The 72,089-nt window shown below is 36.4% G+C and overlaps 2 protein-coding genes and 1 long non-coding RNA gene across 8 annotated transcripts in view; 1 reads left to right on the top strand and 2 right to left on the bottom strand.

The window, feature by feature from the left end:
• HIKESHI (heat shock protein nuclear import factor hikeshi) overlaps positions 1–19,746 on the bottom strand; it is a 27,836-nt gene extending 8,090 nt beyond the window's left edge. Inside the window, exons 1-3 of one of the 4 annotated variants that reach the window (XM_067750635.1) lie at positions 19,483–19,744; positions 17,607–17,704; positions 17,081–17,318 (exon numbers count right to left, since the gene is read on the bottom strand). In XM_067750635.1, the coding sequence (XP_067606736.1) occupies positions 17,081–17,231 (151 nt within the window). In that variant the 5' untranslated portion in view covers positions 17,232–17,318; positions 17,607–17,704; positions 19,483–19,744. Of the gene's footprint in view, positions 1–8,225; positions 8,362–17,080; positions 17,319–17,606; positions 17,705–19,482 lie in introns of those variants that run through there. The other 3 variants (XM_067750632.1, XM_067750631.1, XM_067750633.1) reach the window with 3 other exon arrangements.
• Positions 19,747–19,872: 126 nt separating this feature from the next.
• Positions 19,873–21,448, top strand: LOC137231339 (uncharacterized). Its single transcript, XR_010946464.1, has 3 exons — positions 19,873–19,987; positions 20,410–20,496; positions 21,276–21,448. It is a non-coding gene; the product is annotated as an uncharacterized lncRNA (long non-coding RNA).
• A 13,624-nt stretch (positions 21,449–35,072) lies between these two features.
• EED (embryonic ectoderm development) lies at positions 35,073–68,681 on the bottom strand. Of its 3 annotated transcripts, XM_067750628.1 has the most exons (13): positions 67,863–68,681; positions 62,476–62,628; positions 60,422–60,514; positions 57,052–57,117; positions 55,531–55,656; positions 54,800–54,881; positions 49,816–49,907; positions 47,884–48,017; positions 45,267–45,372; positions 44,029–44,103; positions 36,627–36,785; positions 35,825–35,898; positions 35,073–35,408 (listed from the first exon to the last, which is right to left on the bottom strand). In XM_067750628.1, the coding sequence occupies exons 1-13, from the start codon at positions 67,974–67,976 to the stop codon at positions 35,282–35,284; spliced, it is 1,401 nt and encodes a 466-aa protein (XP_067606729.1). In that variant the 5' UTR covers positions 67,977–68,681; the 3' UTR covers positions 35,073–35,281. The 3 variants fall into 3 exon arrangements, with proteins under 3 accessions (XP_067606729.1, XP_067606730.1, XP_067606731.1); XM_067750629.1 differs by lacking the exon at positions 44,029–44,103; XM_067750630.1 differs by lacking the exons at positions 57,052–57,117; positions 60,422–60,514; positions 62,476–62,628; positions 67,863–68,681 and adding an exon at positions 55,976–56,507.
• Between the last annotated feature and the right edge of the window lie 3,408 nt (positions 68,682–72,089).

Genomic DNA, 72,089 nt, shown 5'->3' with positions numbered 1-72,089 from the left:
TAACTGTATTTTTCTGTGCTTTAAAAATACACACACTTCACTAAACATGACTGGTTTAAGATATTTTTGGTATTTTGAAATTATTTGTTTTACTTAATTTCCACATATTTGTGAATTTTCCAGGTTTACTTCTGTTACTTCTAATTTCTATCAATGTGGTCGGAGAAGATACTTTGCATGATTTCAATCTTTTAAAATATACTAAGACTTGTTTTGTGGCCTAACATACAGCTATTCAAGGAAATGTTCCATAGGCACTTGAGAAGAATGTATATTCTGCTTTTGTTGCATAGAATGTTCTACATAAGTCTATTAGGTCTAGTTGGTTTATAGTGTTTTTCAAGTCTTCTGTTTCCTTGATGATCCTCTGTCTAGTTGTTCTGTCCATACTGAAAGTAAGGTATTGAAGTTTCCAACTATTACTGTTGAACTGATTATTTCTCCTTTCAACTCTACTTCTGCTTCATGAGGCTCTATTAGGTACACAAAAGTTTGTAATTGTATCTTTTTGATAGACTGACCCTTTGGTTTCGGTTTGCATAATTTTTTTCATCCTTTACTTTCAACCAATTTATATCTTTGAATCAATAGCTGTACCATGTTTTTTAATCTATTCTGAAAATCTCTACCTTTTAATTGAAGGGCTGAATTTCATGTTAAATAGATACTTGCCAGTGTACCATTTTAATTCCCTTATCATTTCCTTTATTATATATATATATTTTTATTATAATCTTTAAATGGTTGCACTGGTGATTACAATTAACATCTTAAAATAGAACAACTCTAGTTTGGATTAATACCAATTTAATTTCAATAGTATACAAAAACTTTTGCTCCTATGTAACTGCTTCTCTCCCTTATATTGTTGTCACTAATTACATCTTTATACCTAGTATGCCCATAAGCAGACTTAAGAGTTTTTGTTTTATGCCATTGTCTTTTATATCAGATAGGAAAAGAAGCAAAGTTACAAAGTATGTATTAAGGCTTTCATAATTACCTGTATAGTCACCTTTAGCTGTGTTCTTTTTTACTTAACATGAATTCGAATTACTATCCCAGGTCCTCTCATTTCAGCCTGAAGGACTCCCTTTAGCATTTCCAATAGGGTAAGTCCTCTAGCCACTATTCCAATTTCTGTTTATCTGGGAATGTCTTCATTTCTCCATTTCTGATGGCTAGATAATTCTTGATTGACCTTTTTTCTTTCAGTACTTTAAATATGTCATCCCACTGCCTCTGGTCTAAATGTTTCTGATGAGAAATCAGCCATAATCTAGTAAGGACCCTTGTATGTGATGAGCTGCTTCTCCTGCCACTTTCAAGATGCTCTGTCTTTGGCAGTTTATCATGTCTTGGAGTGAAGTTTATCCTACTTGAGTTTGAGCTACTTAAGTGTGTAGATTAATGTTTTTCATCAAATTTAGAGTTTTAGGGCAATTATTTCTTCAAATATTCTTTCTACCTCTTCTCTCCTCTTCTTCTGGGACTCCCATTATGCATATGTTGGCATGCCTGATGGTGTCTCACAGGTCTCTAAGGCTCTGTTCATTTTTCATTCTTTTTCCTTTCTGCTCTTCAAATTAGGTATTTTACCTATCTTCAAATTCACTGATTCTTTTTTGCACCTACTCAAATCTGCTTCTGAAACCCTCTAGTCAAATTTTCATTTCAGTTACTGTACTTTTCCACTCCATAACTTATTTCCTTAAAAATTTTTTTCTATTGGTATCTTCTATTTGATGATACATCATTCTCCTGATTTCCTTTAGCTCTTCAAGAATATTTGAGACAGCTTCCTTAAAGTCTTTGACTATTAAGTCCAATGTCTATACTTCTTAGGAACAGTTTCTATTCATTTATTCTGTGAAAGGGCCTTGTTTCTTGCATGCTTCATAGCATTTTGTTGAAAACTGGATATTGAATAATGTGGCAACTCCAGCAATCAGATATTTCACCTCTCCTTAGGGTTTATTGATACTGTTTATTGTGGCTGTTTCCTTGTTTAATGATTTTTCTGAACTAATACTATAAAGTCTGTATTTTTTGTCATTTGTGACCACTGAAGTCTCTGTTCTATTAGGTTAGTGGTTAGCTAGTGAATGGAAAGAGATTTCCTTAGAAGCCTGGAACCAAAAAATTCTCCCAGTGTTTGCAGGTAGGCTTTATGTGTTGAGACATGCCTTCAATGCTCACGCCTTTGGGCTTCCCTTGTTGTACAGTGGTTAAGAATCCGCCTGCCAGTGCAGGGGACACGGGTTCGAGCCCTGGTCCGGGAAGATCCCGCATGCCGCGGAGCAACTAAGCCCGTGTGCCACAACTACTGAAGCCCACATGCCACAACTACTGAAGGCTGCACGCCTAGAGCCTGTGCTCTGCAACAAGAGAAGCCACTGCAATGAGAAGCCCGCACACCACTACAAGGAGTAGCCCCCGCTCACCACAACTAGAGAAAGCCCCTGCACAGCAACAAAGACCCAATGCAGTCATAAATAAATAAATAAATAAATAAATAAATAAATAAATAAAATTTATTTTAAAAAATACTCATGCCTTCAAGGTCAGCCAGCAGGAAGAGCTTAGAACCTTCTTAGGTCTTTCCCAAGCATGTGTACAGCCCTGGACACCCATGTGGTCTTTTAGATTCCCAGGAATCCCCAGGAGAATTTCAAAACCCTTGTTCCCCAAAGTATCTTATTCCCAGCCTTTCCTTCCAAGCTTTTTGGTTAGTCTGTTATTTGCCCCAACTGTTGTCACTGCCTCAGGCAGCAGTGACTAATACATTTACCTGTAAACATTTTTGACAAACATATGCAGAAAGTCATTTTAGCAGTGGAAGAGTTCCAAGTTAAAAGAGATAAAGGTGAGCCTCTTAAATCAGTCTTCCAGGGAACCACAGAACAAAACAAGTTAATTACAATTAATTGTGAATAAGGTCCATTCTGCTCCCTCTGGTATCAGTACCAGTACCAAGAACATGGTCTGTTATTTTCAAGGCTACCACTGAGCTGAGGAACAAGAGTTGGGAGCAGGGTAGATTAACTACCACAAAGCTCACCGTTCTTACAGAGATTCAGTGTTTTTTCTTGATTAAATGTCCCTCTGGTTGCGACAAGCCTTTGGTTAGTTTCCAGAGTCCTGAAAAAGTTGATTCTGAGAGTTTTTGCCAGTTTTTGCTGTTGTTGCTTTTATGGAGGGATGAACTTCTGGAGTTCCTTACTCCATCCTTTTAATTGTTTTAAACCTAGAATTATGCTAAGTCCAGAAAATGTACTGCTATTTGCCTGTATAACAGGCTCCAATGATCTCAATCAAGGAAAGTAGTTCAATACAACCTACTACTGCCTTAGTTGTAACTACCCAGAGAGTGATCGGCCCAAGCAGAAAGCCCTGTCATCTCTAACCTCCATCCTTTATCACACACAAGCTCTTGGCAAATAAGTGAAGCCCTAAGGAAAACTCTCTAAGATCTGTTGCAAAAACTGGGGCTAAGGAAATATTCTCTTTCATTTTAAAGCTCTCTGGGACTAAGACAACTTAAGATGGGAAAAACAAAAAAACCCTCAGTCTTCAGTAATCTTTAATCTATATTTTCAAAGAAATCCACTGTGCAGTTAAACCATTCCTTTAGTCAATCTTATTCTCAAAACGGGCTTGACAGAGTAATTGGTACCCTCCAAGTACATAGGTTCTTGTTTGCAAACCATATAATATTGGAAAGAAACATTGGAACGTAATGTACAAACTTACAGTGAGTGTTTAATTTTGGATATGAATTCTTGACAGCCAAAGTAAAAAGATAAACATGATCAGTTACACTGAGTCTTATAACCAAAAAATTAAAAAACAAAAACAGCAGGGAAAGTAAAACATCTGACCTGGTCTTTAAAAAAAAACATACATTACAAAAAGTTCTCAGTAACATTCCAATAGTAAAAGCAGCAGCAAATCTTTTAAGGTTGTTTCTCAAAGTATCCCTCTTCACTAGCCTAACACAACTCAGAGGAGAAAATCCTATAGGAAACTAGTGCTTTACTGTCAGTATACAAGGAAAAGCAGTCATCATCATTTACTATCTGGGTGTGACTCTTTTTAAAACTATATACACTTCATTTCACAAAAAAATGTTCAAAAGAATGAAGAGATATTAAAAAACTTTATTAGAATTTTCGTAAGTACTAAAGTACAGCAAACTCAAACATCCATTCCAGATTTCCCACATTTGCCTGGTTTTTAAGTTATAAATAGCCAAAATGGGCCACGTTCTCTGAATACAACTGTTCCTCAAATGTCACTAATAAATGTGGATCTCTAATAGATTCGAGCTTATCATCACTTCTGGTCTTTCTTCTGGCAGTTGCATTGTCAAAGTGCAATACTTGAAACCTTGATATTTTGAAAATTTTAATGGCTCATAATTTATTGAAGAAAGAATGGCTACCCTCTTTGATCTGTAATTTGCAAAACATTGTCATTTTCAGACTTATAAACATTATTTAGAATAATCAATCCAATTAGTTTCATTCATTTCTACATTATCTTCTCATCACCTTTGTATACACACCCACTTTCAGCAATGTCCACTTACAAACTGTATCCAGTCAAATTTGGAGACCAAACGTAAGAGATGAAAGAATACCAGCACACATCCTTTTACCACATGTCCAAGATTTTGTCACAAAATACTACGTGATTAATTCCTCCTTGCTGAATGACTAAATGGATAAGAATACCATATTTTCTTTTGGCCCTTAGAAATATACTGTTCAATCATCCATTTTTTTATTTGAGAAAATTCACCTAAGAGACCATGATCTGAAGATTCAATCTTGAGATTTTGCTTATATGATCAACTTCACCACCATCATGAGTCTAGAATGCTGCTATCTGCCTCATTGTATTCATTTTCTTTAATAAATTTATTTATTTATTTTTGGCTGTGTTGGGTCTTCGTTGCTGCGCACGGGCTTTCTCTAGTTGCGGCAAGTGGGTACTACTCTTCGTTGTGGTGTGCAGGTTTCTCACTGCAGTGGCTTCTCTTGTTGCAGAGCATGGGCTCTAGGCACGCAGGCTTCAGTACTTGTGGCACACGGGCTCAGTAGTTGTGGCTCGCGGGCTCTAGAGCACAGGCTCAGTAGTTGTGGTTCACGGGCTTAGTTGCTCCGCAGCATGTGGGATCTTCCCAGACCAGGGCTCCAACCCGTGTCCCCTGAATTGGCAGGCAGATTCTTAACCACTGTGCCACCAGGGAAGTCCCTGTATTCATTTTCTGATTCACACAAAATTGTGAAACTTGTTCCCCTGTCAATTTTCTTCTCTTTGCCATCATGAACAAAATATGAAAAATTATTAATTCCTAATTCTGTCCAATAAAAGCAAAAAGCAGACAATGAAGATGGTGTCTCCAGTCTCCTTTTATACTTCTTGAAACATGACATAATCCTTTGGACAATGCAATATGAAAACCATAGGATAAGGCAATAGCAAACTAAGGTGCACATGCTAAATCTGGCCCATAACCTGTTTTTGTATGACCTAGGATAGGACATACAATAGTTTTCACATTTTTAAGGTTGTTTAAAGAAGAATATGTCACAGAGGCCATATGTAGTACACAAAGCCTAGAATATTTACTATCTTAAGCTTTACAAAAATGTTTGCCAACCTCTGCTTCAAGTAATTCCATCATTTTTCCTTTTTCTTATTGTTTCAGCCTTTCTTTTCTTCCATAGTTGAGAATTAATGAGAAATGATGAAATAATTCCTTGGATGAAACAGCAAAATGTTTCAAGATATAGACAAAATAAGATCACTAATATCCTCAAATGCACATTAAATTTATAAAATGGTCCAGTGGACCCATATGGTAACTGCAAGATAGAATGAGTTTAAAAAATATATAAGTAAATGTTTTCTCTGGAAGACCTCTACAGAAGAATAAAACTCATGAAATATCAATCTTTCTAAGAGTTATAAGTGCCCCCAAAAAGAAACCAAAAAACTAAAAGTGAGTCCACTGGTTAAGATACTTTTGGTGTGCATAGCAGCTGGGATGAAGACTAAAGAAAACTGTTATGCCAAAAATAAGCAATTCACTATGAAGTGGCATTTGAACATGACATATGCTAAAAAGCTACAGAAAAACAACTTAATTATGCCTGCTGAAAATCCTCTTAGTATTGAATATAAATATTTAGAAATCATATATGTGTGTGTGTGTGTGTGTGTATATATATATATATATATATATATATATATATATATATATATATATCTCCTTAAAACCTCTGCTTTATTTCTATTGATAGCCTGACAAGCCTGAAATTACATTTTTTACTCATGCGTATTCTAAGAGCTATGTGACTTCCAAAGGTCTATCAATAATAAGTACTTTAAACCAGACAAAAATAACTTACCTGACATTGTAATATGTCTAGAATTTGTTTGTCTGAAATGTATTTAAACTATCAATATTTACCAAGTATCTAAAGTCCATCACTGTGCTCTATACACGCTAAAGAACACAAGGTAAAAGATACACAAACAGTCCCTACTCTCAAGGAGCTTACACTCTAATAAGTCAGTAACAATTACTTAACCTTTCTGAATAGATTTCATTATCCGGGTGATTTTTAAGATTCCCTCCTAGAGCTGTCTTTCTATGATTTTATAAAAACGTAATAACCATTCCTTGAGCACCAACTACGTGCCAGGCACTATTATGCATTTTGCATTATCTCTAATGCTCCGCAAAACACATGCACTGTAGGTATTATTATCCCCGTTTTACCTGGATTCTCTTCTAAGGCTTAAAGAACTTGGTCAAGACTACCCAGCTAGTCGTGAGTATCACTGGGATTCAAACGGGTCTAGCAAACTCCAAGGTTGATGCTCATTCCCGTCCATTATCCTACCTGTTTACAACAAATTCTGTAGTATGAACTCTTAACTGCTTTTTATTCATTACTTACTTCACAATAAGCCATTCAAGAAAGGAAATCAAGAAACATCAGGAAGTAAAAGGTTCCCATTCTGGCTCTAGTTCCACCGCATGCAAACAGACTAATAGTAGTATCTTGAGGTGTTGTTTTGTCCTTTCTAATCCCCTTGACAAGCTCAACCCAATCTTAAAATGAAAACTAGAATAAGTTTAAAAGTTTCTTCTTGGCAACTGAGCTAGATAAAATGAGAGACTGTATATGTCATGTGTAGAAGCCAAAGCAATGACATTAAAATATGGCAGCAAACCCAAAAAGAAAAGAGCAGAACTATAAAGAAGAAAGTTAAGTGATGATTTATGACAAACTCTAATTTTAACATTTCTTAAAAATTCCTTTTTGGTGCTAAGCCTTCTTTTCATAGATATTTTTAATGTCACTGCCATGAAAGACAAAGAAAGGCTGAGCAATGTGTCAGATTAAAGACTAAAGAAGTGTGACAATTAAATGCAATGTACAATACTGACTGGACCCTAGATGGAGGGAGCAGGAAACTGCTATAAAAGGCATTATTGGGAAAACTGGCAAAACTTTAATGTAGAATGTATATCAGACAAGGTATTGTATTAATGTTAAATTTGTTGAATTTGATCATTATACTGTGATTATAAAAGAATATCCTTGTTCTAGGAAATGTATGCTGATTTATTTAGGAGTAAGGGGGTATGATATCTACAACTTACTCTCAAAAGTTTCAGGAAAAAAAAATATCCAGAGAATGATAAAGAGTAACGAAATTAATGAATATGGGAGAATATAAAAAATTCTTTACACTATTGTCATAATTTTTCTCTAATTTTAAAATTATTTCAAAATAAAGTTGCTCTAATTCCCTAATGCAAAAATTTTTTTAAGTATCAAAAGTGATACTTTTAGAATTTCATTCCAAACTAACACTACCTCACAGTAGGGCCCTGGCCAAAAAAATAAAAAACAAAAAAAAGGTAAAACCCCAATATAAGGTGCATAGTTCAGGTGCCTAAAACACAAAGTATCAGCCTTTTCTCATAACAAGAGTATTCTACAAAGCTCTACCGCATTCATTACTCTATTTTATTCATATAAATATATAATCCCTCTTTATAGCACAGGTAATTTAATCAACTATTTCTTATTCTTCTATTAAGTACAATCACATACTAAAGTGCTAAAGACACACAAAAAAGTATTTAAGTTCCACATAAGTGTTTTCATTATATCTGACCTAATGTCCTACTCCCCCACCTGCTATTCCAATCTTGGCCTCTTCCGTTGCCCATTCTCCACATAATTCTCCACTGTAGATGTCACTGGAATTCTCCCTGACTGAGGCACTGAGCCATTTCCTCATTGTATCTTGAAACACTTTAAAATAGTTAACCTACAGAGAAAAGGAAGGTTTTAAGTTGAACTTAAGTATGTGTATGAAAGAATATGTGGATGTGGCTTAAACAAACTCTTCAAATAGGATATGAACTCTACAAATAATTACTTTTGACAGACATATGCATATAAACATGTATAAATATGAATAATATAAATTCTTTCAGTTACATATTTTTGGTAAAAGAAACTGCTTCCACCTTCCGAGTTCAGAATTAAAAATTTAAACCTTAATTTAAAAGAGTGTGCTCATGTTAACATTACCTGGCATCTCATTATTCATATATAACAGGTTTTAACAGATGCTTAAGTTGTTATAAGTGAACACCAGCATTCAGCTGACCTACTATATGAATGCTGAGTTTTTTTGTGCATCTTACAGTTTAATAATGCTACTAAGGCTAGATATCAACTTCAGAACTCAGGTAAGAAATTTTAAGAAAAACTTTCCAAAATTACTGTGAAAAAAATTCAGAAAGTACTGTGAGACCTGATAATACTTAATATCATAGAACTAGAAAGAAATACTAAAATTATGTGGAAAATGAGTTTCTAATTCTAATTACAGATACCTTTTGTGTTAATGAGATGGACATACATCAAAAATGGACATACATCAAAAAAGCAGCCTATCTCCCAAAAGACTTCATTAAGAAAATGAAAGATGCAGTCCACTGAGAAAATTCCCAGTACAAACCATGAAATGTTTCTCTGGATGAGATTAAGACAAAGCAAAGGTGAGCAAATAATCCTTTTGCCTCTGCTATTCAACTCTGAAGGATGTGAAAATTCTGAACTTTGGGGAAAAAATGTAGAGTATTTATAAGAGATCTTTTGGCTTCCTATTACACATATCTGATTCTCCCACATGCTACTAAGAGATGCAATGTTTAACTTCAGTATGAAGATGATGAGAATGGAGATAAATATTTTTAATTCAAAATAAATTACCAAAATGTGATTTTTGCCCTAAAGTTTTCATTTATATTCAGAATTTCACTAAGTGGGCTGACATAGCAAGGAAAAGTGGAGATGACACGCAATAAAAATGACCAAATCCAGGTTCATAGTTGTCAAATACAGATGTTTATTTTGTTAATATTAATTCATGGTACAGTGTAAAAAGTTAACGATTCATATAATAATCCATAGAGGAACCACTAAAAAAAATGCAAAGGTAAAAGTAAAAACCCAATAGAAGAAATATGGATTTTAAAAATACTCGATCCAAAAGAAGGTGGAAAAAAAAAACCCAAGATAAAAACTTAAACCTAACCATATCAGTAACATTGAATATTAATGGTCTAACCACCTAATTTAAAAGGCAGAGACAGAGGTCAAAAAAAAAGGCAGCACCTAACTATATACTGTTTACAAGAGATACATAGATTTATCTCAAAGTAAAAATACAGGAAAAATACAGCATGTCACTGGAGAGAAAGAACACTGGAGAAGCTACATAAATTTTAGACAAAGTAGACTTCAAGACAGAAGCATTACCATAATAAATGGTATTTCATATTGATGAAAGGGGCAATTTATTTTCAATCTTAGACACTCATAAAACAGAGGAAGAGAGAACAACTGTTATGTTTCTTTTCGGTATTTCATATTGATGAAAGGGGCAATTCATTTTCAATCATAGACACTCATAAAACAGAGGAAGAGAGAACAACTGTTATGTTTCTTTTCTTTTTCTTGCCTCACTGCACCCTTACTACTTCTATTCAACATGATGCTCAAAGGGCTGGGCAATGCAATAAGGCAATAAAAAGAAATAAAAGACATAAAATTTGGCAAAAAATTGGAAAGAAAGTCTTTCAAATCTATGAAAGTCTTTTTCATAGATGTTACGATCATCTATATAGAAAATTCTAGGATGCAACTAGAACTATTAATAAGGGAGTTTAGCAAGATATTCAATGTGTTACCCCTTCCTTCATCCTCCAGGATACAAAGTCAATATACAAAAATCAATTGTATGACAACACCAAATGCTAGCAAAATATTTAATTTCTCTGACATCCAGTCTCTTGAAAACCAGAAGCTAATAATAAAGATTAAATATATAATACACATGAAAGCCTAGTACAATGCATTGCATGAGCAGATATTCAATGTTACCCTTTCCTTCATCCTTCAAACATTATAAAATCTTCCTAATTGGCTGCTCTGGCTCTAATCTCAACAAGATTCTCCAACCCATCCTAGACAATGATTTTACTAAAACATCATTTTTTTAAAGTATCATTCTCTTGCTCAAACACTTGCCTACCAGAAAAAAAAGTAAACCCCCCATAGCATAACCAGCACACAACAGCTCCACTTTACCTTTAAACCTTACCCCTCGCCCCACACGTCCCAAATAGAAGTCTATCAAGCTACCTTTAAAAGTCTCCTCCTCACTGTCACTTGAAGGTGCAGTGTATACTACTACTTTCATGACTGATGATTTCCAAATGCAATTCCCATCCTCCCACTTCCATCCCATCCAAACCTATTCATACTTCAGGTGCATGCTCTAGTCTAATCTTCTATAGAGCCACTTTCAATTAGCTCAGTAACCTGCTTCCTTTGAATACTGTCTTGGAGTGATCTTAATATTCACCCACAGATACGGAGACCCTAAATGAAAGCAGTCATCAATTTGAAATGTATGTGCTAAGAATGAAGTTGATATACAACAAAGTCTTTACATAAGCAAGTATTTTTTTCTTCTGTAACTTGTTTAATGGAAATGTCTAGAGTAATTTCTAGTATATTTCCCAAGCATTCACAATGTAAACAGACAACTTAAAAATCATGATATAGCAAAAGACATATAATTACCCACTTTTTAAAATACAAGTTCCATACAAACAAATTTTAATTTGTTAATATTCCCTTTTATGTGCTAATTTGAGTTTGCATACAATTTCTGTAAAGCAAAAAATCTCTTTATATAATACTCCCAGTATTTCATGATTTTTACTAAGTTTTTGATTAAATGTCTCTTCCGCACTAAACACCAAGCACAGCATCTAAAGATAAAAATTGCAAGAGACTCATTTAAACTTCCCCAAGTCTCTAACCACCAAACTGTATCTAAGCTTGTGCCTTTTATTTATTTACTTTTTTTTAGGATTTCTAGATCCCATGGAGGGAGGAAGGAAGAAGGGAAGTTTCTTCTTGTTTCTTAACATCAAACCCTCCCTTCTATATTTTCAAGTTTAGTCCCATCCTAATTCTCAACCATCACCCCAGATTGTTCCATCATCAGCCGAAAAGTATATTCATTGTATAACTCCTTTTCAGAACCCAAGAGCCACAAAGAATCTTCTCTCAAACAAAATAAAACTCACAGTAACTTGTTTTAAGATGTCCTACTAACTGCAATTCTCTCAAGAGAGCAATTCTCTCTCTCTGACCAAAACCTTTCTGTGCAAAATTAAGAAATCTGTTCATCAACCAGCAGAGAACCAAACACTGCCAAAGTTTAACATGAAATTTGCTTCACTTCAACTAACCGTCTACCCTCCCTACTCCCATAAAATTCTTCTAGATTTCTTACTTAATAAATTCTCAGTTCAATCACAACTGCCTAAAGTTACTTCAGCAAGTCTCTCTTCCACCCTGATATGCTAGTTAGCTAGGTTTGCTCAATGTAATAAAACTTATAAAGGGCATCTCAAAGGTTCAGAAATATAAATCCATTACAAGTCCACCTGTTCTTATATTTCAATAATACAAAATTCCCTAATATGAATAAAAAGTCTAATCTTCTCTGTATAAATTAAGAATTCTAATACTTTAAACATCCGAAAAGCGCATTTTCCAAACACACTAGGAAAGAACCACCCAAAACATTTTAACAGCATTTTATCATTTGTTTAATGTTGATAATCAATAAGTCTCTAAATATTTTAAGCTGTTTTTCCTTTAATAAAGCATTGTGCTTTACTCATTAAAAATACTGCCTTGAAATTTCATTTTGTTTTCATAGATAAAAGCTATCAAAAACCATGTTATAATGGAAATGATGAGAAATAATTTATTTTTTAAAAGGCAGGAGAATAAAAGAATTACTTTTATCATAATGGAAATAAATCCATTTTCCCATAATGGATTAAGTATTACTCTGGGACTGGATTTTGGACTGTTTTAGCTAACTCCACAGAAAATATGTCACTGAGTAATTATTATTGTTAAAGTTTTGGTTAGAGCAACTGTATTAACTCATTTTTGATTGCTGAATTTTCTCCAGATTGGATGAGATAACACAATAAGGAAATGTCTGGGTTTTTATGATCTCAGAATGTTATGCCCACTGCCCCCAACGTTTTGGGTGTCACAGAGAAAAGGGAAAAGACAGCCGAAGGCAGTGCAAAAATGACAGAAGAAAGCACTTTTCACTATTTCCAAGGCATCTCCTTCACGGAATATAGTGATGATCATAAATGAAAAAGAGATGTTGCACCCCTTTCCCTACTCAAAATGTTGGCAAAGCTAGAGCAAAGAGAAGAGAAGGTAAGGTAAGGTAAGGACAATTAAATTGACAATTTAATTAGTATGTCTCCAAAAACAACCAGTGGGTCCTGGTATACTAGATGGTGGCCAATATTAACCTTAATCAATGCCTATGAGTCTGGGTACAAAATAAGCCTGCACTGTCCCACTATGCAAAGGTTAATAGTTGGCTGGCTACTAGCCTACTGCTGTACAAACAAAACCCACCACTTTATGTTTAAGGCATCGCTATCATGTTCCAAAGGTTCCTCACACCCAAACCAAAAATCTCTCTCTCTTGTCCCAAGTTAGTTGCTCCTCTGCCTATATCGCTTATGACTATTAATATCTACCAGTATCCATTTAATTTTCTAGCATGCTTTCCAACTAGTAATTTGATTAAAAAACTGTATAACAGTATCTATTTCCATTTCTCTTTCATTTTTAAATCAATATATATTCATATAAACATCTATACATTACTTTCTCTTTTCAACAAATGGTGTTGGAACAGTTTGATATCCACTTGCGAAAAAAAAAAATTCGAAGTTCAATCCATACCTCGCACTAAATACGAAAATTCATTCAAATTGGATCCCAGATACAAATGTAAAATCTAAAACTAAAACCATCTAGGAGAACACTTTTGTAACCTTGGGTTAGGCAAAGATTTCTTAGACACAACACTAAAAGCACAATCCAGAGAAGAACAAACTGAAAAACTGAACTTCACTGAAATTAAAAACATGCTCTAAGTAAATCAACTATACTTCAATAAAATAATTTTTAAAAAGATGCAAGGGAACAAATCAATAAACAAGATGTCTGCAGAAAAACAAAACAAAAAAACACACAAAAACACATGCTCTATAAAAGACACCATAAAGAGAAAAGACAATCCAAAAACTAGAAAAACATGTCAAATCACATATCTTATAAATAACTTGTATCAAGAATACATAGAGGGCTTCCCTGGTGGCGCAGTGGTTGAGAGTCCACCTGCCGATGCAGGGGACACGGGTTCGTGCCCCGGTCCGGGAAGATCCCACATGCTATGGAGTGGCTGGGCCCGTGAGCCATGGCCGCTGAGCCTGCGCGTCCGGAGCCTGTGCTCCGCAACGGGAGAGGCCACAACAGTGAGAGGCCCGCGTATCGCAAAAAAAAAAAATATTGATTGTAAGGTTGTCCACTTATCATTGTAAAGTCAATTTTTTTATATATTTGAAGTTATGTTTTATATACACACAAATTCATGACATTCACTTTTTCCGAGAAATATTTAAGTCTTCCTAGTGAATTATTTCATTCCTAGGGAGTGAACCTCTTAATCCTTGATAATGCTTTTGCCTTAGTCCCATTTTTCTAAAACACACCTATGACAGCTTTTTGGGAGGTTCCTTGTGTTAGACATGTTACTGATAAACATCACTATAATTATTAGTTTGCTGCCTTAAAAAAAAAATCCCATCCTGGAGTCTCCATGCTTTCTCTGGTAAGTTTAGTAGGTTTAGATTTATTTTGATAACTGATATATGTGAAATTATTTCTACCATCTCATTTTGTTTTTCACATACCATGTATTTTTCTGTCTTTTTCTTTCTTTTTTTTTTTAAGTTTTCCTTAAAATTTTAACAGGATTACTTGAAAGTAGAATCAATTTTATTACTCTTTCTAAACCACAGGACCTCAGAAAGCTTACTCAGATCACTACCCCTCCTGTCATATGCACTGTTTTCCAGTACAGTATTTAATTCCTGTGCATTTATTTATTGTATTGTTTTATGTAATCAAGTTGTCCTGATTTGTCTATATGTTTACCAATTTCTTTGCTAACTTTGAGTCTGGCATACCCTTCTACATTCAGGGATTCAGTTCCTTCCTATTAAAGTACAACTACCTTCAGTAGTTCTTTCAGTAATGGTCTATTAGTAGTAAACTCTACATCTCCACATGAAAACACATTTATTTCTCCTTCACTTTACAATGATAGCTTTGAGGGTTATTTTATTTTTCCTTGGCACTTTGAAGATACTCATCTATTGACTTTTGACCTCTATTCATGCTGTTGATAAATATGCTAAACTGACTCATTGCTGTTCAGTTATTAATGACTTGTTTTCTCTCTCTGGTGTCTTTATTACTTTCTCTATATATTTAACTTCACTAAAGTGTATTGAGTTGTCCACATTTTTTTTCTACTTATTTTTTCTATTTAGGCACAGCTACAGAAAAGAGAAAAAGTGATTTGATAATGACTGTTTTCTTAATTCTCCCAAAGACTATTCAGAACTAATACCATGCTATATGTACAAGTATTAATTCATTACATACGGTGGATGCCCTAGGACAATGATTCTCAAACTTCAGAAGGCAACAAAAACACCTAGGGAACCTATTTAAATACTTGGATTCCACCCAAGTTTTCTGATTCAGTAGGTCTGGGGTCCTACCACAAATTTGCATTTCTAACAAGTTTCCAGTTAATGCTGATGCTGCTGGTCAGGGATTCATGCTTTAAGAACCACTGCCTTAGGGATTAGGGATAATTCTCTCAGTGAACCCCCACTGAGAAGGACTGTAAGAATCTGTCCTGGTTCTTAAATCTAGAGATTAGTATTTATCATCAATCTCAACAATTTTTAGCTTTAAATATTATTCTTTCCCATTTCTTCTTGTAGAATTCCAACTACATAAATAACAGCAGCTAACAGTTCATCATCTGGCCAGAACTGCTCCAGTTCATTCTTCACAGTCCTCAGGATAAAAATTAAATTTGATCATATCATTCCCTTACTTGAAATTGTTCACTGCCTCCTCTACACATACAGGGACAGTTCTTTATGGGGAGGGACACATGGATGGGCTTCAGAGTACATGCAAACTTTTTAGTATTTACATTATGTTTATATTATATTACACATACTTTTTATGACACTATCAAATAGGTCTGTGATCTAAGCATGTTAAAAATTGCTAGCCTATTAAATTCAAATGAGTCAGTGGGATACATAAGCTTTTCAGCTTTTCATGATCCGTGCCTGCCTATCCTATACACCATAACTTGTGCCGTTCTGAGCATACCACGATTTCAAACTTTCATCATTATACCCATATTACCTCTACCTAGAAAAGAATGCCCAATAGGCCTCTCACAGGCCTGACAGACTCCTACTTATCTTCTCAAAAGGTCCAATATCATCTCCTCCCAGAAATTTTCCCCAACCTACTTAAGAGTTAATTGTCCCTTACCTATTCTCTCTCAGCACTTTGTACAAACATCCGCAATTACTTTTCACCCTTCTAAATATTGGTCCATAGAACTATCTTCCTTTGTAAGAATATGAGTGATCTCAGGCAAGAACTTAATCATTATAGTAGATATCAAAGTGTTTGTTAAATATATAAACATGTTACCTAAATATAACTTTGCCTTGGACGTTACAGACTATTTCCAGGAGAACACATATTTATAATCTAAGACTTTTCATGTCTGTTTTTATCTAGACTTTCAAAGGAACCAGATATTCAATGGGAGTAAATGCTACCTAGTATCATTCTCAATTTCTAAACAAAATACTTTCAAGCATCAAAGCAAGGATTGTCCCTGTAAGATCTAACACCTGCAATGTCAATACAACCAACAGAAGAACACTGAAGGGGTAATCAAATCTAAGAGCTCAAAAGATCTTCGTAGAAAAAAAGGACTCTCATTGTATTTCCTATACAAGTCTCCTTGGTTTATCTGTTTATTTAAACACTGATGTGCATATTACAAATTATGAGAAGATTCCTCTCATTTTTATTAAAACACCCACTAATTCAGAAAAATCCCTTTACAAAGGTATATAGCATACAAAGAAAACCACAGTGAGTGGTTCTCTCCAGAGGCAGAGGATGGATGGGAGTGTAAGTGTAAGGGCTCTTCACTTACCATTTTTCAAATGTGTCAGTACCATCTGATTTTTTTTTTTCCGGCCGTGCCATGCTCACAGCATGCAGGATCTTAGTTCCCTGACCAGGGATGGAACCTGTGCCCTCTGCAGTGGAAGCATGGAGTCTTAACTACTGGACTGCCAGGGAAGTCCCTGATTTTTTTTTTTTTTTTTAAATAATGTTACATATTACTTCAGCAATCAGAAAAATATAATAAAAAGTAAAAAAAGCCACATTCTGTGTTATGCTATTTAAGAAAAAAGTTTAATTATGAAACTGTTTTAATATATTATTCTTACCAGATTTAAGACCTGAAATTTTGAAGATGGCACTTGGTTTCCCATTTGTGACAAATCCTAGGAGTTGCCATACTGGCATTCCATTTGAATCAGGATAGGAAAAGTAGACAGATCCTCCCATTCCCTCAGGAAATGGGACTGTTCCCAGCATAAAAACCACAACATGGTTGATATTTTCATAATCAGGCAAGTCAAAAACAAACTTATCCTCTGCCACTTGCTGTGCAGCTGTTTGCACCTAGAATATAAGAAACTCGCCTTAGTGAAATAGTTTGATAAGTTTCTATAGCCCTTTTAGTATTGCTGTAAGCTCTGTTACCAAATATAGTCAATTATAGTCATTATATCAAGTATAACATTGGATCAATCTGATAATCTATGGAATTACCAAATACACCAAAAAGAGTGCTTATTTTAATAGAAAAATCTAAAAATATACATTTAGCCTTAAAATGACTTAATGAATGTAATCTTTCAAAAACATAACTAAATTATTTCAGAAGTGCCCTGAAAGGATTTTACTTACATAAATAAATCACTACAGCTTCAGAATGTTATAAAAATGAAAGGTTGTTCAAAACACCATGCACCAAAGCTTTATCTTCTAGTTTGAAGGTAAAGAACCTCGGGTAATTAAAATGGGTAAGCAATTCAGAAGTTATTACAGTCAATCCTCATTATTTGCAGATTCATTATTTGTCATTTTGCCTACTCACTGAAAAATATTTGTAACCCCCAAATTATTAAACCCTCCAGTTTAAATACAGAGAATAAAACAAAGGAAGAAAGAACATAAATATAAACCAAAATGCCTATTAGTATTAAATTCAATTTTACCAGTTTTTGGCATGCATAATCTTAAAAGGCACATAAAATCATGGTATCTACAAGTCTTGAAATAACCATCAGGTAAAATAAATATTTCTTAAATGTCAACTCTGTCAAAGGCACCAGACATTCTGTTAATCTGTATTATGACACTCTAATCCTCGACCTTAGGAAAAAGGGTACATCTTTTACTGAGTCCATAACTTTAGATTTGGTGAATTTTTCTAGTCAAAGAATAATGTAGTTAAACGTTGAGGCATCACTAGGTCTATTTGCCCTTCATTTTGATTAACATGTTCAAATACTCCAGAATTAAAAAGTCAAACACCGTCAAAGAAAATCTTGTCATGAAGGAACCCCTACTGTATATCCATTATGTAGGTTAGGTGTTAGGTAAATAGACACAGGCACTGCTATAACTAAATTCCTTCCAAATTAGTAGACAACACGGATTCCATAGGGCCTTTCTATTCTTTAGAAAAACACACACATTTTAAATGTTATTCGTTAACGAAATTCGTCCCACACTCAATCCCAGGCTGGTCCTTTCATTCTTCCTATCCGGAGCAGAAGCAATACAAAGTTATCCCACCAATATTATCAATCACCACCATCACCAAAAGGGGCCTCCCAGTCATTCAAGGGACAGACAATAAATCTTCTGAGGATAGCCATCTCCAATTTATCTCTGTGGTTCCTTAGAACTGTGTACACACTACATTATCAAAAATTGATGAAAAAATTCAACAAAGGGGCTGCAACATTTAATAAAGCAGGGAGAAAAAAATAAAGAGAAAGAATTCTAGGTGAAAGGAATCAGGTCTGAAATGGATTTCTGAGTGGCTTCTACGGAGGCAAGCAAGATTCACCCTCCAGATTCTTCCGGAACAATCCCAGGTACTTAATTCATTTACCTAACAATTCGGAAGGTTACCTCTTTTTACCAATAAGGAAATTCACTGCTCACGCTCCTTCTGGGGTCATCACAGATATCGCTCACGCTTTAAGTTCCAGGCGTTTCTATCAGCCCATTTCCAATTACGTTAAGCATATTTTTATTAGGGCCCTTCCAAAAGGACCCAGCAGTTATACTTTGCCCGAGTACCTTCATCTTCGACAAACAGGACGCTACAGACTAGATTCAAACACCACATTTACCTCGAATTCACTTTATGAGCTCAGGCGAGTATTTATACTGCCAACTGAGCTTTAGTTCCTCAACTGCAAAATGAGAATGAGAACCACCATCTCACGAGTGACGGTTAAGTTTGCAGTGCCAAATAAGCGCTACATGGATGGCTGAGATGACTAGGAACAGACAAAAGGCGCGCATTGCCTAGGATAATGCACACTCGATAAATGGCAGCTAATGGTGTGACTGCTACTCTGAAAAGAGCTGTGGGGAAAGGAGAGCGAACATCCCAGCGTCCCACTGCCCACCCTCACACTCTCAGCAGTCAACTAGACGTTGAGGGGGCTTCCCCGCATCCCGCGCACCGACGCACCCTCCCCTTCCCGGGGCCTCGCCCTCGGCGTCCTGCCCCCTCCCTGAGACCACCCGGCCCCATCCTCACCAGCCTCCCCGCCACCAAGCAGCCAAACATGGCGGCGGCGGCTCCGCTCAGCCGGCAAGGACCCGAAGCCGGGGACTAGAAATCCTGGGTCTACTGCCCTAGTCGAGCCCAAGAACCTTCCAGAACGTGGCGGAGGGTGCCTACCCCTCCGCTACATAGCGAATAGGCCAGCGGCAGGAACGCTTTCTGCACCCGCGACCTCTAACCTCGCCTTCCTAACCAGACCGCCTCTCAGGCGACGAGTACTTCCGGGGCTCACACCGCACCGCCCTTACTAAACGGGAAAGGCGGGCCAGATCCCGATAAAACTACAAGTCCCAGAAGGGCCTGCGCCGGTTTCCGGGAAGGGAACGCGGAGGATTTGCCTGTTGGGATTGGCAGTCCGTATCCCCAAATTTACGAATCCAGAGCCGGGAGGAAAAGTTTCTCACGTTTGTCTAACATTTTAGAGATTACAGTGCACTTTTACAGTCATTTCGCTAGATCCTTACAAAAACTCTAGGAGGTAGGTATTATTATCTGCATTTTGTAGGCGAGAAAATTGCCCAGCCCCAAATCTTTACACAGCACTCAGGGATGGGGCTTGAATCCAAATCCTGATTCAAATCCAGGGTTCTTTCTGCTACACAGTAGCTGAAATGTACTGATTTTTTAATCAGCTGTTTTGTACTTAATGACAACTTTATTGTAGTTCTTTCCAGCCTCACACCTCCATTTATTTGCCGAAAACAAACAACACTAAGCAAGTTATATAATATCTTCGTGCTTTAATTGCGCCATTTGTAAAATAAGAATAATAATTGTGCCTGTCCCCTAGGGTTGCTGTGAGGCTCAGATGAATTTATAAACAACCACTTAGAACCTGGCAGTACTTAACTAATGGCTGTTTAATTGTAAAATGTCTTTTTTTCCTCTATGCATTTGCAGAAAAGAAGAACTGGCATCAAATACTGACTGCCAACAGTACTCATTCTCCCTTTCACAGCTTCAGTTCCCTTTCCTCTTGATAGGAAGGTAAGATATCTCCTCCCTGAAGGTCTCTGCCCAACTTGAAATATCTGAGCTTAGTCCACCAGCCACCAGCAAGTCTGTCCTCCTAACCCCAGGTTATATGTGGAAGATCAGAATGTTGGAACAGTCCTCTGGTCTCCACTCTGGCTCCATAAACTCGGACCACCTATCTTGTCTCAGATACTTCTTTGAGAAAGCCAAAGATGAATAGATAGAAGAGGATCTTCCTACCAATGTCTCCAACTTTCTCCCTACGAAGTCCCAGAATCTTCAAAATAAAAAGGCCACTCATTATGAGACCATTTCATGAGGGGCAGACAAACTGCCTGGATTCAGAGCCCATCTCCGTCATTTATTAGCTGTATAATATTAGGCCAGTTACCCTAACACTACCATGCCTCCTTTTCCCCCTCTGTAAAACAGGATAATAATAAGGTTGTAATGAAGGTTATTACATGTAAAGTACTAAGTAGTAGCCAGAATATAGCTTAATAAACTGTTAGCATTTAGCATTATTACTTTTCCTGACTAACTTTTCATGTCTTCATACCCACCTTACTATGAAATAGTAAATAAATATATTGGTCTCTGCCTCATGTACCTGACACAGGGCTCCTGAAACCCCTGTACATTCCCAAGTGATAAGAGCACTAAGAGCATCTTTTGTTCTAATGAGGGGACGCTGGTGGGCTTCTGGGTGGCTCCTAGATGGGGGCTGGTCACCAGAAAGATAAAGCCTGATTAGAAGCTTGGGATTTTCCGCCCCTCCCCACATTCTATAGAGAGGAGAGAGGGGCTAGAGATGGAGTTAATTGATCACGACTACATGAGGAAGCATCCATAAAATCCCAAGAGTATGAGGTCTGGAGAGCTTCCAGCTTGATGAACACATCCACGTACCAGAAGGGTGATACACCCCACCTCCACCAGGAGAGAAGCTCCTGCACTCCCAGACCTTGCCTATGTATCTGTTCATCTGATTGTTCATCTGTATCCTTTATCATATCCTTTAATAAATTGGTAAACATGTTTCCCTGAGTTCTGTGAGTTGTTCTAGCCAATAATCAAATCTAAGGGGGGGAGGTCATGGGAACCTCCAATTATAGCTGTGTTGGACAGAAGTTGTAGGTAACCTGGGCACTTAACTACTTGCAGTTGGCATCTGAAGTAGGGGCAGTCTTGTGGGACTGAGCCCTTAACCTGTGGGATCTGATGCTATCTCCAGGTGCTGTCTCCAGGTTGACAGTGTCAGGATTGAGTTCAATTGTAGGACACCAAGCTGGTGTCACAGAATTGCTCAGTGTAGGGAAAACCCACACACATCTGGTTTTAGAAGTATTGTGAGTACAGTAGTAGTGTGAGAGTAAAGGAGAAACATGGGAAGAAGACAGGGATTTTTCCTTTACATACTGTAACTATGTATTCTATGTATTTGTATTCTCTGAGCAACTTGTATTTTTCCACCTTTCTGTGCTTATGCAACTTGTTTTATCTGCCTGTAATATTCACCGGGAAACTTTTTACATCCTCCCAACTGGCTCAAATATTTTCTTCAGGTTGGACAAAGAATTGGAGGCAGTGAGTTTAGTATCCTTTCTCCAGACTATGAAAGCCAGACTTCTATTCACCAAACTATATTATTTTTAAATACAAAAGTTCTTTGTAACTAAAGAGAGCAGAAATAGATACAATGTATGGAAGTGAAGAAAAGCGTTTCAGAGGAAAATATGTCTCCAATAATCAGAGCTCTCTGAAATAAGAATAGGTAGATATAGAATAGTGAATTCTCCCATTCACACTGATATTTTAACCAAAGCTGAAATCCACTTATATTGTTAAGGAGATTCATGGAAAACTTGGGAAAATTTACCTAGGACCTCAAAGGTACCTACCAGCTCTCAGACTACATTTGCTTCTGTGGAGAAAGAACAAATCATAGTTCAGTTTTGGCCAGGGAATCACGAACTGAATACTGGTTTTAACTCTTCCATTAACTAGCCTAGGGATGAAGTAATTTGTTTTATCCTTTTAGGCATTAGGTTTTCACACTTCTAGAATGAGGGCATTGAATTCTGATTTCAAGAGCAAAAATATTTTTTCTCTTCACCTAAGGAAAGTTTCCTCTCCAAAACAAGGAGAACAAGAAATAAAAGCACAGGGACATCCCTGGTGGTGCAGTGGTTAAGAATCCACCTGCCAATGCAGGGGACAAAGTTCCTATCCCTGGTCCAGGAAGATCCCACATGCCTCAGAGTAACTAAGCCCGTGAGCCACAACGACTGAGCCTGCAGTCTAGAGCCTGCGCGCCACAACTACTGAAGCCCGCGCACCCAGAGCCCATGTTCAGCAACAAGAGAAGCCACTGCAATGAGAAGCCTGTGCACTGCGACAAAGAGTAGCCCCCACTCTCCAAACTAGAGAAAAGCCCACGTACAGCAACAAAGACCCAACACAGCCAATAAATAAATAAACAAATAAATAAATAATTTTTTAAAAGGTGAGACAAATTCAATTAAAAAGATACCAAAACCGGACAAAGATACTATAAAAAAAGAAAATTACAGACCAATATCACTCATGAATACACATGCAAAAATCCTCAACAAAATACTAGCAAACAGAATCCAACAACACATTAAAAGGATCATACCCTATGATCAAGTGGGATTTATCCCAGGGATGCAAGGATTCTTCAATATACGCAAATCAATCAATGTGATACACCATATTAACAAATTGAAGAATAAAAACCATATGAGCATCTCAATAGATGCAGAAAAAGCTTTTGACAAAATTCAACACCATTTACGATAAAAACTCTCCAGAAAGTGGACATAGAGGGAAACTACCTCAACATAATAAAGGCCATGTATGACAAACGCACAGCAAACATCATGCTCAATGGTGAAAAACTGAAAGCATTTCCTCTAAGATCAGGAACAAGACAAGGATGTCCACTCTCACCACTATTATTCAACATAGTTTTGGAAGTCCTAGCCATGGCAATCAGAGAAGAAAAAGAAATAAAAGGAATACAAATTGGAAAAGAAGAAGTAAAACTGGCACTGTTTGCAGATGACATGATACTATATATAGAGAATCCTAAAGATGCCACCAGAAAACTACTAGAGCTAATCAATGAATTTGGTAAAGTAGCAGGATACAAAATTAATGCACAGGAATCTCTTGCATTCCTATACACTAATGATGAAAAATCTGAAAGAGAAATTAAGGAAACACTCCCATTTACCATTGCAACCAAAAGAATAAAATACCTAGGAATAAATCTACCTAGGGAGACAAAAGACCTGTATGCAGAAAACTATAAGACACTGATGAAAGAAGTTAAAGATGATACCAACAGATGGAGAGATATACCATGTTCTTGGATTGGAAGAATAAATATTGTGAAAATGACTATACTACCCAAAGCAATCTACAGATTCAATGCAATCCCCGTCAAATTACCAATGGCATTTTTTACAGAACTAGAACAAAAAAATCTTACAATTTGTATGGATACACAAAAGACCCCAAATAGCCAAAGCAGTCTTGAGGGAGAAAAACGGAGCTGGAGGAATCAGATTCCCTGACTTCAGACTATACTACAAAGCCACAGTAATCAAGACAATAAGGTACTGGCACAAAAACAGAAACACAGATCAATGGAACAAGATAGAAAGCCCAGAGATAAACCCACGCACCTATGGTCAACTAATCTATGACAAAGGAGGCAAGGATATACAATGGAGAAAAGACAGTCTCTTCAATAAGTGGTGCTGGGAAAAATGGACAGCTACATGTAAAAGAATGAAATTAGAACACTCCCTAACATCATACACAAAAATAAACTCAAAATGGATTAGGGACCTAAATGTAAGACCAGACACTACAGAACTTTTAGAGGAAAACATAGGAAGAATATTCTTTGACATAAATCACAGCAAGATCTTTTTTGATCCACCTCCTAGAGTAATGGAAATAAAAACAAAAATAAACAAATGGGACCTAATGAAACTTAAAAGCTTTTGCACAGCAAAGGAAACCATAAACAAAATGAAAAGACAGCCCTCAGAACGGAAGAGGATATTTGCAAACAAATCAACAAACAAAGAATTAATCTCCAAAATATAAAAACAGCTCATGCAGCTCAATATTAAAAAAACAAACAACCCAATCCAAAAATGGGCAGAAGACCTAAATAGACATTTCTACAAAGAAGACATACAGGGGCTTCAGTGGCACAGTGGTTGAGAGTCCGCCTGCTGATGAAGGGGACATGGGTTCATGCCCCTGTCTGGGAAGATCCCACATGCCGTGGAGTGGCTGGGCCTGTGAGCCATGGCCGCTGAGCCTGCACATCTGGAGCCTGTGCTCCACAATGGGAGAGGCCACAACAGTGAGAGGCCCACGTACCACAAAAAAAAAAAAAAAAAAAGACATACAGATGGCCAAGAAGTACATGAAAGACTACTCAACATCACTAATTATTAGAGAAATGCAAATCAAAACTACAATGAGGTATCACCTCACACCAGTTAGAATGGGCATCATCAGAAAAACAACAAATGCTGGAGAGGGTGTGAAGAAAAGGGAACCCTCTTGCACTGTTGGTGGGAATTTAAATTGATATAGTCACTATGGAGAACAGTGTGGAGGTTCCTTAAAAAACTAAAAATAGAATTACCATATGATCCAGCAATCCCACTACTGGGCATATACCCAGAGAAAACCATAATTCAAAAAGACACATGCACCCCAATGTTCATTGCAGCACTATTTACCATAACCAGGTCATGGAAGCAACCTAAATGCCCATCGACAGACAAATGGATAAGGAAGATGTGGTACATATATACAATGGAATATTATTCAGCCATAAAAAGGAACGAAATTGGGTCATTTGTTGAGACGTGGATGGATCTAGAGACTGTCATGAAGAGTGAAGTAAGTCAGAAAGAGAAAAACAAATATCATATATTAACGCATATATGTGGAACCTAGAAAAATCGTACAGATGAACCAGTTTGCAGGGTGGAAATTGAGACACAGATGTAGAGTACAAACATATGGACACCAAGCGGGGAAAGCCATGGTGGGGGGGAGTGGGGGTGTGATGAATTGGGCAATTGGGGTTGACATGTATACACTGATGTGTATAAAATGATAACTAACAAGAACCTGCTGTATAAAATTAAATTTTAAAAAATTTAAAAATACAATTAAGAAAAAGAAGAAAGAAATAAGAGCACAAACTCTATCTTCTTTGACCTAAGTGATATCTATAGCTCCAAATCACAAAGATATCAGTGGAAAGTGGATAGAAGAAAGACAAGTGACTTAGCAGAGCAGAGGAAGGTCAAACTCAAGTACCTATAGAGAAAGATAATAAGTACCAGAGAAGTTCAGGAATTGGAGACACCAGGAGCCACAGAAGGCAGGGGTAAGGCAGTAGACTGAAACATGTAGATTGCTTAAAACTGATGTAAGATTTTGTGTCTGACTCTCATCAACACCTCAGCCATTGGTATGAAATCTCTGGAAAAAAAGTGAATCAGAGAGGCCCCAGGCACTAGGAAACCAGATACTGAAAAAAAAATGGTCGTGGGGCAAGGCCACCATGTACAGATTAGGTCCTGAATAAGAGTGCCCAGGTGAGAGAGGAGTATTTTGCTCACCTACTCAAACACACTAACGTAGTACTGTGCCACCCAAAGTGGGGGTGGCTTTTCTAAAACATCCACTTGGAGGATGGGGGTGCCTTTTTCTATATCATCCATGCAGAGAGGGATATCTCTTATTAAGTCATCCATAAGGGATGAGGGTCACTTTTTAAAAACTCATGTAATAATACAAAACCCTTTCATAATTAAAAAAAAAATTCAATTAACCAAGAATAGAAGGGAACTTCCTCAACCTGATAAAGAGCATCTATAAAAATCCCACAGCTAACATCATACTTAATGGTGAAAGTTGTATGCTTTCCTCCTAAGATCAGTAACAAAACAAAGATGTCTTCTCCAGGCACTTCTATTCAACATTGTACTGGAGGTTCCAGCCAAAGCAATGAGGCAAGAAAAAGAAAAGGCATCCAGATTGGAAATTAAGAAATAAAACTATCTCTATTTGTGATATGAGCTTGCATATAGAAAATCCTAGGGAATCCACTAAAAACTATTAGAAGTAATAAACAATTCAGCAAGGTTGTAAGATACCAGATCAATATACAAAATTCAGTTGTATTTCTAAACACTTAGAATGAACAATCCAAAAATAAAAATATGAAGACAATTCCATTAATAATAGCACCAAAAAATAAATACTTAGGAATACATTTAAGAAGGAAAGCATAAAACTCATACTCTGGAAACTATAAAAATAAGAAATTAAAGATCTGAGTAAATGGAAAAACATCCCATGTTCATGTGTCTGCAGACTTAACATTGTTAAGATGGCAGTATTCCCTAAATTGGTCTATCAATTCAATGCACTATCAGAATCTCAGCTGACTTTTTGTAGAAATTGACAACTTGATTCTAAAATGTATAAGAAGGGAGACCCAGAATAGCCAAAACAATCTTGGGAAAAAAAAGAAAAGAACAAACTAAGATGATTAACACTTCTCAATTTCAAAAGTTATTGCAAAGCAATGATAATGAAGACAGTGTAGTATTGAGACAGAAATAAATATGTAAATCAATGGAATAGAATTGAGAGTCCAGAAGTAAATTATATCATCTACGGTCCGCTGATTTTTCAACACGGGTGCCAAGACCATTCAATGGGGGAAAGAAGAGTCTTTTCAACAAAGATTCCGAGACAACTGGATAGCCACGTGCAAAAGAAAAGCCTCATGCCATATATAAAAATTAACTCAAAATTGATCAAAGGTCTAAATGTAAAAACTAAAACTATAAAACTCTTTGAAGAAAACATAGGGATAAATCTTCATGACTTTGGATTTGGCAAAGGATTCTTAGATATGACACCAAAAACATAAGCAAAAAAGAGAAAAAAATAGATCATCTGAACTTCATAAAAATTAAAAACTCTAGTGCTTCCAAGGAAACCGTCAAAAAAGCGAAGAGACAACCACAGAATGGGAGAAAATATTTGCAAACCATAGATCTGATAAGGGACTTGTATCCAGAACAACAGAAACTAACACAGCATTGTGAAGCAATTATACTCCAATAAAGATTATAAAAAAATAAATAAAATAAACATAAAGCCACCATATGACCCTGTGATTCTACTCCTAGGTATATACTCAAGAGAAATGAAAACAGATGTTCACACAAAAACTTGTATATGAATGATTATAGCAACATTATTCATAATACCGAAAGGTGGAGACAAATGTCCATCAATGGATGAATGGATAAACAAAATGTGGTATATCGTACAATGGAAAATTATTCATATGTTATTATATATGATTCCACCCATATGAAATATTTAGAATAGAGAAATCTATAGAGATGGAAAGTAGATTAGTGATTGCTTAGGGCTGGGGTAGGTGAGGATGTGGAGATGGGGGTGATAGATAGCTAAAGAGTATGGTTTTTTTTTAACCATCTTAACTATTTTTTAAGTGTACAGTACAGTAGTATTAACTATATCACCTTGTTGTGCAGCAGATCTCTAGGATTTTCTCATCTTGTAAAACTGAAACTCTATGCCTGTTGAACAATTGCCCTATTCCCCCTCCCCTAGACTTTTTGAGGTGATGAAAATGATCTGAAATTGACACTAGTGATGTTTGCACATATCTGTGAATATACTAAAAACCATTGAATTATACATCTTGAATGAATTGTATGGTATGTGAATTATATTTCAAGAAAACTATTTTTAAAATCAGTACCATTTGGCCTCTCACCTTCTGAGATGGCCCACACTCTGTCTGTGGAGTATGTATCTCCCTGAATAAACCTTCTTTCACTTTAAAAGAAATTAATTAATTAATTAATTAAAATCAGTACCATTTACAATAGTATCAAAAAAAAAAAAAAACTCATGCAAAAGTACCTATGAGCAAGTGGGTAGTGCTGGAGTGGGAACAGGGGGATTACATGAAAGTCTTCCGCCTCCTCCACAACAATGACATCAAGGCTCATATTTGCCAGGTAGGAGACTGAAGCATCCTTCTCAGGAAAAAGTGAACACCCCAGAGCTACAGATATATTGAAATCTCCAGTGACAAAACTGACAGGCTGCCTAATAATAGTGAAACATGCTATTCACAAGTAACAGCCTCCTCACAGTTTTTTGCTCTTTTTTTTTGGCCGTGCTGTGCAGCTTATGGGATCTTAGATCCCCGCCCAGGGATCGAACCCACGTCCCCTGCAATGGGGGTGCAGAGTCCTAACCACTGGACCATCATGGAATTCCCCACATTTTTTGCTTGTAAATGGAACATGCTACTAAGGATCAACACACATTTGAGGAAAGTCACTATCATGAAAGAGAAAGACCAAGGCAAATAAATAGTCGGGGCAGCAGGGGCAGGGGAATGAATTCAGCAGAAACAAAACAGTACAAGGAGCAAAAAAAATAAAACGCTGTAGGTATTATCCAGAGAGAGAAATAGAGTGTGTCATTGAAACAAAAATTGAATGCTATAAAAGGAAAATCAGAGAACAAGAAAGAACCCATGGAACTTGAAAATATGAGGGCTGAAAAGACAGTTTTTAGAGTTTAGAAGTGTTGTAAGATAAGGTCAAGGAACTCTCCCAGAGAAGTGAGGGAAAGAAAGAGAGGGAAATGAAGAGAAAAAGGATAAAATTAGAAGATCAATACAAGAGGTTCAATATATGACCTAGTGGGAATTCCTGAGAGAAGAAAGAAAACACTGGACAATAAATTGTCAAATAAATACTATTTTCTTTAAAAAAAAAAATCCCAGAACTGTAGAACATGAGTCTCCAGAAAGAAGAGGCTCACGGACTACCCAGCAATATGAATAAAAAACCCACACCAAGGCTCATCCTCATGCAATTTCAGAATATGGAACTAAATAGAGATTCCATGAAGCTAAAAGAAAAAATTATGTACAATGATTGCAGGCCAAAGTGAATTGACCTCTGTGTAGCAACACTGAACACTGAAAGACAAAGGAAAGGTGCCTTCAAAATTCTGAGTGTAAATTATTTCCTATATCGAATTCAATATCCAGCCAAAATTACAATCAAGTAAAGGGCAAACTAAAGATATTTTCAGACCTGCAAAGTCTAAGAAAAAAAAATTACCTTCCATATGTCCTTTCTCAGTAAGTTACTGGATGTGCTCCTTCCAAACAAGGGAATAAACCAATAAAGAGGCGACATGAGACAAGATTCAGAACACAAGAGATTCCACTAAGGAGAGTGATAGAATTTCAAAGGTAATGGCAAAAAGAAGTCCCAGGAAATAATGCAAAGAGCACCCAATTCAGGAATCCTCAAAAAAAATGAATAGATTATTTGACACGTATGACAACATGCAAAGTTATACAGAGAGGTGTTTCATGGAGCTGGTGGATGGATGAAGACTTAGCCTAAGTCAGATATTCAAACTAAAGCCGAAAAAGGGGCCATTATTTAGGCCAGTGCCAATAAAATGACTTAGTACAGAACAATATTTACATGAATGTATTTGTTCCGTATGGCTGCTGTAACAAAATGCCACAAATTTGGTGGCTTAAAAGAGCACACATTCAGAAGTCTGAAATCAGTTTCACCTGGCTGCAAACAAGTTGCCATGAGGGCTGCACTTCTTCCAGATGCTCTAGGGGAGAATCTGTTTTCTTGCCTCTTCCAGATTCTAGAGCTGAGTTCTTGGCTTATTCCATCTTCAAAGTCAGCAGTGTAGCATCTTGCTTCAGTCCTCTCTTTGCCTTCTTCTCTGTCAGATATCACTCTCCTTCCCTTTTATAAGGATATCTGTAATTGCATTTAAAGTCTAATGAAATAATTAAAAATAATCTCCATATCTCAAGATCCTTAGCTTAATCATATTGGTAAAATCTCTTTTGCCATATGAAGTAACATTCACAGGTCCTGACTATTTGGGGAGGGCATTATTTAGCCTCCCAACACTATCTTAATAAAAACTCCAAATGTGGGTTAACTAGAAATTATTTAACTACATTAAGAAGATGGAAGAACAATGGAAAAGAGTATGAAAAAGAATATACATATATATGTATGCATGGATGTATAACTTAATCACTTTGCTGTACAGCAGAAATTAACACAACATTGTAAATCAACTATACTTCAATAAAATAAATTTAAAAAGAGGAAGATGGGAAAAAAGGAAGTGTAGATAGCTAAAATCCTCTTCTAACCAATGCTGTCAGAAAGTCATCAATAACAATCATACGGTACAAGAATTTCAGCTCAGAAAAAGACATATTGGTGATTTGAAACTTTCCAAATGATAGTTCTGTCCTGAAGGGAGATCTGAATGGCTTTCTCCTGTCACTCATCTTATCATCTGTAGTAGATTGCAGAAATAGCACAAATCCTTCCTCTCCCTGTGTCCATGACCTTGCAGTGTGACTTTCCAGACGGACTCTGTTTCTTTACCCTCTTGGCCTTCTTACTTGATTTGACCAAAAGAATGCAACAGAAGTGATGTTGTGCCATTTCCATGCCCAGGGCTCAAAAATATTTGCAAGTGGCTTCTCTAGTCCTTGGAACTTTGCCAATCTACCACAGGAACAAGCCAAGGATAGCTTGCTGGATAATGAGAGACACCTGGCCCCATTGCCTCAGCCAACAACCAGTCAAACCCCCGGAGCGGAGCTACCTGACTACCAGACACATGAATGAACCCAGTCAAGACCAGAAGAACCACTCAGCTGAGCTCAGCCCAAATAGAATCATGAGATAAATAAATTTGAGATGTTTTGTTATGCAGCAAAAGCTAACTTCTGTGTAGTTCTTTCACTGTCTGTGATTACATTTTATTTATTAATTTTCCTTCCCTGTAACAAATACCTGTAGTTATCTATTTAATATCCATTTCCCCCCTTCTTCCTTGTTAACCCCAATTTTGTTCAGGAAGGTACCCCTCCTCCATGAGACTCAGGAGCCCCAGAAGAAGACCCTGCTTAATCTAATCAACAAATTTCCATTCCCTTGGTAGTGATTGGTTTAGGATCAGTCCCATAACCCAATTCTGGTCAGTGGCACTTGGGAGGAAGTCTGCTGGGGGCTTCTGAGAAAGGTTTCTTGGTCTTAAGAAAGTCACACGAAAAGATGGTCACTTTCTCCCTCTACATTGATATATCTGAAAGTGACACCTAGAGTTGTAGCAATCATCTTGAAACAACCTGAGAACAACCTAAGAAAAAAAGCACACTCAGGAAGAGCAAAGAGATGAAAATAACCTGAGTCTTTATTAATGTCTTATGCTGTTAAACCAACCAGCCCTGGAGCCAATGTCCTACCTCTGTACTTACGGTCATGCAAAATAACATATTTTTTTCTATTGCTTAAGCCAATTTTAATTGACTTTGTTGTTACTTATGGCTGATGTTATAATTAACACAACTCTTACTAGAATATAAGCTCCGAGAGGGCAGGGACCATGTCTGTTTTGTTTGCTACTGCATCTCCAGTGCCAAGCCCAGCATCTACCCGCTAGTAAGCATTTCATAGTTATTTACTGAATGAATGAAAGTATATCAATAATCATTAAATACATCTGCGGTTGACACTTGACCATCAGAAATTCATTTAAGAAAAGATTTCTTAGCTCATTTTTCATTCATTCAACATCCCACTGAGTGCCTACTGTGAGCCAGTGTGTTGAGATTGAGATTAAAAACAGAAGGAAACACTTCTGTGTTTCAATAGCTCTTACTCTGGCACTGATTTCATAAGAGGAAAACACAACAGTGCACGCATTTCAGTGGGATACTGAGTTTCTACCAGAGATATTATGAAGGGAAGTGGAAGAAAGGCAGTAACTGGGAAACGTAGAAACACTTTCCAGAGGACATTTAACTGAGCCCCTACAATGTGAATACAGAAAACAGCTTAGCTACCTGGAAAGCGTCTGCCAAAGCCTGGCAAGGCCACCAGAAGAAAAGAGAAAGGGCATTGGCTAAGTGAGGGGCCCTGGCCAGGAAGAAAAGACTCCAGTCTATGTGGGGTCTTGAACAGTCCCTGTCAAGTCCCAGTCTGTTCACAGCTGTCTCTCCTGGATGTCCTGATCTTGGTTGTGGCCCAGAAGACTACAGAGAAAGGCCGTAGAAAGAGGGGAGGCCTGGCAGGAAGCTGAATCAGGCCCCAATCTGAGAACTGGGACAGAAACAATGCTAAATCCCAGACACAGAGGTGACCCAACAGACAGAAGAACTATTAAGAATTCTCCACCACTCCCACCAGTAGCCTTGAACATGAGTTTGAGAGGTACTAGTTAGCCACAGAGAGGAAGTTTCAAATGACTGTGGAAAGTTGTATGGGGCTGGGTTAAGATAAGCATAATCTGTGCAGCAGAATCATCTGGGTGAGTTTTTAAAAAAATACTGAATTCAAATCTCTCAGGTTGGGGCCCAGAGATCAGTCATATGCTAATGATTCTGCTGCACTCACTCTTTCCACTGACCAGCATCTGGGAACCATTGTACGGCACAGGTTTATACAGGGACCTAATTAATGCAATGCTTTGCACACCTGGCCAATTAAGTTTATAAATGAGTGATTGTCTCCTGTCTACTAGGAGCTCACATTTTAAGGCAAAGGTAATAAATTATTTTAGAAGGCCCTTCACAAAGGGTTTTGACTTCCAAAAGTTACAAACCCTGTTGCAGCCAGCTATTTTCAGGGATTTGAGGGAAACAATACAGCAACATAGGTAGCTACTCAGAACTGGGATTATTAAAACCTTGATTTGCAATCAGTCTTTCAGAATGATAAACATTTTTTATACAAAATTTTAGTGGTTTAAGAAGTAATTTTGCATCAAAATAATCAAATAATGGCCAATAGAGTGCTATACATTACTCACAATGATTTTGACAACCCATGATTAAATGGTTTTAGAATTAAACACAAATACACACTCACTCATTACACAAAACATAACAGAAATCACCTGTTTTACATTTCACATCAGCCTGGAGTAACTGAAGCAAGGAAGGTGAAATGAGTCTGCTTTTATTCATCTGAAGTCTTGCTCTGCATCAGAAAATAACCACAAAACACCAAGAATCTCTTTAGAAATCCACCAGTTCAATTCCAAAATGATAGTCATTTTCTACAAATCACAACAGGTTAACCACTGCGCCACCAGGGAAGTCCCTTTAATTCTGTTCTTGCCACTGTGCACAAAGCACCCTATATTTGGGACAAAAATCACCAACTACTTTTTTTAAAATAAATTTTTATTGATTGATTGATGGCTGCATTGGGTCTTTGTTGCTGCGCGTGGGCTTCCTCTAGTTGTGGCGAGCGGGGGCTACTCCTCTTTGTTGTTGTGCGTGGGCTTCTCATTGTGGTGGCTTCTCTTGTTGCGGAGCACGGGCTCTAGGCGCACGGGCTTCAGTAGTTGTGACACGCAGGCTCGGTAGTTGTGGCTCAGAGGCTCTAGAGTTCAGGCTCAGTAGTTGTGGTGCACGGGCTTAGTTGATCCACGGCATGTGGGATCTTCCCGGCCCAGGGCTCAAACCCACGTCCCCTGCACTGGCAGGCAGATTCTTAACCACTGTGCCACCAGGAAAACCCACCAACTACTTTCAACCCTATGATATCCTCAATTTACTTATTTCTCTTAACCCATACACTTCTAGAAAAGGGGGCAATAACTCAATATACAAACATACTCCCCATTTCTTTCATTTTTCAACCCACTGCATTTAAGCTTCTTTGTCCTCTCCTCCCTTGCTCTACTGATAGTATTTCCACTAAGATTACTAATGACCAAGTTGTAAATCGAATGGCAATAATATATATATATATATATATATTTTTTATTTTTTGCGGTACGCAGGCCTCTCACCGCTGTGGCCTCTCCCGCTGAAGAGCATAGGCTCCGGACGCGCAGGCCCAGCGGTCATGGCTCACGGGCCCAGCCGCTCCGCGGCATGTGGGATCCTCCCAGACTGGGGCACGAACCTGTGTCCCCTGCATCGGCAGGCGGACCCTCAACCACTGCGCCACGAGGGAAGCCCAATAATATTTTTTAACTATAAAGATAGGTTATTAAAACATTACATGTCACAACTCTTATAGAATTTACTTATTACAAAATTATTATAGAAGAAATCATTAAGAAATATAAAACCATAGGAAATACAATTTCCAATAAAGGTAAGGGTTTAGTGTAGTCAAGTACTGTTCTAATTGCTTCACATGTATTAAATCACTTGAACCTTTTACTTACCCAAGGTCAGTTAGTGGCAGAGCCAAGATTAAAATTCAGTTTGTTCTAGAGCTTATACTTAATCACTATATTATATAGCTTTCTCCAGTTACACAAATAAAACAATAATAATCACTGCAAAAAGATACGGTGTAATTTTATTACTTTCAACATTTCTTTTCATCACAATGAACAAAACAAAATAAACTAAAATACAACACAGCTTTACAAAAATAAATTTTTATTAAAAGCAGTAGAGTCTGAGCAGGAGACAGTACAAAGAGTGTAAACAATGTAAACATCACTACATTCAGCTCAGCTTGATTGAATGCTGAAAGACAACTCTAAATGCTCTATGTGCCCTTACTAGCAAGATACGTTAGTTCTACTGTACACAGAAAACACACTCTAATTTTGATTGAGAAAAAGTATTTTATCGAAGTCGGTCCCAGCGCCAAATACTGGCATCATCACAAACAGCTATAAGAATGCTGCTATCCCTGCTAAAACTGGTTTGTCGAATAGCAGCACCACATTTATGATGAGTCAGTGTTGTGCATCTAGGGAGAAAACATGACAACAGGTTAAATACCATGCATATATAATGCTGTCAGTATCTAACTTAAAACAATGAGTCAGAAAATGAATAGATGTTCCAAGTCATATAGAAAGCACTTGAAAACAGAATACAGTTCACTAAGAGCCCAATCTCAAATTTCATAAAATTTGGGTATACTTTAAATCCAAGAGGTACTATATAACTTATATTAAAAAAAGAGAAATAACTTATTACCAAAGTACTTGGGAAAAACAATCATTATTAGAATAAAAAAGAAATACTTTACAATACTCTGAGAATGTAAATGTTACAAATGATTTAAGGTTGGCATTGCAAGTATCAATTACTTCCTCTATGCTGACATAACGCTTTGGAGGAAAAGTCAGAAATTATGAAGAGGAATTTCTAAACACTTACTTGGCTTTATGAGGATCTTCTACTTCTAAATCCCAAACATAAAGTTTGCCAACCTGATTGCCCAATGCAAGCATCTGTATAAACATATTAAAAACAAATCAAATTATTAAAACAAGCTATAAAGATTTCAAACAATCCTAAGACATCTTTCTTATTTCAGAAAAGCCTCAGCTCCAGCCTATGGCAACGCTCTTGGTTATTTCTTTGCATCTTATATTTCTTATATTGTGTAAATGAGGATAAGAGCAACTAATGCATCACAAAGATGTCTTGAGTAAAATAAGGAGGTTATTTTGTAAATTTACGAAGAACTTTACAATTTATTTACATAGTTAGCATGTACTCTTTATTCTGCCTTAAAGAACTGTAGTAAAAGCCATAGGAAATTTCCAAAGCTTTCATATAGAAATAAATACCCAAGTAATTTATCACAAAATTCTAACACCAAATTTTGAAAAAATTTTAGATAACTAATATTTTGTCTCTATCTTCCATGTTGGTTTTCTATATAAAAAGATTAACACTCTAATCCAAAACATTAAATCTTAGTAACAGATGTTACGGAAAGTAAACACCTAACTGCCACCATTGACACCTGTCAATTTCATTTATAATAAGCACTGCAAATGGTGTGCAGAGCCACAAGGGTAGAATAAATAACATCAAAGGCCAAAGCAATTAATACAAAAAAATCAAGGTAGCTTAAACTTAGAGGTAATAGAATACAGATACACTACAGGGAAAACTAAAATTGCCATGGTTTTAAGTCAAATAATTTCAAAATGTAAAAATATGTTGCTACCTTTTGCCAGAAATCCATAGAAAACCTCATGTACCAAATGTCACACTGGCTGTAATCAAATCGCCCAAGAATAGTCACATTAGACTCACTGGGTTTAATTTTATCTATATCATCTTCCATTTTGCCAGGTTTCCAGCATACAATGGCATTTTCACAAGACTTTAAAAAAGACAGAAATGAGAAAAAAAGAAATGTTAATCAAAGAACTGAATTTTAAACATTAAAAACAAAGCTTTTTCTCTACTATCATTTCAGAACTCACAGCTCTTAGAACCTGGTTATCCATCTACTGAGTCCAGCGATATACATTCATTTATATTTACAGAGTCAGTATCCACACTTACGGACAAGAAGTCTGATTATCAACAGATTTTAACAATACAAAAGCATTACACTGTCTAGAATATTCATTTTTGAAGTCACAATTTCCCTTCCAAACCAAAACAAATTCAGCTTTAGATACTTCAGCATCCAGAGACTTGAAGTATTTTATAGCAAAGGTAAAATTACAAACACTGTATTAGAATACACAGCTCTTCAATATGGCCCCTGCTTACTTCGCTAGTTTCATCTTTCCCCATTCCACTTCTAAACCCCCGTGGTTCCCTTTATATCTGGTTAACTATTAATCCTCCTGTCTGCACTACATGATAGGTGCTCAAGAGATGTCATAGGAAAGCTAATGAATTCATAGAAGGGGCCTTAGAGGTCAGATTATACAGAAGGCAATAAAAGCAGTGGTTCAATATCAAGACACTGATAAGGGGATGGGATTAAAATAGGCTGAGTTACACCTTCCTATCCTGCAACACTGAACCTTTACATACATTCTATTTAAGCAGCAAGTGGTAAAGAATAGAATGGGAGGAAAAAATGCAAAACAGAGGGCACTATTTATATTCCTGTGTGGTTTGCTTGCTAAGGGATATTTGGCAATGTCTCTGGCTTCTAGTTAATAGAAGCCAGAGATGCTGAACACTTTGCAATGCACAGAACAGCTCCTCCCACAAAAAAGAATTGTCTTACCCAACTTCCACAGGGCCAGGATTGAGAAATCCTGGTGTAGGCGAAGAATGCCTCCTGGAACTTTACAGGACACAGCCTAACAACCACATGTGGTAGCTCTGTGGGGTCACATGGAGATTAGGGAGTGGACAGTATGCTTTTTTTCTTCTCTGCCCTTTTTGGATTATATAAAATCCCAGGGATATGGATCTGTTACACAAGTTCTTCATTATAAAGTATCTTAGAGATCACCTAGGCTGATGACTCTTAACTAAGTACACAATTGGATTGATATAGACTGTACAGCTTTCTTTAAATACTCATCTTGACCCCAACCCTACTGATCACAAACTCTGAGAGGGGAGGCCAAAGCAGCAGAATTGTAAAATACTTCTTCAAGTGCTTCCTACTGACTGTATTGGTAAAGGATCCTTAATCAATAGAGTTCCCTCATGGAGAACTAAATAATCTCACTGATGGATGGCTGTACTAGAAAATCATCTAGAGAGTTTTTAAACATTACAAATTCCCAGGTCCTTATGCCAGATTTAGAATATCTGGGGATGAAGCCTAGGAATCTATTTTTACAATGTCCTCCCAATAGTTCTGATGTGGAGCCAGATTTGAGACCACCAATATTCAGTTCAGCTTCCCACCTAAAATGCAGAAATCCTTTCCTATTATCTGATTAAGTTCTAAGAGCAGAAATTTTAGAGCTACTCCTTTTTTAATTCTGCTTCCAAAACAGATGAAGTAGAGGTACTTTTTCCTATTTATCTCGTTAAGTACAGCTTAAAAGTCTGAAGGCTAGGGAGGAGGCAGACTGGTTAGGGGCCCTGGGACATGAAGAACATTGAGTTGCTTGGTTTTCTTTTGCCTCTTTATGTATCCCAGACTGGATGCTAGAGAAGGTAGCAACTCAACAAAGCTAACAAGTGAAGACAAAAAAAAAAAAAAAAAAGCCCCAACAAAAGCCTACTCTCTGCAAAGGACCAGGAAAGTGGCAACCTAGCATGAGAGAAAATTTTTAGGTAAACCCTTAATACCACAGAAAAAACAGTGGACCCATCCACACATGTAGACCAGCAAAGTCCCAGTGGGGTCCCTTCTCAAGTGATAACTAAACACTTCAAGTACGTAACACCCTGACTCCTCCCTACCCCTCATGGTAATGAGGTGACTCTCCTCCTCACCCTCTGCCTGGGGTGGTATTAGAGGAAGCCTAGCAGAGAGTCAGAATGTTCACAACCACCCACCACTCTCAGTGTCAGTGGAGACACTCGGGGAGCAGTACTGAGGCCTCCCAACCCCTCTTGCCAGGGTGCTATCACCTGAGGCCCACTGAAAAGCCTGAACTCCCACCCCAGTAGTAAAGAGACAAAATCACCAAGTCAACCAAGTGGGGAACCTGAACTTCCCTTGCCACCTGCCAATAATGAAGCAGCACTCCCCTTCCCCAGCTGAAAATTTATCAAAGGAAGCCTGCTTAAATATCAGTAAGATCCAGAGTTTTGTAACAGTAACCAAAATATCGATATCTTAATCAAAATTCACTTGTCATACCAAGAAATGTAAAAATCTCAACTTTAATGAGAAAAGATTATCAAGAGGTACCAACACTGAGATGACATAGATGTTAGAACTATCTGACAAGGATTTTAAAGCAGCTACCATAAAAATGCTTCAATGAGAAATTACAAACACATTTAAAACAATAAAAAAAGTCTCAGCAAAGAAATAAAAGATAAGAATCACATGTAAATTTTAGAACTAAAAAAACTATAGCTAAAATAAAAAACAACTGAAGGGCTCACCAGCAAAAAAAGAGAGATGGAAGAGTCAGTAAATTTAAAGTTAGAACATAGAAATTACCCAATTTGAACGAAAGAAAACAGACTTATTAAATAACAGAGTCTCAGGGACCAAACAAAAAACATAATATTCACATCATTAGAGTTCCTAAAGGAGAGGGGGAAGAAAGTGGGGCTAAATAAGAATCTGAATAATGGCTGAAAAGTTCCCAATTTTGGGACAAATTATGTCCCCAAAGACAAACCTACTAGATTAGAGATGGTGAGTGAACGCCAAAAAAGATAAACTCAAAGAAATCAGTATCAGGCATATCGCATTCAAACTTCTGAAAACTAAAGACAAAGAAAAAAAAAATCCCGAAAGCAGTTAAGACAGAAAGAACACCTTACCTATAGGAAAAAAAACAATTCAATGATGGCAGATGTCTCATTACAAATGACAGAGACCAGAAAGAGGGGGAACAACATTTTTCAAATGTTTAAAGAAAAGAACCATCAACACAAAATCCTATATTCAGTGAATATATGCTTCAGGAATGAAGGGGAAATGAGGACATCCTCAGACTAAGAAAAACTAAAAGAATTTGTCACCATTCTAAAAGAATGGCTACAGGAAGTTTGATGAACAAAAAGGAAATGATATAAGAAGGAATCTTGGAATATCAGAAAGGAGGAATGAACAACAGAAAGCATAATGAGTAAACACAACATTCTTCTTCTTGAGTTTTAAAATTCTGTTTGGCAGTTGAAGCAAAAATTGTAATACTCTTTGATGAAGTTCTCAATTGTAAAGGGAATATTTGAGACAATTATAAGTGGAGGAGAAAGAGAGAGGTAAGCTTCCTATACTTCACTTGAAGTGGTAAAATGTTGATATACTGACTGATCACATATGTATCATATACATACATATATACATATATATATATATATATATAGTAACACCCAGAGTAAATGCCAAAAAAGCTACACAAAGAAATATACTCAAAAGTAGTATAGATACATCAAATTGGAATTCTAAAGTATGTGCACATAAGCGAAAAAACCCAGAGAAATGAAAAGAATGAAAAAAAATTAAATAGTAAACGTAATGTAATAATTGGTAAGTTAAGGCTCAAATATAAATGGTCTGAATATACTAGCTAAAAGACAGTTTGGCAAAGTGAATTAAAAAAATATGACCCAACTATATGCTATCGTTAAGAAACTCACTTCGGGGCTTCCCTGGTGGCGCAGTGGTTGAGAGTCCACCTGCCGATGCAGGGGACACGGGTTTGTGACCCGGTCCGGGAGGATCCCACATGCTGCGGAGCGGCTGGGCCTGTGAGCCATGGCTGCTGAGCCTGAGTGTCTGGAGCCTGTGCTCCGCAACGGGAGAGGCCACAACAGTGAGAGGCCCGCGTACCGCAAAAAAAAAAAAGAAACTCACTTCAGGTGTAACAATACAGGTAGATTAAAGGTAAAAGGTTTGAAAAAGATGGGACTTGCCTGGTGGTGCAGTGGTTAAGAATCCACCTGCCATTGCAGAGAACACAGGTTCGAGCCCTGGTCCGGGAAGATCCCACATGCTGCAGAGCAACTAAGCCCGTGCGCCACAACTACTGAGCCTGCACTCTAGAACCCGTGAGCCACAACTACTGAGCCCATGTGCCACAACTACTGAAGTCCATACACCCTAGAGCCCATGCTCTGCAACAAAAGAAGCCTCTGCAAAGAGAAGCCCATGCACTGCAATGAAGAGGAGCCCCCATTCGCTGCAACTAGAAAAAGCCCAGGCACAGCAACCAAGACCAGAGGCAGTCAAAAATAAATAAACAACAACAACAGAGGTTTGAAAAAGATATACCATTAATTAAAGGAAAGCAGGAATGGCTCTACTACTGTAAGACAAAGGATCCACCAAGCAAAAACTTTACCAGAGACAGAGATGGACCTTACATAATGATAAGAGGGTCAAGCTACCAAGACAAAGCAATACCAAATGTGTATACACCAACCAACAGAGCTGCAAAATGTAACAGAACTAAAAGGAGAAAGGGAAAAAGCCACAATTATAGTTGAAGACTTCAACACTTATTTCTCAATAATTTATTAATTATTAGACAAAACAGTGGACAGAAAATCAACAAAGACATAGAAGAATTCAACCACACTGTCAACTGACAGGATCTAACTGACATTTATAGAACACTCCACTGAACAGCAGAATATACATTCTTTTCAAGCTCCCATGGAACATACCCAAAACAGGGTCATAAAACAAATCTCAAAAAATTTAAAAGAATCAAAATCATAAAGAGTATATTCTGACCAAAATGGAATCAAACTAGAATCAATAAGAGAACGACAACAAGAAAATTTCCTAGCACCTAGAAACTACACAACACACTTCATATCAAAATTTTTGTGAGATGAAGCTAAAAGCAGTGCTGACAGGGAAATTTATAGCACTAAATGCTTACATCAGAAAAGTCTCAACTAAATAATCTAAGCTCCCGTCGTAAAAATAGAAGAACAAAAACAACTCACGGCAAACTAAAGGAAAGAAGGAAGACAGGAGATAACAGAAGAAAATTTGACAAACCCTTAAAAAGACTGACAGAAGAGAAGATATAAATTACTAACTTCAGGAATGAAACAGGGGCTATCACTAGAGACCTTGCAGATATCAAAAGGATAATAAGAGAATACTACAAACAACTCTCCACACATAAATTTTATACTAGATGGAATGGATCAATTCCTCAAATAGCACAAACTACCACAATTCACTCAATATGAAACAGTTCATTCGAATAACCTTTTCACTTTTAAGGAAACTGAGTGTTTAATTTTTAAACTCCTCCTCAAAAATTTCTAGGCCTAGGGGACAGTATTATTGATACCAAAACCAGACAAAGGCAATATAAATAAGAAAACTTCAGACCAATATCATATCTCATTAATACATATAAAATCTTTAACAAAATATTATCAAATAGAATTCAGTAACATATAAAAAGAATTATACAGCAAGACCAAGTAAGCTTATTCCAGTGATAACAATATTCAGAAACAATCAGTGCAATCCACTGCATTAACAGGCTAAAAAAGAAAAACCAGTGATCATATCAGTTGATGCAGAAGAAGCATTTGACAAAATTTAACACCCATTCATGATAAAACTCTGAAAAAATTAGGCAGAAGGAAAGCTCTCAACTTGATAAAGAACATCTACAAAATTGTGAAAGACTGAATTCTTTTCCCCTTTAACATCAGAAACAAGCCTAGGATGTCTGCTCTTAACACAGCTATTCAACACAGGACTAGAAGCTTACCAGTGAAATAAGACAAGAAAAGGAAATTAAGAAAAATACAGTTCAGAAAGGAAGATATAAAAACTGTCCTTATTTGCAGATGAAATTATGATCTATGTAGAAAATCCCATGTAATTAACCAAAAACAAACAAAAACCTTCCTGAACTATAAGTAGTTCAAACAGATTGAAGGATTCAAGATTAATACACAAAAATCAATTTATTTCTATCTACTAGCAATGAACACAAAGAAATGGAAATCAGAAATACCATTTATTACAGTCACTCTAAATGGAGAGACATACCATAGTCAAGGACCAGAAGACTAAGCAGAGTAAAGATATTAATTCCCCACCAAACTGATATACAGGTTTAACACAATTCCAATCAAAATCTCCCCGCCCCCAAAAAAAAAGCCCAGCGAGATTTTTAGTAAATGTAGACAAGATTATTCTAAAATTTATATGGAAAGACAAAGCAACTAGAATAGCTAAAATAATATTGAAAAAGAATAAAGTGGAAGAAATCACTCTACCAACTCCAAGACTAATTATAGAGCTAGAGTAACCGAGCCTGTGTATGTAGTACTGGTAGAGGGAACAGAATAGAAAAACCAGAATCAGCCTCATACAAGTATGGCCAAACAATTTTGAAAAAAGTACAAAAGCAATTCAAAGGAGGAAAGATAGGCTTTCAACAAATGGAGCTGGAACAACTGGATAACTATAGGCAAAAAATGAACTTTCTACCTAAACCTCATACAAAAATTAACTTAAAATGGACCATTAAATTTAACATAAACCATTACAATACTTTTTGAAGGAAACACAGGAGAAAATCTTTAGGACCTAGGGCTCAGTGAAGAGCGTTTAAACACAATATCAAAAGCATGATCCATAAAATAATAATTTTTTTAAAAAATCAATAAATTAATTGAACTTTATCAAAATTAAAAACATTTGTAAAAGACCCTGTTAAGAGGATGAAAAGACAAGCTACAGACTGGAAGAAAATATTTGCAAACTATTTATCTGACATAGGATTTATATTTAGAATATATGAAGAACTCTCAAAACTCAACACAGTAAAAAACAAAACAAAACAAAAACCAATCCAATCAGAAAATGAGAAGATATGAAGAGACATCATTGAAAGGATATATGGATGGTAAATAAGCACATGAAAAAGATGTTCAACACCACTAACCATCAGGGAAATGCAAATTAAGACCACGATGATGTATCACTACACACCTATCAGAACAGCTAAAATAAAAAATAGTGACAATACCAAATGCCGGCGAAGATTCGAAGACACTGGATCTTTCATACATTGCTGGTGGGAATGTAAAATGGCACGGCCACTCTGGAAAATAGTTTGGCAGGTTCTTAAAAAACTAAACGAACTTAACCATGACCTAGCAATTGCTCTTCTAGGCATTTATCCTAGAGAAGTGAAAACTTAAGTAAGTCCACACAAAAACCTATACACGATTGTTCAATAGCAGCTTTATTTGTAATAGGCCCAAACTAGAAAGGATCAAAATGTCCTACAATAGATGCATAAGGTTAAATAAACTGTGGTACACCCATTCCATGGGATACTACTCAGCAGTAAAAAGGGAGACCTATTGATACACACAACAACTTGGATGGCATTACACTGAGTGAAAAAAAAAATCTTAAAAGGTCCCATACCATAACATTCTTGAAATGACAAAATCACATGTGATAAAATGACATAGAACTACACACGCACATTGTACAATGTCAATTTCCTGGATTTGATATTGTATTATAGCTATGTAAGATGTAATAACCAATGGGGGAAATTGGGTGAAGGGCAATATGGGACCTCTCTGAACTGTCTTTGAAACTTCCTGTGAATCTAATTTCAAGATCAAAAGTTAAAAAATAGAAAGGTAAAACTATACCCTCATGGCCAAGGAAAAAATAAATCAGGCTCTGCCCAAGAAAATGTGAAATGCCCTGAAACCTGTATCAAGAAAAGAAACTAGATAGCAGTTTCTCCAAATTTGACAATCCTAAATGTTCAGATGACATCACCACCAACTTCTCTAAATTATCAGTAAAATATATATATATAAACATATGTATCAACATACTAGAGCAGGGGTTGGCAAACTACATCCCATGAACCAACTCCATCCATCTGTTTTTGTACATGTAAGTTTACTGAAATGAACACAAACATTAACAACAACAAAAAACAACCACACTACTGGCTTTAGATATTGGTTATTTTACAGTAACACTGGATATCAGAGAACAGTATCAACTTGCAAGGTAACATTTTTCATCTTATTGGAACACAAATTATAATTCATCAGGATGTTTTATGCCTAAAACAAATTTCCAAATCTTTCAAAGTTATCATAAGACTTAAAAAAAAAAAAAAGCGATTTCCCATCTGTTATCCAATTTACCAACTGCATAAAAAACTGTGCTCCCTGCAAAGTTCCAACTCACACAAACAATGGAAATACAGCTTAACAGCAGTTACCATACCTTGGAAAGTATCAAATCACCTAACCATCGCACACAATCGACATAATTTCTATGTATGTCTCTGGTAGAAAAGTCAGGAAAATGAATTTTCTGAGAAATAAATGGCCTGAAATGGAAATATCAAAAGTTAAGAGAAAAACGTGTAGCAAAAGCTCACTAATTTTCCTTTTTGGATTTATAAAACTTTGAAAAATAAAATATATGAATACTAATTCTTCTTTGTTTCTACAAAACTAAATACCTTCTTATCTGTTTACTCAGAGCTAAAATCTCATTTCATTTTTGTTTCTACATTTACTCCATTATTAGCTCTCAACTGAATTTTGTATTCATCCTATGAAATTTCATTTATAAAAATTGCAGCCTCCTGCCTTACTACATATAGGCCAAAATTAATCACTTCAATTCTGGCTATCTAACCAATAACCAAAGACACTTGATTACAGAGCTGAAAATTTCTCATAGAAAATACTAAGCTACCTACTCAATCCTTTAAAATTAAGCATTAATGGTCTATGAAAGTAAACACATCTAGATTATTTCAAAAGATAATTATCTTTTAGGAACAATGACATCATTTCAAAGTCTGCTAAAGGTAAAGTTAGGTGAGAATCCTTCCTAGAACAATTTCTGAAGATGATATCTGACAACAATTTGACATTTATTAGTTAGAACTTCTCCTGTATTTAGAAAAGTAAAATATGGCGCAACTTTTCCTTAAAGATATTTGTGAGAAGACCATAAACTAGAGAAGTTGCTACCAATTCTGAAGTTAATTAAATGTATACCTAATATTTCTAATCTAGTAAGTGATTCAGTTTTATTTATTTATTTTATTTTTGGCTGCATTGGGTCTTCGCTGCTGTACGCGGGCTCTTCTCTGGTTGCGATGAGCAGAGGCTACTCTTCATTGCAGTGCATGGGCTTCTCATTGTGGTGGCTCCTTTTGTTGCGGAGCACGGGCTCTAGGTGTGTGGGCATCAGGCATTGTGGCACACGGGCTCAGTAGTTGTGGCTCGTGGGCTCTAGAGTGCAGGCTCAGCTGTTGTGGCTCACGGGCTTACTTGCTCCACGGCATGTGGGATCCTCCCGGACCAGTTCTCAAACCCGTGTCCCCTGCATTGGCAGGCAGATTCTCAACCACTGCGCCACCAGGGAAGCCCCTGATTCAGTTTTTAAACTGAAATAACTGCAGAAGTATCATATACCATGAATTAGTTGTGTCTTGGGCAACTCACATGTCCTCTCTTTGCTTTTCCCTCATATGTAAAAAGGATGTTGGGCTGAATCATTTCAAATACTCTTTCCAATTCAAATTCTAGGATCTTTTCTTTTCTTTTTTTCTTTTTTTTTTTTTTTTTTGCGGTTTGCAGGATCTCAGTTCCTCAACCAGGGATTGAACCTAGGCCACGACAGTGAAAGCCTGGAATCCTAACCACCAGGCCACCAGGGAACTCCTGGATTTTTTCTTTATTAAAACATTAAAACGCTATTAATGATCTGATATAAATTCTTAACTGCTATAATTTTATTAATTACTTTTCAGCCAAATATGTATTATAATCTATGGTTAAACCTCTCTCAAGAAGATCAGCATAATTCACTGTTATTTTCTGTAAGCTGTAAAGTATAACTTCTATTTATTTCAGAGCTCTAGAAAATATAAAAACATAAACTGAATACTACACTAAGCCCTGGTGTTTTAAAATAAAAATCGAAAGTCATACTAATTCTTAGAGGCTTGAGATCTGATGCATGTCTATTAAAATATTTACTGATAATTACAAATTCAACTACCAATCTATTAATAATCTGGCTTGATAACCAGAAAATTAACTCTGCTAAAATGAAAAGTGCAAACAAAGTTAACATTTACAAACATATGATAGTCACAGTGAAAGTGTTAATAATAGCTTGATAAGATTCTGAAAAAGATAGTAAATGAATTAAGAGTTGAGGTTTTTCAAAACTATACTAAGAAAACTGCCAAGTTCCCACAGCTAGTCCCTCCCCTTGGTTCAAATCTCCTGCTTTTGAATTTTCTCCATTTAATGAAGTGAGTATCACTTAAAGGAAAGCATTATTTTATCATGAATTAAAGCTAAGAACCCCATTTAAAATTATGATTTACTTCTTCTGTTTATACAATCATCTTCCACAGATGTGTGAGTTTTCAAATAATTTATTTTCTTAGAAACATAATCAATATAATAGTTTCAAGGCATATGAAATTTAAGGACTGAAAATAAAGCTCTTTCATTATGAGTGAAAAATAAAATTATTATTTACTGTCTTGAATTAGAACTTAGAGTATTGACAAGCAGTGCTAATAACATTAGCACATGCATACCTAAATAAAAATAAGTGAAATGTGCTACTAAATTAAGATAAAAATACAACTGAAAGGGATTTTGAAAAATAAGCCACAAACATATAGACAAAAATAAAGGCCTTCCATTTAAAATCAGTGAATTTTATGGCATGTAAGTTATACCTTAAAGTTATTAAAAGGGGATTCTAAAATCAGTGTTGGAGACTTATACAATAATTTTGGAAAAAGTGAAACGCTATTCAACAGCATGAGATAGCAAATTGTTTTAAGCACTACAACTGTTACCTGTTAGTTTTATTTGGATTATAATCATAAGATTCCTTAATTGCATTCATCATTCTCTTTGAATTGATCCTCCAAAGTTTAAGAGAGTGATCCATACCACAGGACATTATTTTTTCACCCAAAAGATCATAATCCTGTATGTAAAACAGAAAAGCTTAAATTAAATATATAAATTATTTCCCCAAATTATGCTATCTAATTTTCATCTGATGTCCAGTATCGTGAAAATTGTATTTCAAACCACCATACTAACATTTTGGGTTTCATATATGTAGGCCATAAGCCACAAAGTTTTTACTGCTTTTGAGATTTATTTTAACTGATGTGTCACCACCACAGTATATGAGCTTATACAATACGGAAGGCAAAAAAGTAAACTGAATTTAATTTTATCTATTCAATTATCTTTATTCAAATATTTCCTTTGCTTGATTTTGAAGATGAATTGAATGATGAGGTAAAACAATTATTCTATGACACAAAAACCTAAATGGTTATGTTACTTTTCTTTGTCTAACCCTGATCAAGCAATGAAACTGACATCTGTATGTGAAATTATGAGTCCTTAAACAATTGAAATTTTACTTTATTTGTACACCTAAGTCACAAGACTTCAGGTACCTTGGTTTTAGAGTTCACTTTTTAAAAGAATAAAGGAAAAAATGTCTAAAAAAGGAAATACCATATTTAAACTTTTTCATTTGCTGTTTACTAATTTTTACTAAGCTCCTAACAGATCATCCATTATAACCTTATTCCACCTCGTTACATAGATGAGACACTGAGGCACAGAGATGATATTTAATTTAGCACATGGTACATACATGTGTTAAGGAAAATCTCACACATCAATCCTTCTAGCAGTGAACTCCTATTGTTACAGAGAAGAGATACAGACTCCTGCTCTCATTTAGAGAAATAACAGTAGAGAGTTCTATTTAAGGAGAGTATTTTCCTCACTAAACTAGATATTCTGTTAATCCAACCTTTAAATTAATCATGAACATTGTTTTACACAGCCTGAGAACTTTAGGTTTGGTGTTTATTGAATCCACAAGTCTTGTAGCTGCTCTTTTCCTAATAACCTCACTGTCAACAGCAACAAGACACCCTTAGAGCCAGGAGCTCTCATTAGTCTTTAACGAAGGACAGTAGTCTTTTCACACATAGAACCAGGTGGAGATTGCTATTGCAACTTCTAGAAAATCCAAGTTGCAAGTTCTAGAAAATCCTTTAAGGTAGGTATAATTCTCACAAAAGTATACAAACCCTAACTATAGGAATAGTTAGTACCTCCAATTAAAATGTCACATGCTTCAAAATATGGTGCCCCTTTAAATAGTTTTAAAAAAAAAAGAAATGAGCTATAAGACTACTAAATAAGTAAGCTCTACACGAAACACAAGTAAATCTGAAATAACATAAAAATCTGAAACTTGACTAAAAACATTTATATCATTACAATAGATCAATAGATTATAATACATAAGTATAAAGATAACATCATGCCATCAAAGGGAAGAGTTATCTAAAACTCAGTGTGAACAACACTTCCTAGAAATGAGTAACTTATATTTCAACTTCAAATAAAAGATGAAAAAGTTTCTTAATTGCCAAGTAGGTTAACCTTTTCCTTTAATAACTGAGAAACAACAAAAGTTAACTTGGTGATTTTAGATTAAAAAAGGAAAAGAACAAGTTCATAGTATTTGTTCATGAGAATCCAGGCAGAGTACAGATAAAACACAAAGAGGCTTTTTGCTTTACTTCTTCATCTGTAAGTTAAAACCTTCTCTGTCACAAGTAAATGAAATAACTGTCTGCCAGACTAGGTGAAACAAACCACATGCTTTCTTACAAGGAAAGAGTTCTATGGGTATTGTTCACAGCTTTGTACACCTGAAGGTCACTGCCCTGTAGCTTTCAACTTACAGCACTTAGAACTTCATCTCTGTGCCCTTCTACACCTCCAAATATTGCCACCAGAGTGTCCGTTTGGATATTCCATAATCGTAAAGCATGATCTAGTACAGACATAAAAAAATTAATATGAACTTTTATCATTCATTTACTGTGGACTTTCAAAAGCTCTTTAAAGAAGAAAAAGCTACCAAAGTTTGGACTAAGCTTACTCACAGTAAAGATTAAGGAGGAATCCATACCATATAGGAACTTAAAATATTTATATCACCTGTAGATTTAACCAGGTATGAGCTCATACTTTCAAGATAAGAAAGAAATATTTCTCTGGTCCTAAATTTGATTATTGCATATGCCATAGAACAAGGTACTAGCTTTTCTCTCTACCATATCCACATTTACAAACTGAAGAGGACAAATTATAAGATTTCTATAGTAAATCCCAAAATAGGATTGAAACATTCACAGTGACATAATTTTAGAGTATTATAGACCTTACAAACATGCTATTAACTGTAATTTGAGCAATCTAATTTTCCACTAAACATCAGCAATAAAATAGACAGCAATACTCATAAATATAGCTTGAAATATAGCAATGTCCATACTGCACATGAATATTGACATATTACATAGGTAACACTAAGAGGCAGTAATATACTGTGTTAGTAGTGGAAATTAACATTGCTACAAAAATGATTTCTTGATTCCAATTTGTGTCCAAGTTTTTGTGCAGACATATTTTCATTTTTCTTGAAGACATACACACCTAGGAGTGGTAATTCTATGTTCAACATTTTTGGACTGCCAGACTGTTTTCCAATGTCCTTACATTTTACATTCCCACCAGCAATGGATGAGGGGGGTTCCAATTGCTCCATATCCTAATCAACATATTTTATTGTCTTTTTGATTACAGTCATCCTAGTAGGCATGAAGTGGTATTTTTTTATTAACATCTTTATTGGAGTATAATTGCTTTTCAGTGTTGTGTTAGTTTCTGCTATAAAACAAAGTGAATCAGCTATATGCATACGTATGGCCCCATATCCCCTTCCTCTTGCGTCTCCCTCCCACCCTCCCTATCCCACCCCTCTAGGTGGTCGCAAAGCACCGAGCTGATCTCCCTGTGCCTTGCAGCTGCTTCCCACTAGCTATCTATTTTACATTTGGCAGTGTACATATGTCAATGCTACTCTCCCACTTCATCCCAGCTTACTCTTCCCCCTCCCCGTGTCCTCAAGTCCATTCTCTACATCTGTTTCTTTATTCCTGTCCTGCTCTAGGTTCATCAGAACCTTTTTTTTTTTTAGATTCCATATATATGTGTTAGCATACGGTATGTTTTTCTCTTTCTGACTTACCTCACTTTGTATGACAGACTCTAGGTCCATCCACCTCACTACAAATAACTCAATTTCGTTTCTTTTTATGTCTGAGTAATATTCCATTGTATATACGTGCCACATCTTCTTTATCCATTCATCTGTCGACAGACACTTAGGTTGCTTCCATGTCCTTGCTATTGTAAACAGTGTTGCAATGAACATTGTGGTACATGACTCTTTTTGAATTATGGTTTTCTCAGGGTATATACCCAGTAGTGGGATTGCTGGGTCATATGGTAGTTCTATTTTTAGTTTTTTAGGAAATATCCATACTGTTCTCCAGAGTGACTGTATCAATTTACATTCGCACCAACAGTGCAAGAGGGTTCCCTTTTCTCCACACCCTCTCCAGCATTTATTGTTTGTAGATTTTTTGATGATGGCCATACTGACCGGTTTGAGGTGATACCTCATTGTAATTTTGACTTGCATTTCTCTAATGATTAGCGATGCTGAGAATCCTTTCATGTGTTTGTTGGCAATCTGTATATCTTCTTTGGAGAAATGTCTATTTAGGTCTTCTGCCCACTTTTGGATTGGGTTGGGTTTTTTTGATACTGAGCTGCATGAGCTGCTTGGATATTTTGGAGATTAATCCTTTGTAAGTTATTTCGTTTGCAAATATTTTCTACCATTCTAAGGGTTGTCTTTTCGTCTTGTTTATGGCTTCCTTTGCTGTGCAAAAGCTTCTGTTTCATTAGGTCCCATTTGTTTATTTTTGTTTTTATTTCCATTTCGCTAGGAGGTGGGTCAAAAAGGATCTTGCTGTGATTTACGTCATAGTGTTCTGCCTATGTTTTCCTCTAGAGTTTGATAGTGTCTGGCCTTACATTTAGGTCTTTAATCCATTTTGAGTTTATTTTTGTGTATGGTGTTAGGGAGTGTTCTAATTTCATTCTTTTACATGTAGCTGCCCAGTTTTCCCAGCACCACTTATTGAAGAGGCTGTCTTTTCCCCATTGTATGTTCTTGCCTCCTTTATCAAAGATAAAGTAACCATAGGTGTGTGGGTTTATCTCTGGGCTTTCTATCCTGTTCCATTGATCTATATTTCTGTTTTTGTGCCAGTACCATACTGTCTTGATTACTGTAGCTTTGTAGTACAATCTGAAGTCAGGGAGCCTGATTCCTCCAGCTCCAGTTTGCTTTCTCAAGATTGCTTTGGCTATTTGGGGTCTTTTTTGTTTACATACAAATTGAGAAATTTATTGTTCTAGTTCTGTGAAAAATGCCATTGTTAGTTTGATAGGGATTGCACTGAATCTGTAGATTGCTTTGGGTAGTATAGTCATTTTCACAATGTTGATTCTTCCAATCCAAGAACATAGGATATCTCTCCACCTGTTTGTGTCATCTTTCTTTCATCAGTGTCTTACAGTTTTACACATACAGTTCTTTTGTCTCCTTAGGTAGGTTTATTCCTAGGTATTTTATTCTTTTTGTTGCAATGGTAAATGGGAGTGTTTCCTTAATTTCTCTTTCAGATTTTTCATCATTAGTGTATAGGAATGCAAGAGATTTCTGTGCATTAATTCTGTATCCTGCTACTCTACCAAATTCATTGATTATATTTAGTAGTTTTCTGGTAGCATCTTTAGGATTCTCTATGTATAGTATCATGTGATCTGCAAACAGTGACAGTTTTACTTCTTCTTTTCTGATTTATATTTCTTTTTCTTCTGATTGCTGTGGCTAAAACTTCCAAAAACTATGTTGAATAATAGTGGTGAGACTGGGCAACCTTATCTTGTTCCTGATCTTAGAGGAAATGGTTTCAGTTTTTCACCATTGAGAATGATGTTGGATGTGGGTTTGTCATATATGGCCTTTATTATGTTGAGGTAGGTTCCCTCTATGCCCACTTTCTGGAGAATTTTTATCATAAATGCGTGTTGAATTTTGTCAAACCCAAAAGCTTTTTCTGCATCTATTGAGATTATCATATGGTTTCTCTCCTTCAATTTGTTAATATGGTGTATCACATTGATTGATTTGTGTATATTGAAGAATTCTTGCATTCCTGGGATAAACCCCACTTGATCATGGTGTATAATCCTTTTAACGTGCTGTTGGATTCTGTCTGCTAGTATTTTGTTGAGGATTTTTGCATCTTTGTTCATCAGAGATATTGGCCTGTAGTTTTCTTTTGTTGTGACATCTTTGGTTTTGGTATCAGGATGATTGGTGGCCTTGTAGAATGAGTTTGGGAGTGTTCCTCCCTCTGCTATATTTTGGAAGAGTATGAGAAGGATAGGTGTTAGCTCTTCTCTAAATGTTTGATAGAATTCGCCTGTATCACTGTGTTTTTGATTTGCATTTCCCTAATGATTAATAATGCTGAGTGCCTTTCTATGTGCTTATTGGACATTTGTGCAAGTTCTTTGGAAAGATGTCTGTTCAAAACCTTTGGCTGTTTTTAATCTGGTTGTCTTTTTATTACTGAGCTGTATGACCTCTTGTTACAAGTCCCTTATTAGATACATAATTTGCAAATATTTTTTCCTTTTCTATAGGTTGTCTTTTCCTTCCTTGAGCATTACTTATGGAAAAATTCCTATTCATTTTGAAAAGCTGTCTGAAAAATGCTCTTACTGACACAGTGGGGGAAGAACAGGGTTAAAAAGTTGTGACACTAAGAACAAGTAACACATTATGGCCTATGTTACTTGTAAAGGAATACCTGAGCCCAGCTAATGTTATTAAAAGAAGAGAAAAAGTTATTAGCTCTCTTCTTAGGTGTCTATTTCTAAACAAGCCTGATAGTTAAAGAAAAATCATACTGAAACATGTTTCATGTAAGAGTTTTAATTTGAGGACATCTTTTAATATGAGCAGACTGTGGGGGTTAGGTTATCAGTGTGACAAGTTTAAAAGAATAAACTTGACTAGAATAATAATGTAGAAATGAAATGAGAAAGGGCAATCGAAAACAGAATGTAGAGATAAGAACAACCCAAATCATTTTAGAGAGCTCAGAAATGATTAAGAATGATTAAGAGCACTGTCTGAACCCAGAATAAACTTATAATGCCGACACAGCCATACAGAGCAAAGCAATGCTTTCTCTTTATAAATAAGGGAAAAATTTCAAAGAGCTTACACTGGATAACTTAGCATTTTAAGGAATTCTACAGGGAGTCCTTTATAAAACAAAAGTTTTACATAGAGAGAGTCAAAAGAAAGCAATATCGATCTTCAGATGCATTATTTCTTACTACATGATTGGAAAGAATGGTAAGATGATTTGCAAAACTACCTTCAAACTATTAAAAATGTCATAACTTTGGTGATCTGCCACTTAAAATTAATGAAGCTTAATATGAAAATTCAATTGCACATAAAGTTCTAAAACTATCATAATGCAATATGGTAAATAAGGGTAATACACATTTAATCCTCAGTACCAATTATTTTATTTACATCGTAAGTTAACAGTGTATTTCAAGGTCCCACCCTCCAATTCTTGGTTTGGAGATGCTAATGTAGGCTAAGATTTTTCTAAAACTTACTTCTTTTTAAATTTGGCTTTTTTCCTTAGAACAGTTTGTCCCTAAAATAAAATACTCACTCCCAAATAATCGAACTAAAGAAACATTTGCTTCTCTTACCTTTACTTACTGACAGGAGAAGATTTGGATCTCTTGGATGGAATTTCAGCTCATTGATAGCATTTCCATGGCCAACATAGTGCTATAATAAATTTAAAACATTTCTTCAACTTCCATATAAAAATCAATAAATTCTTTTTCATTAATCTTAGGAGAATGGAAAAATAGTTTCACTTGAAATAGTGGTTCTCAACCTTGGCTGCATATTAAAAGCATCCAACTTGAAGGAAAAATAAAAGATGTTCAAGTCCCATTTGCAGATATTCTGAGCCACAGCAAGGGTTTAAACGATTATCAGGTGATTCTAATGTACCCCCAAGGTTAATGTGATTTGTGAAATTTTTTTAGTATCAACTTCCAAGGCTTCACTTTTCAGTTCTTTACAAGGTGCTCTTGACTCTACACCCCCTATTTAGGGGATTTTGGAAAATGAGCTCACTCTTTTCTTATTGTTCATTTAAAGCCTCTCAGACTAAAGCAAGACAAAAGGACAGAAATTATTTTAAAAGAAAATAGTTCAAATGATAAAATTTTCTCACTTATTCCTTAATTTGCATTACCCAAATGTGACAAAGGTCTCAAAAGACTTGTCTAAATGAAGCAACAGGCAAAGTACAAACCAAATTAGAAATTGCACAGACATTGACTCTGTTTTAAATTCAACATGACAAGCTTTTGCAGGTGTGCATTCAAAAAAAAAAGCAGATCTATAATTTAACAAGAAAACCCACCTTTATGCACTGCATTGTTATGGGATTAATTATCCTAATTATGCCTCTAGATCCAGCTACAGCTAGCAGAGGATGGCTTGTATTGCTATCATATGTCCATGCACAAGTGTAAAAGTTCTCATCAGCCTAAGAAATGCCAGTTAAGAAATATAATTTGTTTTTGAAAAGTAAACACATCAATGATCACAATACTATACACAAAAACCTCCAAAGAACTGCTGAAGTTTTTAACAAAGAAGTTCCCATTTTTCTTTACACTACCAGGTTTAACCAATGGAGATTTTAGGTCTAAAATCTATACCAAATGATGAAACAAATCCAGTCCTTCCACTCAGTTTTGATTACTATTTTGCTGTTTGCATAACTATTTACCTGTCTTTTTAGCAGACAGAGCCAATGTGTAAATGAATGGGCATGGCTGTGTCCCAAATAAAAATTTATTTACAAAACAGGTGGCCAGGGGCTTCCCTGGTGGTGCAGTGGTTGAGAGTCCGCCTGCCGATGCAGGGGACACAGGTTCGTGCCCTGGTCCGGGAAGATCCCACATGCTGCGGAGCGGCTGGGCCCATGAGCCATGGCCGCTGAGCCTGCGCATCCAGAGCCTGTGCTCCACAATGGGAGAGGCCACAACAGTGAGAGGCCCTCGTACTGCAAAAACAAACAAACAAACAAAAAACAGGTGGCCAGCTCTATAGGCTCTAATTTGCTGATCCTGGCTCTGTCTCAGTAACTCTACGTGCCTCTAGATAAAGATCAATAACTATTCAGTTTTCCACCTTTTCCTGTGTGAGACCTTCCCAGTACGGCTACAGGTTACTTTTTTTCTTATCACCTAAGGGAAGACTAAATGTTCCTGTTTTTTCTTATTTGCTAGCTTTTTCAAATGGATCTGGAAGAAATCTTATCACCAAGCTTTGACTGTTGTACCCTTTGGCTTTTTAAAGCTTTTTCTTTATAAACCCATGTTTTTTTGTTTTGTTTTGTTTTGTTTTTAAACATCTTTATTGGAGCATAATTGCTTTACAATGGTATGTTAGTTTCAGCTTCACAACAAAATGAATCAGTTATATATATACATATGTTCCCATGTTTTACAGTATTTCCTAAACAAACTGCACATGTTTATTTTTTCTCTGTAGGCTTTGATGACCAAATACTTGGTATGACTGCCAGGCACAGCTTCTGATTAACCCAAGTTCACCAATATAACTGCCCTGAAATGATAAAATTCCAAGCAAGGTCAAAGAAACAGGAAGTTTCTGCTTTCATTTTCTATTACAGGATTTCCAATGCTCATCTCCAGATACCCACACTGTCCTCCTTCATATCCACCCTACAATGGCTTTCTAGGAATCAGGAAAACTAGATACTAGGAATCTTTTGGGTGACAGTGAAAGATAGCATTGGTTAAAGTTAAGAAAGGACAATATAACTTTAGAGAACTAATTTCCAAAAGTTTTGGGGTACTTATTGAAAGTCAATTTCTTTAGCCAACAATATGGAAAACCCAGGAAAGGATACATCAGCATCCACATAAGATTGCAACAACCGGATTTCTCCTTGTGAGTGACATTCATATAAGGTAACCTAATGAAAACAAAAATACAGTAAATTTTATCTCAAATGTAGAAACACACTCTTCAGCTTTTGAACATATTTTAGTCACAAATGTATCTCAAAGATGCTACAGAAACTACTGCTTTAAAAGAGCTCCTTTAAACTTAAGGAAGCTATTATAAAGCCTAATGCATTACATAATTTTCAGAATATATTAAATACTACAGTAATAATAATGGTTTCTATTTCCAATGTTTTCAACTTTTATCTCATCCATGTAATTGCACCAACTCTTCCAAGTAAATAAAGTTGAATGCCTCACAGTAAAGTATAACTACTCCCTAAAATTGTAGTTTATCTTTTTTTTTTTTTTGGCTGCACCACAAGGCTTGCAGGATCCCAGTTCCCTGACCAGGGAATGAACCCAGACCTATGGCAGGGAGTCCCAACCACTGGACCATCAGGGAATTCCCGTGGTTTATCCTCTTTTAAAGCTTTAAAGTCTTTGGATAGTTTTAGAACATTATTAATTACATATAAGAAAATCTAGGACTTCCCTGGTGGCACAGTGGTTAAGAATCCGCCTGCCAATGCAGGGGACACAGGTTCGAGCCCTGGTCCAGGAAGATCCCACATGCCACGGATCAACAAAGCCCGTGCGCTACAACTACTGAGCCTGCGCTCTAGAGCCTGCGAGCCACAAGTACTGAAGCCCGTGTGCCACAAGTACTGAAGCCCATGTGCCTAGAGCCGGTGCTCTGCAACAAGAGAAGCCACTGCAATAAGAAGCCCGCGCACCGCAACGAAGAATAGCCCCTCCTCGCCACAACTAGAGAAAGCCCACGTGCAGCAACGAAGACCCAACACAGCCAAAAATGAATAAATAAATTAATTAAATTAAAAAAAAAAAGAAAATCTAAAATTTGCCTAATAAGTTTCTCATGGACATTGCTCATCAAATATTAACTTTCTGATGTACAGTGGCCTTTTCGTCACATATTCTAAAATTAATAATATATACACTTTATTCAATTATGTACAGTTGTCCCTTGGTATCTGCCGGGGATTGCTTCCAGAACTCCCCACAGATACCAAAATCTGAGGATGCTCAAGTTGCTTATATAAAATGGCATAGTGTACGCATATAGCCTCACACATCCTCCCATATACTTTAAGTCATCTCTAGACCACTATGACATCTAATACAATGTAAATGCTATATAAATAGGTGCCAGCACGAAGCAAATTCCAGTTCTGCTTTTTGGAACTTTCTGGAATTTTCTTTTCTGAATATTTCTGATCCACACTTGTTTGAATCTGTGGATGTGGAACCCACAGATACAGAGGGCTTACTCTATAATACTAAATTTTTTATAAATTTCTTTCCATTCTTCTTACAGCTTAGTCATGTTAGCAATAACCTATTATTAATCTTAATAAGAGTCTATAAGAACTCTATAAAGATCCTTTAAATCATCTATCATCACCTATTAACAAGATAATCGCTACATTAATATTCTAAAAAAAATTCCTTATATGGATGCTAACTAGGTTGTCTTAAGAGATTATTTTGCTTTATTTTCTTTCTTTTTTTAAAAAAAGAAGTCCAAACAGCAGACCTTTTTATAATTCAGTAACGTATAATTCAATGTCATTTTAAATGAGAACAGGGATTCTTTTGGTTAGAAAGCCTGGAACATTACAATGAGCATACTGGAGCACAAACTATACTAATTCTAATTATACTAATATGATGGTGAAGTTAGTGAAGTATAATCAGGCTTATAGTGATGTCTGAAAAGTGGATACAAATGAATTAATGGATTATGTTCCCAATTTTCGGAAAAAATAACCTTAATCTCTTCTTCAAACTACATCAATTTCCCTCTGCATTGTTGTTTTCAAGCTACATATCACAACCTACATTTGGCTAAACACCAAAAAAAGCTGTTATCCCAGGTTATCAACTTGAGTATAGAGTTTCAAATTTTCAGAACTTCAATGACCAGTAAAAGCAACAGAGCCTTAAATTTAATTAAAACTTCCTTAAAGACTTCCAGGAAATTACTTAAAGCCAAATTTTACTTTTTAGAAAACAGGAATAGCAAAGTTCTAGCCCAGAATAGATGCATGTGTGTTTGTATGATCCTCAAACTTCCAGAATAAAAAAGGAAAAAAGCTTGGAAATATGCTGACATTTGAAAAATACTCAGCTGACAACTCCCAAGTTAGTTTTGATTGAGAACAGAATACTAACACTAAAACAGCAAACAAATAAAGGAAACGGCGTGCATTAAAAATCATGGTCTTTTATTTCTCTAAAAAGCTTAGCACAATTACTAAAGAAGCATAAATTTAATTTCACTCAAAGTAACAATTTATGGAACACCTCTCAGATTCACCTCCTTCCCCTACCCTCTTGTGCTAAAGGTAAAGAAAGTGACTTTGTTTATTGTCAATCCATACCAAGTAGTCAACTTCCTCCGTCTTTCTTTTTCCAAATACGCCAATCTGTTTCTCTGTTACTTCTCATAACTCCTAGTACAGTACTAATGAATAAGCAGAATGTCAGCTAATACAGTAAAGACTTATCAGGAGGACAATTTTTCCGAAGTGATTTCAGCTTAACAGAAAACTCCTGATTCTCCCTGGTAAGCACTAGGGAATCTTCCTTTTTCCCATTTATTTAGAAGTGAATGGAAATAAACAAGTGTGTGCAATCCACTTTTTCAGCCCCAGGTTTAACTAAAAAGTTTAATCATTTACATCAAAACATGCCCAGCATGGTTTTTTCTATGCATTCTCTCAGTTCAAGATACTCTGGCTTCCTAAAAACAATTCAAAACAAATGTTTACTGCATATAATTAAAATATTTTCAGTAACTATTACATAAATCCACTGGATTTACGCCTTCCATTTACAGAGAGCAACTAATTATGTTTATTATTTTTAAGAAATAACAAAAAAAACCCAAAAAACAAACAAAAAAGAAATAACAGACTTCTTACCCTAAATTGACAAACAACTATCACAGTCACTTCTAACAAGCAAGGTCAATTTTTTCAGCCACTCAAAACAAAATATTTATGAGTACAAAATGTAAATAGAAACCTGTTTCATGAACAATTGGGAGTATATATGAAATTAAGATATATTTTCAGTCATGAATATTACTTTTAATTTTGTCAGTTTCTAGAATGCTTCACTTTTACATAAAGGAACAATATTGTCAAACCACCTATACAAAGTTTACTTCAAAATCATTACACTTCAATGTTATATTAACACCACACTCTGGTAAGCCAAATGCCAAACAGTCCCCTTAACACTCACTCTGTTGCTTCCTACAGTTGCAAACACTAATGGATCTCCTTCTTTACTGTGCCAGTTAAACTGAACTCCAAACAATGGCTGATTATGATCTTCCTATAAAATAACCAAGAAATAAGAAAAATTAATATATTTTAGAGACCAAAAAATGGTACTAAACTGACCATTCCCATTATAACTTTTTTCCAAAATGCAAGTTGCAGTTTTATATATCATACATAAACTGACTTTTGACACTTAAAAGGTATCTGTTAGTCCAGTTTTCACATTTTAAAATACTGGCGCATGATAAAGCTTTATAACAATTAAAGATTTAAATCAAAGGTTAGGTAACAAGTACTCATCAATGAAAATACTTTGATAGTTGCCTTCTATATCCTTAAACCCAACTGCATGCTTCTGAATCAAAATAAAATGGGTAATTGTGGCAAAGGCATTTAATCCCTTACGACATAAGGACACAATTTATTTTTCTGAAATAACAAATAACCTAACAGTTAATATAGTTTCTCCAGTACTCATTAAACTTTATCAGGTTTAATTTCCCTCGTACAGTGAAGCATATCAGAGTCCATTCAAATCACTGCTTTCTACAGTTCTATAGAAACAACTTTAAGTAACCTTGAATTTGGGTCCTAAAAGAAAAACAACCCAAGAAGTTTTATAATGAACAAGAATACTTGAACAGTGGGGGCCAGGGGAGGCAGTGGGCTGTAACTTCACAGTTACCAGGAGGCTATAAGGAGATGTACAAAAAACAAGTATTCAGGTTTTTTTAAATTTTTATTTTACATTGGAGTAGAGTTGATTAACAATGTTGTATTAGTTTCAGGTGCACAGCAAAGTGATTCAGCCATACATATGCAGCTTTTTCAAATTCTTTTCCCATTTAGGCCACCACAGAATATTGAGCAGAGTTCCCTGTGCTACAAGTATTCAGTTTTGTTCACAAAGTTATTTTTCAGCCTTAATTATACTGGCAATCTCCTGGTGTTTAATAGTAACTTTCATATTCACTTTAAGGCACTGATTTCACTTTTAAAGTATAACAACATTTATTTCTTATCCTTCAAAAAGCCATAGCTTTAGGCTTTGGAAATATTTAATCAAAATATCCAAATGGCAGTTAAAACCACCTTCCAGATATACTACGTAAAAAATAGGTTAATATACCTAAATATTAACATGAAACTACAATGGACACTTTGCTTTAGAAGAAGGAAAAAAAAAAATAACAACCACTGAGATTAATTTCCCTCCTTTTAAGACAATATAATTTGACACACTGAGCAAGGCATTTTGCTACATAGACAGGAAAATAATTTCCATAAAGCCATAGCTTCTTATGCTTTCCGAAGACTTTAAAGTATATTTAGATATTTTTAAAAGAATCTATCTAACATATGTATAAGATAACATAATGTATATTTTTGCTCAGCACAGGAAAAACACCCCCAAATTTAAAAAACAGGAAATGAATACACGTAAAACATTTAAAGTAAATACCAGTAATTCTTTTTAAAAATAAAAACACTATTGAGGAAGGTAGTAATCTAAATAACTCCAACCTATTTTTTCCAAATATTGAATATTGAAAAAAATTTTTAGTTTCTACCTTTTTCTTTGAAAACAATTACAAATAAAAGAGTTAAATTTTTAAAGACTGCACAAAGACATCTGTTTCAATTTATGCTAACTCAAAGTTAATGAGTCACATTCAGTTTTTTTCAGTAACAGGTACGAGAAAGTGGCTTATGCTTTTAAGTTTTACCAAAATATGAAGAGTAACATTTCTCAAAATCAATAAAAACAGTAAAGAAAAACCAGATGCAATACTAGGTACTACTCATTTAATGTAAAACAAACAAAAAAAAGCTAAACAAATGTGGAATGGATTATAATAACTATGCAGTCTGCCCTACAAACAAAACTTCAGATTATTATAATTTTATAATATTTTTAACTTGACCGAATATCTTGAGCATAAAATGTTTACCACTGAGAAATAACTCTGGAGCCCATCATTCAGCACATAGACTGTGTCTTTCTGTACATACCTTGAGACTATTTACACATTTGAAAGAATATTTGCATTTCTTTGACTTCCATTTTCCCTTCCCCCAACTTTTCCTTCCAGGCGCGTTTGGCGTATTTGTAGGTGTATCAGGGCGTTCAGTGTTTGTACCACTTTCTATACTGACAGCATCATCCTATGAGCAGCAAATCAGAAAAAATTATATGAAACAGCAATACTGTACTTAGGAAATGAGTTCATACTGGGTAGCTACTGACTGGCCTAAAAGAATTAATAAATCCTGCAAGAAATGAAGAAATTTATTCTTGTCTCCAAATAAAAATAAAACACAAACACATTAGGATTTGTGGATATTTGATATTTCAGCAAATATATAAACAAAAAAGCTAACCATGATGATGCTAATGGTAAGAATAATACTGCCTTTAAATAACAAGGCACTGGTCTGTGCCAGCCACTTTACTACATTGCCTCACTTCATCTTTACTGCTCTTCATACAAGGTACTGTTAGATAAGGAAGTGTTGCTTAGAGAGCCTAAATGGTGTCTTGCTGGTTAGGGCTGCTGGTATTCAAAACCAAAAGCTATGACTCCTAAATCTGACTGACCTACATGTCTTCATAATTTATTTGACTGCTGCTCAGTTTGGAGCATGGGAGTGGGTGGCCGTTTGAGGCTACAGTGTTAGTGCTTCCTACTTTAGATGAAAATCCTGATTATCATTCAAACTCTGCTTATTTATAACACTTAAACCATTTAGAATTTTTTTTAGGTTCTACATGTTATGTGCTATATACAAGTGAAATCTGACTCATAGCTCTAAAATACTCATATAATAGAGCTCCAGAAACTCACTGTAAAGTAAAATCCTTCCAAATGTAGAAATGACTGCAGGAAACCTTGAAAACTCACCTAACTTATACCTTGTCTCCAGTCCACAAGCTATATTAATGGTCCTCTACTCTGAGAAGAGGATTTCACTACCTCCTTTGATTACATATTCCAAAGTGCTCCTTGGAATAAAGAGATTTATTTAAACCTATATCACCTTAGGGCAGTAGTTACTAAATTCATTCCAGAGGAAGCCTTTTTTTCATGGAGTGCCTATTAACACCTATGAGAACACATATTAGGAACCATTGTCTTAGAGGTTATTTTTAAATTACTGCTTCCTAAAGTTGGTTTTATGATATTACAGAACATTAAAAATTAACTGGAGTATCAGAAAGTATATTAAAAATTCATATTAATTCCTTAAAAACTATATGGTATCATACAGTAGTTCTTAGGGGTGGTTTTTCAAAACGAATGGTTCCTACCAAAATGGAACGCTTTAAAAAAAAATACACAAATCATTCTAAAATATACTGGTTATCTAGGGTGAAAGAGAATGAAGTGGATAGATGGCACATAGTAATGCTCAATATCTAGACTGTAATTTAATGTAAATATAATCAGCTTTTATAGATATAGAAATGTAAAACTTTAGAGTTCAGTTCCTAGGTTGAAATCACTAGGGGTTTTTTTGTTGTTGTTGTTTTAATATATATTTACTTATTTATTTAGGCTGCCCGGGGTCTTAGTTGCGGCATGCATGTGGGATCTAGTTCCTTGACCAGAAACTAAACCCGGACCCCCGCAAGGGAAGTGCAGATTCTTACCCAATGGACCACTGGGGAAGTCCTGAAATCACTGTTAATCTCTATTTCTCCCTACCTTTCAGTTGTATTTACACAGTTAAAACCTAGTGTAGAAAACAATTTTGTGTTTCACTGGAAAACTATATAACTACTGCACGCTCCTCCGTGTTATTAGATTCTAACCCCCTTCACTGCCTTTGAACAATCTTACATCTCTTACACTGTGCATAATCCAAAGGTAGAGGTTCAAACTGTCTTCCCTTTCACGCTGAAGAAAAGTTTTTGTCTCCATTTGCAATTTCATCTCTACATTCCTTTAATCCATATACATTTGTACCGTTTGACTTACACTTGCCCAGTTCCCTCATATGAGTAAAATAAAATGTTTCTGAAAATTTATTCTTTTTCTGAAAATTATCTTTCAACACTAGAGAAATGAAATGATAAAACGGTTAGACATATATTCACTAGCTTCTTCCTAGTCTGGAAAATTCTTCTTTCCATTCTAAAAATTCAACTGCTAATCAAGAAGCCCCACAAAACATTGTTAATAATTGGGGCACATTACATGTATGTGTATGCGTGTGTGTGTATGTGTATAAACTTTTAACCACTTAATTTACCCATCTCCTCAAATAGGCAAATCAAGACCAAATGGAAATCAGTCAAATGGAAATGAAATACAGTCACAATGCTTTCATTTTATCTTTAAATTCAAACCTTTCCTAAGTATCTAATATGTGTACAAACTGACTTCCACCTTGGCCCCTCCTCAAAATACAGAATGGTACTATGCAACATATATGGCACTACCATCTGCATTTGCTCAACAAGGAAACAGGGATAGTAATTTGGCCCTTAATCTTGCCACAGGCTGCTTAAGCAAAAGACATGTCTCCAGATTCAGCCTTCTGATCTCAGTACCAGACAACTATTAGTATTCTTCCATAAGCTAACTACTCTACAGTCATATTAAAAAGTTAATAGAATGGCAGATACATATAAAACAAACTTAAAATAGGTCGGATGTTAACTAGATTTATTGTGCTGATCATTTTGCAATGTATACAAATATCGAATCATTATATTGTGCATCTGAAATAATATAATGTTATTAATCAATTATACCTCAATTGAAAAAAATTTTAATGTCCTTTCAATTCTTTGATTCACCTTAACCGTAGCAAGCGCTCAGACTACCTTCACTCCAACTCAAAAACACCACATTCTTTCCTCCACTTGCTTTTGGCCTTCCTGTCGTTATTTGGCTCCCTCAAGAGTAAAACCACCTGCCCTTGTTAGCTTTTTCTGAACTCATTTTTATACAGAGTTCTCTACTCGCTTCCCTTAACCTATGTCCTAGATCTGGGTCCCTGGATGAAATTCAAAGGACCTGTGAACTTAAGCGGCAAAATAAACAAATAAATAAATAAATTTAAAGTTGCATTTTAATTTTCACTATCTTTAAGTGAAATCTATTACTTCCTTCTATTATAATGCAGGCAGCATACATGCTAATGTTACTGTAGCTGTGACTTTCTCACCAATGAAATCAGGTATTTTTATATCACATTATAGTTGTTGCAGATCTCAAAAATTGTCTATGCCCATCATAACTATCAGAGTCACTGCAGACCTAGTTACTTAATGTGCTAATAAAGAAGCACTTGATATTAAAGCACTTTATTAAAACAAATCTTAAATTTGTTTTTTAAAATTCTGTAACTTTTTTTATAATTTTATCACTGATTTTGTTTGTAATCTTATATATTGTATTTTATACATTTGAAACTATTATTCTGAGAAGGTTTCACAGGATTTATTAAGGTGTCCAAAGCACAATAAAGGTTAAAAGTCCCAGCCAAATGGAGGAACCAAAACAACGGCTTAGTCCAATCATCTAGTTCTGAATAGCTTTAGTATGCATCAAGGAGTACATTCCTCTTAAGGGTCTGTAAAAAGAAAATAACCTTTCAATTTATTTGGTTCCCTGAAATTTTCCTCAGTCTAATAGGTTATTGATATTTTCATTACATTTCAGCCTGATTAATATGTGGAAGGGCCAGAAACATAAGTCTAGACAATGTGATTACAAAAGAAGTAATAGTAATTAACACTTGTATGGTACTTATTAAGGGGCAGGCACTCTTTTCAGCACTTTACCTATATTATCTCATTTAATCCTCACAAACATCCCATGAGGTAAATACCGTTATTATCCCCATTTTTAAGATAAGAATCTAAGGCAACTAGGTCAAGCACCTTGCTCAAGATCAAGCAACCGGTAAGCAGTAGAGTGGGGATTTTAACCTAAGAGATCCAGTTTGTGCTCCTAGTCACTAACCTAATCTGCCTAGAGAAATTTAAGAAGGGGTGGAAATAAAACAGACACCAAGGGCTGGAATGAAGAGGGTCAAAAATGTTAGATCCCAATATATAATAAGATTGGGAAGCACAAACAGGAAAAAAACAGATTTAAAGTAACATTCAACACCTAAGCCTTCCAGAAATTTCAAGTCCAAATCCCACAAACAGACAATCTGCCAAATATCTTTCTTCTATCTGCAAAAAGAATTCTTTCCCATCTGTTCAGTGAAAATTCTGGTCTTGACACCATGCCATATACATGCTTCAGTCGGTGATGCAGTGATGTAGAACTTAGGAACTGGGTGTGTAAGGTACAACATCTATTCTTAAAACTAGCTAAACTGAGAAAAAGAACAACTTACACCACCTTCCTATAACACTTTAAAGGTTTAAAAAAGATAATCAGATGTTGTTACCTCGGAGGGTTCACATTTCAGAGTAGTAATTCGTTGAGTGAACTGTGAAGACATTTTGCTGACCTTATGGGATATAAACTTAAAGCATGAAACTGAAAATTAATGTCAGTTCGGTCATTACTGGCGTCTCACCTAAAAACACGGGGATCAACTGTTGGGACGAACTAGAGCATTACCAAGATCCATTTAAGAGTTAAAAAAAAAAAATCTGATTCCAAAACACCTTACACATGCGAAGCCACGAGCCCACACCTAAAGACATCTACCCTGACCACAGCGGCCTAAAATCTTCCAGGTCATCCCCTTTATCTTAGTGAAAACTTACAAAAGAGTAACTGTCCCTTCTCATTCCTTCCTCAAGGGTCGTTTCCCCCTCCAAGTCAGTAGACGACCCTCTCAATTTTCCTCCTCCTGAAGAGAAGCCGACTGTCAGGCACGCCCCTTCTCCACGCACAAGACAGGAACGGACACAAAAGCCCCTTTAAAAGAGTCACCGAAATCTCTTACGTCTAAGAGCTAATCTTCCCATCCTGGACAGTCGGTAAGGGTCTACGAGTGACACGGACCCTAAATTCCTTTTTAAAAGTCCATTAACACATGCTGGCCCCTCCTTCCAACTGTCTTAGAAAAACCTCTAACTTGCCTTTTAAACTACTGGAATCTCAGATCCGCACTCTCCCAAAATCTGCCTAAAGGCCCAGACACTCCGCATGCACGCAAAAAGATCTCAGAGCCCTCTGACCTCCACCACCACGCTCTCTCTAAAACCACTCTCCTTCGTCAAGTTTCCGCTCGCTCTCGGCCGCAGCTCAAAATCCCCGTAGAAACAAGTTCGATGTTCTCCTCCACGCCCGCGTTTTCCTGAGTAGAGGGTGACACCTCTCCCTCCCCCCACAGCCGCCTGCCCGCCCCCGCGCCTACAGTTTAAAAAGAATTTGAAACTTTCACTCCAAAGTCCCGTCCGGACTGCTCAGCGCTGCACTCACATTCTCGTCTCCAGAGAGGTCCGGGTTGCTGTTCTCGTCGCTGCTCAGCTTCTGCTTCTTGGCCGCAGGCATGTCTGTTCCCGCCGGCGCTGTAGACACTTCCCTCTCGGACATATTCCTCCGCCTCCCTCCAGGTTCCTGCCGCCTAGGGCGGGGCCTCCGCCACACCGCCGTCAAGCAAGCCCGTCCGGAGCTTGCCGCAAAGTTGCCACTGCCGCCGCCACCTCCACCACTCCCCCCACTGTCGCAAACCGCGCCCAGCCGCCGAGGCGGGCGTGCGTGCGACCCCGCCACACTGCTGAAAAAGGGGCGCGCGCGCGCGCCCTCCCGCGCGGCTTCCTGGATCCTTCCCTTTCCCCACTCCCGTCTTGCCCTTTTCCCGCCGCCCTCCCGGCAGTTTGCACGGAGAGGTGTGATCCTTGGCTTTCGAGGGCAATATTTCGTACGTCCCCCTTCCCCACGACCGCCTCGAAAAAGGAGAGGCGGAACTCAGAGGGATGCCCCCTCACCCCCTTCCTCCTTCCAAAGACGTTTCAGCCGCTATTGGCCCAATCCTTCGATCCCCGACCCGCTGCAAGGACTCGAAAGTCTGTGGAATGGACTAGCCTATCAATGTCCCAGGAGACGGGGGACGAGACGAGAAGTCACCTCTTGATTTAGCGGTGTATGCCAAGGGTCCTTAATCTTGAACTCGGAGAATAACGCTCTCATATTATTCACGGAACTGATCACAATCTAATTTTCAGTTGCGAAGAGAAATTTTTAAATTGTAGACTGCTTCTCACTTTCCTCCCCTACCTAGCAAATGGGAGTTACCCGCTAATGGGTGCGCATGCGCTGGGGCGTATTCTCGCGCTTGGTTGTCCGGACCCGCCTCCTCCAAGCCCCTCCTCTTTGAAATCTTGTTTGTGAACCAGGTAGTCTTCCACCGGGTTTCCGTAGTCCGGGATGGATTTCTAAACGCTACAAAATCATAATCCCTGAATGCCTCCTAGTTTCTTGATGAATATTTATTCTAGTGAATGTTTATTGCGATGAATGTTTATCCTCGTCCAATTGGTACCAATATTGGGTAGGGTTTAGGTAGGAATATACTAAAATTATAATTCTAGACTCCAATGGGTTACATTCCAGAGTGCTTCTTTTACCTGTTAAAGGATTATCAAGGCCCTGAACGACAAGGCCTAAGAGTCAATGGTCATCTCCAAGCATGTATGCGACTGTGAGACAAATGACGGACAATATTTTTTGGCACACCAGATACAATAAAATTCTAGGGGAAGGCAACAAACTGTTATGCTTCACCAAAATGTTTGCTGTGTTACCGTATCTGGGCGGTTGACAGGTGCCAAATACACGGGTGAGCCTCGTGGATTTGTTAGATGGGTGATTAAGACACATAACCAAATGAATAGCCCAGAAAAGGAGAACTATGACAAGAAATAAAAGCCAGTTCCCCCTCCCTCCCCCTTTTTTGGAACTTAGCTGTGACAACATATTTCTGGACCTCATCTGTAAAAATGAAGCTTTGGGAAGGCACCTAATACTTCTTGATCACTTACTTGATATTATTTTTTTGTCTTTTAGACCTCATTACATCACCCATTGGATAAACAGTATAGAGTGACCCACGATAAAATTCTAGTGTATTAGAACTACTTCTGCATGATGCCTTAACACAGAGAATACCATTATCTCTGTTTCATTAACTGCAGATTGCAAGTCACTCTTGGGGATAAGGAGAGAAGTCAGTTGAGAATGAGTAAGGGAAGGTAAAGCAAACGCAGGGCAGAATAAGAAGTTTTTGCAATGAAGACTCAGGAAAAATAGCGAAGCTGAAAAAATTAAAGTTCATATCTTAATAATAGTAATTGCCCTTGTTTGTTGAACTCCTAGTTGCCAGGCGCTGCTAAGCACTCCTCAGTTGGTGAGAGAGAGATGAGACTGGTATGGAATCACCACTGAGAAAGTAAGATGTGCTTTGGTACGACATTTTCACGGACAGAGACAAACATACCCCACTTATCTGTTGATAAGGATGTTTGTGAATATAGTTCTACAAATAAAGGATAATTAACTAAAGCGTTTCCAATCCAAATTACTCTGTGTATCTGGGATCAGTGGGAGTCACCTTCTACTAATAAAATCAGAAAAGTGCTGAACATTTGGATAAAGGACATATGGAAGGAAAGTGCCTTTCAGCATGCATGTTATCCATAACAAAGCAAAAATATTTCAAAAAATATTTTAGTTTTATTAAAACTAGGAGAGATATTTTAAAAATTTGTCTGATGAGTCAGGGATAATAAATGGAAATTAGTTAATGTTCATTATTGCTAATGTTAAAAAATTATTCTGACACTTGTTAAAACAGTAAGGAACCTTAGGACTATTGTAATAAGTGTCAAGACTATCACAGTAGGAGAGAGAGATAGGGCTCAACTCTGAATACAGCAAGGATAGGTGGGGATTTATAATCAAAGAGAAGAGTGGCGGGGTGGGAGGTGAAAGAGTTCAGGACATGCCACCTGCAGTATGCTGCTTTGGAATATTGATTTATTTTATTTTATTTTTTTATACAACAGGTTCTTATTAGTTATCAATTTTATACATATTACTGTATATATGTCAATCCCAATCTCCCAATCCATTACACCACCACCCCTCCACTTTCCCCCCTTGGAGTCCATACGTTTGTTCTCTATATCTGTGTCTCTATTTCTGCCCTGCAAACCAGTTCATCTGAACAATTTTTCTACGTTCCACATATATGCGTTAATATACGATATCTGTTTTTCTCTTTCTGACTTTCTCTCTGTATAAGTCTCTAGATACATGCACATCTCTACAAATGACCCAATTTCGTTCCTCTTTATGGCTGAGTAATATTCCGTTGTATGTATGTACCACATCTTCTTTATCCATTCATCTGTCAATGGGCATTTAGATTGATTCCATGTCCTGGCTATTGTAAATAGTGCTGCAATGAACATTGGGGTACATGTCTCTTTTTGAATTATGGTTTTCTCTGGGTATATGCCCAGTAGTGGGATTGCTGGGTCATATGGTAGTTCTAGTTTTAATTTTTAAAGGAACCTCCATACTGTTCTCCATAGTGGCTGTATCAATTTACATTCCCACCAACAGTGCAAGAGGATTCCCTCTTCTCCACATCCTCTCCAGCATTTATTATTTGTAGATTTTCTGATGATGCCCATTCAAACTGGTGTGAGGTGATACCTCATTGTAGTTTTGCTTTGCATTTCTCTAATAATTAGTGATGTTGAGCATCCTTTCATGTGTTTGTTGGCAATCTGTGTATCTTCTTTGGAGAAGTGTCTATTCAGGTCTTCTGCCCATTTTTCGATTGGGTTGTTTGTTTGTTTTTAATATTGAGCTGCATGAGCTGTTTATATATTTTGGAGATTAATCATTTGTCAGTTGTTTGTTTGCAAATATTTTCTCCCATTTTGAGGGTTGTCTTTTCATATTGTTTGTAGTTTCCTATGATTTTGCAAAAGCTTTGCAAAAGGTTTTAAGTTTCATTAGGTCCCATTTGTTTATTTTTGTTTTTATTTCCATTACTCTAGGAGATGGATCAAAAAAGCTATTGCTGTGATTTATATCAAAGAGTGTTCTTCCTATGTTTTCCTCTAAGAGTTTTATAGTGTACAGTCTTACATTTAGGTCTCTAATCCATTTTGAGTTTATTTTTGTGTATGGTATTAATTTCATACTAATTTCATTCTTTTACATGTGGCTGTCCATTTTTCCCAGAACCACTTATTGAAGAGGCTGTCTTTTCTCCATTGTATATCCTTGCCTCCTTTGTCATAGATTAGTTGACCATAGGTGCATGGGTTTATCTCAGGGCTTTCTATCCTGTTCCATTGATCTATACTTCTGTTTTTGTGCCAGTGACATATTGTCTTGATTACTGTAGCTTTGTAGTATAGTCTGAAGTCAGGGAGTCTGATTACTCCAGCTCCATATTTTCCCTCAAGACTGCTTTGGCTATTCAGGGTCTTTTGTGTCTCCATACCAATTTTAAGATTTTTTGTTCTAGTTCTGTAAAAAAATGCCATTGGTAATTTGATAGGGATTGCATTGAATCTGTAGATTGCTTTGGGTAGTATAGTCATTTTCACAATATTGATTCTTCCAATCCAAGAACATGGTGTATCTCTCCATCTGTTTGTATCACCTTTAATTTCTTTCATCAGTGTC

Source organism: Pseudorca crassidens, chromosome 9, assembly GCF_039906515.1.
Source record: "Pseudorca crassidens isolate mPseCra1 chromosome 9, mPseCra1.hap1, whole genome shotgun sequence".
NCBI lineage: Eukaryota > Metazoa > Chordata > Mammalia > Artiodactyla > Delphinidae > Pseudorca > Pseudorca crassidens.
Note: the sequence above shows the minus strand (reverse complement) of the source record. Positions and strands in the feature narration are given on the sequence as shown.

Bases quoted from the DNA above. Each gene is read 5' to 3' on its own strand.
- EED (XM_067750628.1), bottom strand. From the start codon at position 67,976: ATGTCCGAGAGGGAAGTGTCTACAGCGCCGGCGGGAACAGACATGCCT. The intron at 48,018-49,815 runs GTAAGTTGAAAG...TTTTACATACAG, and splicing joins GAGATGAAGTTCTAAGTGCT to GATTATGATCTTTTGGGTGA. The intron at 44,104-45,266 runs GTATGGTAACTG...ACTATTTTCCAG, and splicing joins GTGATTTGATACTTTCCAAG to AGTGGCCGTGCCATTTTACA.